Below are 71,107 nucleotides of genomic sequence, written 5' to 3' on the forward strand. Positions count from 1 at the left end.
ATAGGAATAATACAGTGTGGCCAGGTGGGAGGAGAAGACAGGGCACCTGGCAGAGGGACAAGAATGAGGAGGAGGCCTGAGGGTGCAAAATCATAGAACTTTGGGGAGCTGTGAGAAGTCTGCAGTAATGAACCCTTAGTTACTGGGGTAGACTCTTTCCACAGGGAGGAGGGAATGTCAGAAGGGAAGATAGGGAAGGAAGCGTGGGCAGGAACCTCCCTGGAGTCCCTATCTCCCTCCACAACAAATCAGCCAGGAAATCAATCCACCATTCATAAATATACATATAGCATATGCTACCAAACACACACACACAGACACATATGCACACACTCACACACACAGACATGCTTGCACCGTCTCACACACACACAGATATGCACGCACAGTCTCACACACCCACTTACAGGCACACACAGAGGCGCACACACACACAGAGGCACACACACACAAGTTCACACACAAATACAGACATAGACACACACACACACACACGTGCACACACAGACAGACATAAACACACGGGAGAAACTGCGTGTCATCCCGAGAGTTGTTGTGTCCGTCCCATCCTGCCCACTCACCTATCACCTCGGGGGCTGTCTTTCAGCTCATGAAGGATTTCTGAAGCCATCAAGCCGGATGTCACTGTGTGATCTGAAAGACTCAGACAGTTCCTCAGTCTGACCTTCCTTCCTGGTGCCCTTGGTTCTGTGATGAAGCAGCGTCCTGTTGGTTTCTGCTGTAGCAGAAGAGAAACCTCTTCCCTGGGGCAGAAGTCCAGGGCCACCAGAGAGCACCCCTCTGCTCTTTGCCCTCAGGGCATCTTGATCTGTAGGGTGGAGGAACTGCCCAAACTCCCTAAAATAAACTCTTTATTGACCCCTCATCCATCATGATGTCACAAGCTGTGTGCCAAGGAGTTCAGGGCACAAACTCACTGTGAGCAAACCTCTGTCTGGGCTTATTGAAATATTTGAAAGATTAGCGGTGCCATCTGCTGGACAACACAGAAAGTACTGGTCCAAAGTATTTTATAGTTTCAACGTTAGACTACGCACCATTGTTTTCGATGATATGGTATTTTTACAATTCGTGATTTCAACAGTTGCTGTGATTTAAAAAAACAAGAACCCCTGCAAAAATAGGTATGAAATAGGAAATGACGATGGCTGTGTCCAATCTGCTTCCAAGGTTTGAGAAGTTGTTCAGTGTCCAGTAGGTACACATGTCCATTAGTAAACACTTGTAATTATTTAAAAGTGAAATAAACACACTACCTTTTCAATTCATGTGAAATATTTTCTTAAATGGTGATTAAATTGCTAGGTCATAAATATTTATTGTTTGGTCCTAATTACTTAATAAACACATTCTTGAGTATTTCTTTTGTTTTAGGGTTGTCTTGAAAATGTTACGGAGGCACCTTCTGAATTTTCCCTGGACCACTCCAGGCCATTTCGCGGGCTCTGCCTCCTGCAGGAATGCTCACCTCCATGAAGCCAGGACTCACATGTCACCTTCTTGGGAGACCTTCCTGTTCAGGCTACTGAGGACCTGGGGGTTCCCCTCCTGAGCCCTCCCCACAGCCTTGTTCCCTGCCCCCTGAATCATCTGTCACCTTCCTACATCCGATGCAATGCATCTGCTCATTATGTTCACCTGCTGTCCCCACTGGAGCAGGAATTTTGCCTGTTTTCCTAAGAGAAGTGTCCACAGCACAGCTCACTGTTGGTGCTGAGGCTGTACTAACCCTGTGAGTGAATACATGAGAGGCAGTGATTGGGGCAGGGGCCTCTTTCTTGCCCATTTGTTCACTACCGTTTACATGGTAACTCAGGACATGGTGAGACCAGTTTTTCTGGGCACAATAAATCAGGATATAGTGTGAAGACAAGAAGTAGAAATAAATGTTGGTGGAAGAATATAAATTTTCAAGTAAGTTGGGAAGAGTGAGAAAAAAAGACAGAAAAGGGGCAAAGTTGGCTTGGTTGTAGGTAACATGGTGGAGAAACACAGCCGTCTGCAATAGAGACTGGGTGCTGTTAGGTTTCTCTGCAATGCTGAGACCACCTCTACAACTTCTCCTGCGTCCTCCTCTCTCCCGAGGCTGAATGCAGCTCCTGTGCATTCAGTGCCAAGGAAACCACAGTTCCAGGTCAGAGGAAGGGCTGAGGTGGACAGTGGAAAAGGAGTGGGTGGGTGCAGAAGGGAAGGGCTGGGAGCAATAACTTCTGGAAGGTAAACAAAAAATGTCATTTGAAAATGAGACAAAAAAGAAGGATATAAGGAACAAGCTAGAAATCATCTGAAATTCCATTATGCATGGTTTAATGTTAGGGTTTTAGTACAATCATATGTAATTTTTATAAAATTATGATCATACACCTTAGAATTATTTTAAATGATTAGAGTTTATTTTTTAGAGGAGGGTTAGAGTTTATAGTGCAGAGTTATCTCTTGCCCGTGTCAGTTAGACCCACTTTTTTTTTTGCCTCCTGTCATTTTATTTTATTTACTCATTTTATTTTTTTAAATTTTACTTAAATTCTTGGATACATTGTGCAGAAAGTGCAGGTTTGTGACATAAGTATACATGTGCCATGCTGGTTGGCTGCACCTATCAACCCGTCGTCTAGGTTTTAATCCCAACATGCATTAGGTATTTGTCCAAACACCTAATGTGATGTTCCCCTCCCTGTGTCCATGTGTTCTCTTTGTTCAGTTCCCACTTATGAGTGAGAACATTCAATGTTTGGTTTTCTGTTCCTGTGTTACCTTGCTGAGAATGTTGGTTTCCAGCTTCATCCATGTCCCTGCAAAAGACATGAACTCATTCTTTTTATGACTGCATAGTATTCCATGGTGTATGTGTGCCACATTTTCTTTAATCCAGTCTGTCATTGATGGGCATTCGGTTTGGTTCCAAGTCTTTGCTATTGTAAACAGTGCTGCAATAAATATACCTGTGCATGTGTTTTATAGTAAAATGATTTACAATCCTTTAGGTATATACCCAGTAATGGGATTGCTGGGTCAAATGGTATTACTGGTTCTAGATCCTTGAAGAATCGCTGCACTGTCTTCCACAATGGTTGAACTAATTTACACTCCCACCAACAGTGTAAAAGCATTCCTATTTCTCCACATCCTTCCTGGCATATTTATTCACTTTTAATTTCAACTTTTAATATAGATTAAATAGTACAGATGCAGGTTTGTTACATGGGTCAATTGTGGGAGGTTATGATTTGGGGTCCCAATGATCCCATCACCCAGACAGTAAGCATGGTACCTAGTGGGTGGTTCTTTAGCCCACGTGCCCCTCCCCACTCCCCTGTCTAGTGATCTCCAGCGTCTGTGGTTCCCATCTTTACATTCACATGTATTCAATGTTTAGCTCTCACTTATAAATGGAAACCTGCGGTATGCAGTGGTCTGTTCTTGTGTTAGGTCACCTAAGATGATGGCCTCCAGCTCCATCCATGTTACTGAAAAGGACTTGATTTTGTTGTCTTTCATGGCTGCATAGATTTCTTTGGTGTATATGTACCACGTTTTCTTCATTCAGTCCACTGCTGCTGGGCACTTAGATTGGTTCTGTGTCCTTGTTCGTGAGAGTAGCACTGCAATGAACCATACGGGTCTATTTGATTGAATAAATTATTTTCCTTTAGATATATCCCCAGCAGTAGGATTGCTGGGTCAAATGGTAGTTCTATTTTATCTTCTTTGAGAAATCTCCAAAGTGCTTTCCGTAGTGACTGAATTTGCTTCCTTTTCCAGCTAAAGTGTCTAAGTGTTCCCTTTTCTCCTCAGCCTCACCAGCATCTGTGGTTTTCTGACTTTTAAGAATTGCCATTTTGGCTGGTGTGAGATGGGAGCTCACTGTGGTTTTGATCTGCATTTCTCTGATGATTACTCATATTGAGCATTTTTCATGTTTGTTGGCCACTTGCAGGTCTTCTTTTGAAAAGCGTCTGTTCACATTCTTTGCTTAGTTTTTAATTGGGTTTTTTGTTCTTGCTTGTTTAGTTGTTTAAGTTCCTTGTAGATTCTGGATATTAGAGCTTTGCCAGATGCATAGTTTGCAGATATTTCTCCCATTCTACAGGCTGTTTACTGTGTTGCTAGTTTCTTTCGCTGTGCAGAAACTCTTCAGTTTGATGAGGTCCCATTTGTCAATTTTTGTTTTCGGTTGCAATTGCTTTTGGTGTCTTCATCTTGAAATTTTTGCCAGGCCCTATTTCTAGAGTGGTATTTCCTAGGTTATCTTTCAGGATTTTTATAGTTGTAGGACTTACATTTAAATCTTTAATCCATGTCAAGTTCTTTTACATATACGGTGAAAGGCAGGGATTCAGTTTCACTCCTCTGCATGTGACTAGCCAGTTATCCCAGCACCAACTGTTGAATAGGGAGTCTTTCCCCATTGCTTATTTTTGTTGATTTTGTTGAAGGTTACATGGCTGGAGGTGTGAAGGTTTCTTTCTGAGCTCTTGATTCTGTTCCACTGATCTAAGTGTCTGGTGTGTGTGTGTGTGTGTGTGTGTGTGTGTGTGTGTTTACCAGTACCATTCTATTTTGATCACTGTAGCCTTATATTATAGTTTGAAGTCGGGTAATATGATGTCTCTGGCCTTGTTCTTTTTGCTTATGATTGTTTCGGCTATTTTGGTTCTTTCCAAATTCCAAATAACTTTTAAATTAGATTTTTCTAATTCTGTGAAAAATGACGTTGGTGTTGATAGGTATACCATTGCATGTATAAATTGCTTTTGGAAGGATGGCCATTTTAGCTATATTGATTCTTCCAACCCATGAGCATGAAATATTTTCCCATATATTTGTGTTGTCTCTGAGTTTTTCAACCATGTTTTGTAGTCGACTGAGTTTTTCAACCACGTTTTGTAGATTCTGTTTTCACACAAAATCTAGCAGAATCACTCATGTATTACTCCATATCATGGAGGAAAAATTAAAAAGCATTCATTCTCTACTGAGTAATTCCACAAAATTCCAAACTCAGTAGGTTTTTGGGAAATATAACTCTTTATTTAAATATCAGTACAGAGCAATAAATTACTAAAGGAAACAGTCACTAATATACTTTTTTTCTTATTAAATAATTAAAGAATTCTCTTTCAGGAAACAGAAAGAATCCCTGGAGGTCTGAAGTCTAACATGATTGTTTTACTGACAATATCATTTGGAAGAACAAGGTCATCATTCAAAGAAGTACCTGATTTTCCAAGCAAAAGCAGAAGAAAGAAAAATGTTGACATATCTTGTTTAGTCAGCCAGAACTTTAATTGCAGAAATTCCATCAGGTAGCACCAAGAGAAAATAGCATAGGATGTTAGGAATAACCGTTGTTAAAATTGTTGGCAAAAGGAATCAAGGCAGTGAATGAGCTATTGGGTCCCTGGTGTCATCAAGATCTGCTGGAGGCCTCTGGACATACACAGAGGGTGGTGGGCAGGTGGGCAGTCAGAAGGGCAAATTTGATTGAGACCCTGCTCACAGGGGCCTTTTGGTATCATATTCAACCTTGAGAAAGGACACAAATGTTGGTTAAAGAGGTGAGGGAGAACCCCAATCACTTTTCCAGGCAATCCTTCCCTAGTCACTCCACATCTCAGAGCCCTCTGCACTAAGGGACCTGTTTTTCCCTTGAGCCTCAACCCTGGCACCTGCAGGTTGGACCAACCTCCTTCCTCCTTTGTCACATCACAGAGTCAGCCCAGGCCCTGCACCTGACCAGGGGATGGAGTGGAGGGGCCCACAGGACTGAAGATGGTAGTGATGGGCCTGCTCCCTCACTCATGGCCCTCTCTACCCTCTGATGACAGTGCCTAAAAATGGAAAGGGGTGGGGAAGCCCATCCAAAGAAAGGGCTCTGTATTCCTCTGTCCTTGGCCTTGGGTGGGCCTGCAGGGAAGCATCCCTCCTTCACCTTCTTCCTCAGCCTCTCCTCACACTGGGAGTAGCACCCATAGCTCTGAAGGTGACTGTCTCTGTTCCACCTTATTCATTCCTGGTCTAGCCCAGTGGTGCCCATGGAACCCCAGTAGCAGCTCAGCTCCCCTGTGTCTGAGTCCACTCTGCTCCAGGCAGGGCCATCAACTGGCTCAGGATCTGGAGTGTGCAGGAGGGGGATGGCAGGGGAGCTGCTTCAGGGCCCGGACTTGAACCCCATGGGTCCATAGGAGTGACTTTTTAAAAAACTTTTTCATGAGCAGCCTCTACTCTTTACCTTCCATTTTAATTCCTGGAACCCAAGCAACTTTCTGTGGAAAGGCAGCCCTGCACTCCCTCCTTTTGAATTAGGTGTACCAAGGCTCTCCCAGCCCACTCCTCCTGGGATTAAGGAGGAGATTCCATCCACTGGAGAAGAGCAGAGGAACTGGGTATAGCCCAGGAAGGAGAGGCTGCCAAGGACTGTGACTACTCAGGGGAAAATGCTGGAGTTAGTTCCCAGGAACGGTGCCTGGGTCACAGCCTTTAAGGCAGAGGCTGACTGAAGAGACTGTCTACCAGTAGGAGGACAGGGCTCTGGGAACCCCCTGGGAATATAGCTCAATCCTGGGGCAATGCCCCTGCCATCCGGCCTCCTGCACACTCCAGATCTTGGCCCTGCCTGGAGCAGAGCTGACTCAGAGACAGGGGTACAGAGCTGCTCCTGGAGTTCCAAGGTCACTGTTGAGCTAGACCAGGAGTGGATGGGGCGGGGCAGGGACAGTACCATTCAGAACTGTGTGTGCAGCTTCCAGGGTGAGAAGAGGCTGAGAGAGAAGGGGAAAGAATAATGTTGCTTGAGTGGCTGGGGGCAGAGTGGGACTCAGGGGCTCTGTCCAGTCGTCACCCTAAGCTAAGCCCTCCCCAGCTGCCAGGGGACACTGGGCCCTCACCCCTCTCTGGCTTCTGCCACCACTTCCAGATGCCCTCATGATGATTAAGACAAGGATACAATTGGGGCTTCTTTTTGAGGATGGCTGCAGGGACCATCCAGGCACTGAGCAGAGGTGTGGGTGCAGCCATGGATTTGAGTGTGGTTGACCACAGATGGGTGCACTGGAAAGTGAGCCCCATGCATGCATAGACCCCTCCTTCACCTCCTGCTCCCAAGGGAAACACAATTGATCACATTCTGATTGAGCAACAGTGGGCCACTAGGGCTTTTTCCCTCAAAAGTTGTAAACGGATCTAGTATATTCTCAAAGACCTCATGCATCTAGTAGAGAAGCAAAGAAATGTGTGAGCAATTGTCACACGGGGAGATCCGGATATGCTCCATCACTGTGGATCCGGGCCTCAGGGAGCAGGAGGGTGCTCTTTCTTGTGAGAAGATGAGGGACACACATGGGAGGGGGTATTTGTGCCCAGCTTTGAAGGATGGCTGGTCCTTGCCCAGGGGGAACAGGCCCAAAGCAAGCGCTGGCAGTTGGGAGCCATGGGGAGCTTTCACTTGAACCTGCTCTGCTGAGTCTCCTGGGCCATCCCCACACCTGGTGGGGCGCTGTTCTAAGGGGAGCTGAGGGCCCACGTCTCTGATGTGCTTTCTAAATCAGCAAGGTGTCTCAGAGGTTGTGATTTTAGAGACAAGGTTTTCAATGCTGTCCTCGATTTTAATGAGCAGAGTCTTTTTGCCAATCCGCATTGGGCGGATCCCAGCAAGACATATATTTTTAAGGTAATTTTTAAAGCTGTTTAAGTTTGGTAAAAACGTAGAACATAAAATTTACTATCTTAACCAGTTGTTTAGTGTACAATACTTCCTTTGAAGCCTCTGAAAACCTGGTGCTTTTGTAATATAATCTAGCCCTGGACCAGGCGCAGTGGCTCACCCCTGTAATCCCAGCACTTTGGGAGCCCGAGGTGGGGGGCGAGTCGAGGGGCCCTGATCACTTGAGCCCATGAGTCCGAAACCAACCTGGGCAACATGGTGAAACCCCGTCTCCACTAAAATACAAAACTTAACCAGACTTGGTGGCGCACACCTGTGGTCCCAGCTACTCGGGAGGCTGAAGCAGGAGAATCGCTTGAATTTGGGAGATGGAGGTTGCAGTGAACCGAGATCGCGCTGCTGCATTCCAGCCTGGGCTGCAGAGCGAGACTGTATCACGAAGAAACAAACAAACAAAAACAAACAGACAAACCTAGCCCGGACTATAAGCACATCCACTCGGGATTTGGTGAGCGGCGGCGGTGATGGGACCGGGCCTGGGTCTGCGCACAGGACGGGGAGGGAGGGGGCCACTCTGCAGCGCAGGGAGAAAGAAGGCAGGTGTCGCAGGTCAAGAAGAGGACAGGGAGACCTTGTCTCCGCTGAACACTGCTGTGCGTTTTCTTCACCTTTCTGTGCATAGGTGTCCACATTGGGTTAATAAAAAATGAAAAAAAAAAAAACAAAAAAAAACCCAAAAAACCACCATGATGATTACCTGAGGCAGTTATGGAAGAAAGACGTTCCTGGCAGGCGGGCCGGGGCAGGCAGCCACTAAGTGGCGCCGGCGGGTCCTAGGGGTAAGTAAGTAAGCCTTGCAGGAGAGGTGACTTAGCGGGGCACCTAGGGGTAGACATGGCTGAGGCCCAGGGGGTAGACACACCGGATTGGTTGGAGACCTCCTCCGAGGGGCGGGGCAGAGCACGCGCCAGACCTGCTGGAGTTCCTTGCTGGATTCCCAGGAAATACGAGACAACCTGCGAGTTGCCGGGTGATCCGTCCACTGGGCTGCGCATCTCCAGTACCCTGTGCTCCAGGTCCCCAATGGCAGCGCGCGCCAGCCCCGCGTTCCTTCTGTGCCTCCAGCTTCTGCTCCTGGTGTCCGACTGGTACCGAGCGGGGCGAGCCAGTGAGTTTGGGGATGGAGCCTAAACGGGGCGGGGTCAAAACCTGGGGGGCTGTGGACTGCAGCGGGTTTCAGAGGAGGGGAGGGTTCTGAAAGGACCGGGGAGATCTCCCCAGACTGTACCCCGGCTCCGTTCTCCTCCGTGTCTCCTTCCCGTCGGGTCCGCTCCCTTTGGCTGCTTCTCCCGCCGCGGCGAGGAGCTAGGCAGAGAGGAGGCTTGTAAGGAACCTCGGGAGGGTGGAAGGGCCAGAGGGCTGCAGAGGGCGAGGTGGGGCGGGGATCCCTGGTGCAGCCCGGCAGTCCCACCCGCCTTTTGGAAGGAGAAACCAGAGCCCCCAGAACGCCAGCTGTGGTCAGAACAGGAGGCAAGAGGGGTTCCACAGGGACACAATCACAGACACCCCCACCAGCCACCGGTCTGCTCTGCTCTGCCCTTACCTGCTCTCCACCACACAAACCCTCCAGCTTCCCCAGGGCTGCCTGCCCTTGAATTTTCTCCTCTACTTTCCTGTAGACACTCGCCTGCACCCAGGGGCTCAGGAGACACTTCCCACCCTCCCCTCACCATCCACTGCCACCACCCAGGTCACATCCTCTTACTCCCCACCTCAGCCCAGCTGGTGACCCCAGAGGTCTCCCCATCCATGAAGGGGCCCTCACCACCTCCTACACCACATGGCACCTTCTACCTCTGACCTGAGGACACACCCCAGCAAAAACATTCCAAGATCCCCTTAGAATCTGTGCAGGGAGGATGTGAAGCACCATTCCCTCCAGGAGACCCTGGGAGCTCTGGTGAGTAGAGGCGCCACTTCTGCCCTTGGGGCCCAGACCTGCCTTTTCTTCCTACTGGGGAGCCAGCGTCATAGAGAATAGTCAGTGTGTACACAGGGGTCAGCAGAACCTTTCTAGAAAGGGAGGAAGGATGCCCTGTGATCTTTGCAGGCCTTGGGTTCTCTGTGTCATGCCCTGTCTCTTTGTAGAGCAACAGCAGGCAATGGCAACCTGCAAATAAGGGGGTAACAGATTCGGACCCTGTCCTAGTTTGTTGACCCTAGATGAAGGGATTACAGTGTCCCAGTGAATAGTGCCCCATTCCCTAGGGTGTCATCTCCAAGTGGTGTCTCAGATGTCAGTTGGAGAGTAGAAGGTGGTCCTCCCTTGCCTATGGCTTCTGGGTGATACGGATGTGATGGGAGTGGGGGTCCATGGTTGGAGGTCTACTCTCCCCTCCTTTGCTGCTGAGTGGCATCTAAGGTCCACAGGGGCCATGAGGGCCCCTCCCTGAAGCCTCAGGTGTGATCTGAGGGTGAGGGGGTACAGCCATGTTGTGTCCTGGGGATCGGGGTCAACTGCTTGTGCAGCTTCTTGGTTCCCTGTGGCCCTGCTCCTGCCCATCCCAGGAGACCCACCTGCATCTTCTCACTGCCAGGCCTACCTTCCTAATGACCTAGAGGGTAAGAAGCCCACCTGTAATGGGCAGCTCTGAGGCTGGTTCATCACTACCCTTCCATGGCTAAAGGCCCCATCTCTGCCAAGGCCCAGTACTCTACAGAAGCCACTTTTTAATGTTGAGATTTCCTTGCTGTGCATGGCATTGCCTTGCCTCTGAATATTCACACAGAATCTATGTTGTGATTCTCCAGTTAAACATTGTAACCACATGTACCTCTAGGACCTTAGGGGGTCTTGGGTCATTGGCACTTAAGGAAGGTCCAGCCTCACTCATCATTCATGGATTGTCTGTGGCTGCTTTTGAGCTTCAACAGCAGAGTTGAGTAGTTACAATGGAGAACATATTCCCTGTACACCTTTATATATTTACAAAATTGCCCTTCACAGCAAACACTAGTGGCCATAAATATGTTTGGAGAAGGCCACAAAGAATCATTGCACTTGCTGCAGGATTAAAGGGTCCTTCCTCACAAGAAACTGGCGTGTTCTTCTAGTCATGGGTTCAGAGTATGAGAGGTGGCTTAATTCTGTAAATTGGGCAAAGCAACCTTGTTCTTGATGGACTGGCTTCTTTCAGCCTCCTGGTCATCCATCATTTGTTTTATCTCTGTTTGTTTATCTCTGTTTGTTTTATCTCTGTTTGACAATTATTCAAATCCAGCAGTATCCATGTTGAGTTTCCAGCTTTTTTGGATTTTGGACCCCTTTGTTCTATGAGTCATGGGCATAGCTTTGTATGACTGAGGTCCCCAGCTGGCATTGTGACTTCTCTAATCATTTCCATCATTGCACCCTCCTTGCTCCTGACAGTTGACAGCCTCCACCTGGAATCTATTATATCGGAATTTTTCATCCCATTATTCCTGGGAGCCCATTTCAGGAACATCATCTCCTACCCCCAACCCCGGCCTTCAGCAATAGGCATCCTTTAAACGTAATCTCAGGGCCCATAGATGTTCCCCTGCCTCGGGGCCTTTGCATCACCCTCCCCTGAGCCTGGACTGTTCTTCCCTCAGAAGTCTATCCAGCTCACTCCCACACCTGTTCCTAAGTGACACACCCTTCCACACTTGCTGCCACCACCCTCCCACTTTGGAATCCTTTTATTATTTTATTTGTTTAATTTTTAAATTTTGATATAATTGATGTAACATAAAATGTTCCATCTTAAATCTTTCTATCTCTCTATCTATGGGCATCCCTTTACCCCAAGGTTGATCATTATTCAGGGGTATTTTTAAAGTCCTCTTTCACTCCTTCCTCAGCTGCCTCCTGGTTAGACATGCTAACAAGAATTCAGATGGCTGAAAGATACTGGAGGAAATAAAAATGGTGAAGGCCACACACATTTTGGTTCACATTTGGCATGTTTGGGCCTTTACTCTGTGTGTGTCAAGGAGAGAAAGATGTGAAATTAAAATTACAGATAAATACAAGGAATAACTGAAATGAAAGATGTTAATTTTCTTTCCCTTGGTTGACTCAACCAGGCTTTCTTCTCCATTTCTGACTGATAGAGACCAAACAGGTTGGGTTTATTCCACTGTCCTCTAATGGTTGGAGACCGCTTTCCAATACTGGCCAAATGTCACCTCCTTCTTAAAGACTCCTGGGAAAGAATGACTTTGTAGCCAACAATTAGGGAGAAGAGAAGAGGAAGCAGGAGGAAGAATTTAAGTGCTGTACAGAAGCTTCCATCCACAGGAGGAGCACAGCACCAAAGCAGCTGTAGAATACACAGTATGGCAAAAGGCTGGAGTCCAGGCCGTGCTGTCTGAGAAGACATATCACGCTCAAACCAGGTCCCACCCAGAGGAGCATTCCAGTCCTCCTAGTCATTGAGAAATAGCCAAACCTAGTGAGGCTAGAGGGAAACCATGTACACCACACTGTTCAGGTAAGTAGCTGCTGCCAACATCAATGTAGCTAGTGTTGAGTTTCAATGTCTGCAGGGCAACCGTCCCTTCTGAAAAGCTGGCATAGAAGGCCACAGGGGAGCTTGCCTGACACAGCTCAGTGTTCAAAGCACCTGGCACTGGCCCTTTGATGTGTGTGTCTGCCAAAGGCTCGGCTTCTTCCCTGTCCCTCTTCCAAGGAACTCCGGGCCTTTCTGCTGCTGCTTCCCTTTCCAGCTGGGCATGACTTGCAGCTTCCCCAGATATAGGTTGATATTTCTGCCACCAGCCCTTGGAAGTTCCCAAGGAGGAGCCGCTGGTGCTGTCCAAGCTGCACTCGGGGGCGGACCTTGGAGGCCCTGAGGCAGGCGAGGGAGGCCTTGAGGGAGGTGGATGGGCACTGGCTGGGCAGCCTTGTAGCACTACCTGAGCTGCTGAAGTCAGATCTCAGGAGCTGGAGCTCCTGAGTCAGACTGGCCAGGGCTTCACGTGGCCTCTTCTGGGCTCAAGTGTTAGCCACTCCAGGTGAACTGCTGGCCATGGGGGCTCCATGCCATGGTCCGCCTGTGGCCTGCTCCAGGGTTGCCACCTGGGAGGCCAGTGTGTCCCAGCTGAGTGCCTGCTCCCACAGGGCTAGGCGGATCTGCTCGCAGGTAGGGGCAGCTGGCCATGTGCCTCCTCTGACCTCTCCTCCATCACCTCCTCCCCAGAGAGGGAGACCAGCAGGCCTCCAGCAGGGCAGCCAAGGAGCTGAGCAGCTGCTGCTGCCATCCAGGCTCCCCTGGGTCTCCTTCAGGGTGTGCGTCCCTGTGGCCCTCCCGGATGGCCTCCAAGTCAAATTAGAGCTTCCAGCAGTTGCACTCCTTGACATACTTGATGAGGTTGGTGTGGTCACCCCACAGGTGCTGCAGCGTGAGGCTGAGCTCCAGGAGCTGCTGCTCTACCTCCACCTGTTTCAGGAAGTCAGGAACCCTGAACAGAGGGACCGGCTGAAGCAGAAGAACATAAATTGTGAAGATTTCATGGACATTTATTAGTTCCCCAAATTAATACTTTTATAATTTCTTATGCCTGTCTTTACTGCAATCTCTGAACATAAATTGTGAAGATTTCATGGACACTTATCACTTCCCCAATCAATACCCTTGTGATTTCCTATGCCTGTCTTTACTTTAATCTATTAATCCCATTATCCTCATAAGCTGAGGATGTATGTCTCCTCAGGACCCTGTGATGATTGTGTTAACTGCACAAATTGTTTGTAGAGCATGTGTGTTTGAACAATATGAAATCTGGGCACCTTGACAAAAGAACAGGATAACTGCAATGTTCAGGGAACAAGGGGGATAACCTTAAACTCTGACTGCCAGTGAGCCGGGTGGAACAGAGCCATATTTCTCTTCTTTCAAAAGCAAATAGGAGACCTATCGCTGAATTGTTTTTCTCAGCAAGGAACATCCCTGAGAAAGAGAATGTGCCCTTGATGGTAGGCCTCTAAAATGGCCGCTTTAGGGGCAGCTGTCTTTTATGGTCGAAGACAAAGGGATGAAATAAGCCCCGGTGTCCTGTAGCGCTCCCAGGCTTATTAGGATAAGGAAATTTCCACCTAATAAATTTTGGTCAGACAGGTTGTCTGCTCTCAAACCCTATCTCCTGATAAGATGTTATCAATGACAATGTGTGCCCGAAACTTCATTAGCAATTTTAATTTTGCCCCATACTGTGGTCCTGTAATCTCACTCTGCCTCCATTTGCTTTGTGATATTTTATTACCATGTGAAGCATGTGATCTCTGTGACCCACACCCTATTCGTACACTCCCTCCTCTTTTGAAAATCGCTAATAAAAATTTGCTGGTTTTATGGCTCAGGGAGCATCATGGAACCTGCCAACATGTGATGTCTCCCTGGATACCCAGCTTTAAAATTTCTCTCTTTCGTACTCTTTCCCTTTATTTCTCAGACCAACCGACACATAGGGAAATAGAAAAGAACCCACATTGAGTATCGGGGGTGGGGTTCCCCCAATATCCACCTTGTTTGCCTCCATATTCAGAGGCTTCATCAGGATCACACACAGCTCACGGAGAGCCCTGTGGTTCACCTCTACCTCTGGCTTCATTTTGATGATGTGATAGAAGGTCTCATCCAATTTGGAGTACAGCTCCTTCACCTCATGCATGTGCCAGGTCAGGATAGCCCTCATATCCCTGAGGGGTGTTTTGTAATTCCTCCTCCCTGCAGGCTGAGGCCACGCGCAGCACCCAGAGGTTCCTCTGCAGTTGGCCCAGCCTGGCCTGCAGGCTCTCCAGTTCAGGCCTTGCCCCAGCCTCTGCCGCCATCACCATGCAGCTGCCATTAGTCCCTGGGGCCTCCTGGGTTTGGCCTTTTCAATGTGATGTCCACATCAGCCTGGCCCTCAGAGAGGGAGAGGTACAGGGCAGAGCGCCGAGCATGCCGTCAGTCCTCCACATCCTTTTGCAGCTGGCCCACTCTCTGAGCATTTTCCTGGATCTTGGCCTCAAATTTAGCACCAAGTTCCTGGCAGTCAGCCCTGGCCACGGCACTATCCTGGACCATCGTGATGGCCTGGTGTTTGTCCTCCACATCAAGAAATGGATTTATTATGGCCTGGGAAAAGCCGTGCTGGCTTTCCTTTAAGCTCTTCCAGATGGGGCCAGAAAGCACTTGCAGGAAGGTGTCCATGTGGGGCAGCAGCACCTGCTCCAAGGATCTACCAGACAACTCCAGCTCTGTTTGATTTGACACACTGCAGCTGTGAGGTTACTAGCCAGGGCTTTCCATGGGCCTGGAGGGCTGTCAGCTGGGGGAATGTCACCTGGAGATCTCTCAGGAGGGATTCCTGCTGCTTCTGTCACACTTCAGCCTCATTGATCGCCACAGCCAGGTGGCATGACTTTAACTTTCTGGCAGTCTGGAGCCCCCTGTGGACATGGTTGCTGTGAGTGGATGTAGAATTTCTCTGGTTTGCAAGCAGCTATGAAGGTAACCAGCTAGGATCTGATAGGGGCAGCAGTTACTTTGTTTTGGTTTCCTCCAGCTCTTGGCAGTTTCTTGCTGGTCCTCAGCTCCTGCGTCCCCTGCCCACCTTGCTGAAGTGCCCATTGTTTTCATGGCCCCTCTATCTCAGGCTGGCTCCTCCTCTTTGTGCCTTCCCTTGGGGATCCCTGCTGGGTCCCCTTATCTCCTGGTGGCCTACTGAGAGGCAGGTGCCTGCTCAGAGTGAATGTGAAGCTCCTCCAGCCTGATTTGGGCCTGCGCTTGGCCTGCCATGGCCCCAGCCTGCTGCCCTGCCACAGCCGGGAGCCATCTCAACCATTTTCAAATGTAAAGGCATCTATTTAAAATGGCAGTAACTGTGCCTGTTCAAACAATCCTGAACCTTCTTAACCTGAACTTTTTCCTCCTAAAGCAGTGACCACTTTAAAAACAGATAGAGATAGCTTTTGATTGCTATTGTAAGAAATTACAAATTTAGTGGCTTAAAATAATACAAATTTGTTCTCTTACCATTCTGGAGATCTGAAGTTGGAATGGGTCTCAATGGGCTAACATCACGCTGTCAGGGCTGTGTTCCTTCAGGAGGCTCTCAGGGAGAACCTGTCTCCTGGCCTTTTCCAGCTTCTCCAACTGCCCACATCGTGGCTCAGGGCCCATTTCCCCATGTTCAAAGGCAGCTCCATCGGACTAAGTCTTCACTGTGCTCCCCACCTGATTCTCCCTCTTCTGTCTGCCTCTTCCTCTATAAAGCTACTGTGATTAAATTGGACCCCCAGGGAAATCCAGAAAATCACCCCATTTCCAGGATAGATGATGAGCAACCTCAACTCCATCTGCAGCCTTCACTCCCCTTTCCATGTAACCCATCGGAGGGTTCCAGGACTCACACCAGCATCCTCTGGGCCTTCACTCCCCTTCCATGTAACCCAGTGGAGGGTTCCAGGACTCACACCAGCATCCTCTGGGCCTTCACTCCCCTTCCATGTAACCCAGTGGAGGGTTCCAGGACTCACACTGGCATCCTCTGGGCCTTCACTCCTCTTCCAGGTAACCCAGCGGAGGGTTCCAGGACTCACACCAGCATCCTGTGGGGTTGGCGGGAGGGGGTGAGGGTGGCAGGTGATTATTATTTGCAGCACACATGCCATATGATTTATGTATGTATCATTTTTACACCACAAAGATGGGGGAAGAAGCAGAGAAATATTGGAGCAGAGATTTTGCATCCTGTTAAAATTAAGTTGGTTTTAATACAATCTAGGTTGTGGTAAATTAAAATATTAATTGGAATTCCCTGAAATGACTAAGAAAATAACTTTTTTAAATAAAAAAGGAAAAAGAGACAATAAAGGAAGTAAAATGATGCAGAAGAAAGTATCTGTTTAATACAAAAGAAAGCAATAGTGGTAGAAAAGATGAACAAAATGACATAGGGCCTAAGGAAAACTAAGAAAAAGGTGGCAGATGTAAATTGTGTTCTACCTTAGCAGTAATTAGATTACATGTCAAAGTGATAAAATTCAAAAGAAAAAGCAAAGATTCTCAGAATGCGTTTTAAAAATGATCTAAAGATACAGTGTACATCCAAAGATACAAGTGGTTTAAAAGTAAACGTGTGGAAAAAGATAAAACACATCAATAGTAAACAAAGACAACTGAAATTCCTATTAATAACATCAGGCAAAATCATCCTTAAGAAAATTTTCTAAACACTCTAAAAACCAATCGATGAAAGGGAAACTCACAAGGAAAATTAGAAAATACTTTGAGGTGAATGGAAACAAATACACAGCATATTATGACTTAGAAGAAGCAGCTAAAGCAGTGCTTAAAGGAAAACTTACTGCTGTAAATGCCAGTATATTGAGAAAGGAAAGGATAAAGAAAGGACTATCTCAAATTAATAACCTGACATTTCACTTTAAGAAACTCAAAGAGCAAAGCAACCTAAGCTCCAAATAGCAAACGGAAGGAAATAAAAATTGGAGTGTAAATAAATGAAATATAGAATAGAAAAACGTTGGCGAACTCAATAAAACCAAAAGTTGGTTCTTTGAAAAGATCAACCAAATTGGAAAACCTTAAACTTGAATGACCAGGAAAACAGCGGAGGGGAAAACTCAAATGACTAATACTAGGAAGGAAAGAAGAAACATCACTACCAACCTTACAGAAACAAAAAGGACTATAAGGGATACTGTGTACAACTGTATGTCAACGAATTCAAGAACCTGGATGAAATGAACATCTTTCTTTTCCATTTGTTTTCTATTTATTATTGAGCCACTTTTGATTGGATCCTCCCCTCTCTTCCAGAAAGGACAAATGTTGATCACCAAAGACAATTTCAGACTCTTGTCAGCCTAGGGACAGCAGCAGAGACACCACAAGCTTCTCTGATGCCGCAGAGTGGCCTTCCCACGATCTGCCACTTCTCTAGACATTTATTGTTTTCTGTTGAAGATGCTGGAGTTCTAAGCCAGCACTTTAAGGATTACTTGTTTTCTCCTGGTGTTTCCTGTGTGTATACAAGAGATGACAGATAGATAGATAGATAGATAGATATTAATAAACTTCTGTTTGTTTTTCTCATGAAAATCATTTTTCCTCCCCTGCAGTACAAAGGCTTGTCAAGTGCACACTAAAGAGCAGCTGATCTGGCTCCTCCAGCCCATGAGCCCTGTGCTTGGCTGTTTGGGAACACACTGAGAAGTCTGGCCTCTTTGGCTGCCACAGGATGCATTTCCAGAAACACCTGTTAGGCCTCTGTGGGTGACTCACGCCTTCCTACCTGAAGCCTTATTGGCTCCTGCAAGTGCCACAGAAACCCCTGGGGACAGGCTAGGCTGCCTGTTCCTACTGGATTTTAGGCCGGGAGACTTCTGGTGGGGGCGGCCCAGGCAGGGAAATCAGGAGCTGTGGACAGGGAGCGGAGGAGATCAGGAGGGGATGGCAAGACCCCCAGCCTGACCCCAGTCCGCAGTGCCCTCTAGAAGCAGAAATAGGAAAAGGAGGTTGAGGGCAGGCAGTACTGCAACCTCCTGTGCTGAGCATACAGCTAGGTCCAGCCTGGTGGCCCCACACCTGCAGATTCAAGGCAGCCCTGCCCTGCACTAACCCTGCACCTCCCAGGCCCACTGCTCTCCCACTGTGACCTCACCTGGAGACTGGTCTATGCAAAGACCAGGGCATTGGCCAGCAGCCCAGTGCTCCGCTCCATGGCCTCTGTCAGGCAGGACAGAGCTGGAGCCCAGGCAGAAATGAGGACAGGGCAGGATGGCCCTTGTCAGCCAGGGATGTTCCGTCCTGCTGGGCCCGGGGCCTCTCTCACAGAGAACCTACGTGATGTTGCTTCCCCTACTTTCTTATCTCACAGGCCCTACATATTTGCCAGAAACCACCTGCTTTTCTAACTCTTTGCCAGGTGTCAGGGGCCAGTCGCGGGGGGAACTGTGTGGCAGAGCCCCTGTGACAGTGGCCAAAGAAATTCAGGAATTCCCAGAAAACAGAGTGTGCTGGAAATCCAGGTGGGAGAGCGGCTCCTTGTGCCAAGATTTTCCTCAGAGGCTCCTTCTCCGGTGCCCTAGGCAGGGCCGAGCCTGGCGCTGGCGAATACTAGAATTTCTGCTGGGCTGAGAAAACAACAGCAAAAGAAGCAGTCTGGGGTGTGACTTGGAGGTGGAAACTGGGTGTGGCCAGAAAAGTGAGTGGAGCCTGGAGGCCAATGAGCGCCCCACCCTGGCAAGTCAGAGCAGGATAGGGCAAGGGACCTAGGCATAGAAGTGGGCCCTTTGTAACCTGCACAACCTGCAAAAGGATTTGTATTTGTATTTCATGTACCCATTGGGTAAGGTGGCCTATATCTCCAACTTCCTTGAGGTGAGCTCAGTTTAGGAAGTTTCTTTTCTACTGAGCTGTGTCAGGAATCTTGCCAACGCCTGACGCTGCCCACCACATCTCTTTTGCTGCTGCTGCTGGAACCTGCCTGGGAGGCACCGGCTATAAAGGCTGGAGACCCAAGGAGGCTGCCCTGACACCTTTCCTTGTTCCCTGAGCCAGGGGGCCCATCTGAGCCCCTTCACCTGTGGGGAGCTGTTTTCTGTGCCTTGTATGAGGTTTGTGTCTTCATAGAAATGGCATTCTAGTGAGAGATAGAAATTTTAAATGGATAGATATGTAAATTATATGGTATGTGTGTTGGGCAGAATAATTCCCTCTCCAACCCCCAGGATGGTAGATCCAGTCCCTGGAACCTCTGTGTTGGGTTACATGGAAAGGGCGGTGAATGCTGCAGATGGAGCTGAGGTGGCCGATCAGCTGCACTGGGAGAACAAGCCAGGGAGGGGTAGAGTTCTCATGTGAACCAGGACTCAGCCTGGTAGAGCTGCCTTTGAAGATGAGGAAATGGGGCCCTGAGACATGGATGTGGGCAGTTGGAGTAGCTGGAAAAGGTGAGGAGGAGAAAGGTTCTTCCGAAGAGCCTCCCGAAGGAACACAGCCCTGACAGCACAGTGATGTTAGCCCCGTGAGACTGTTCAGACTTCTGAGCTCCAGATTGGTAAGAGAATGAATGTGTGTGGTTTTAAGCCACTAAGTTTGCAGTAAATTACTGCAACCACAATGAAAACTTTGTAAGGTTTGTTTGACTGTTTGTTTATTGGGACAGAGTCTCACTCTGTCGCCCAGGCTGGAATGCAGTGGCTCCATCTCGGATCACTACAATCTTTGCCTCCTGGGTTCAAGTGATTCTCCTGCCTCAGCCTCCCAAGTAGTGGGATTACACGTGCTGGGCACCACACCCACCTACTTTTTGTATTTTTAGTAGAGACAGGGTTTCACCATGTTGGCCAGAGTGGTACTGAACTCTCAACTTCAGGTGATCCACCCACCTTGGCCTCCCAAAGTGCTGGGATTACAGGCATGAGCCACCGCGCCTGGCATACTAAGGTACGTTTTGGAATGGTCGTTGCTTTAGGGGAACAAGTTCAGGTGAAGAAGGTCCAGGATGGCCCGGGCACGAGAGATCTCATATTATGAAACAGGGGCCTTTACATTTAACAATGGTTAAGATGAAAAATTTAATGTTACATGAATTATACCACAATTTAAAAAAATAAAGAATGAAAGAAATGAGGACAACGATTCTAAATGGGAGGGGCAAGGAGAACCAGGCATGGAAGGGAGTGCCACCTGGGAGCAGGTGTGGGAGTGGGCCGAGCAGATGCCTGAAGGGCAGTCCACGCTGAGCAGAGGGCAATGCAAAGTCCCGAGGCATGGAGATATCTGCAGGGCTCTGAAGACCAGCGAAGAGTCCGAGGGTGGGGGTAGGAACTGAGCAAACAAGGGGGTAGATTGGAGGACAGCTGGCCAGACTGCACAGGACTCTAGGCGTCTGTAGTGACTTGGTTTTACAGAGAGAAAAGGTTCACTTTTGGAGGGTTTGGAGCAGAAGAAGGATGTGAGTGGCGAGGTTCTGAAGGATCACTCCAGCTGCTCTGTTGTCAGGAGCCATTTGGGAGGTGGGGACAGGCACAGAGGACCAAGTAGGGCAGGACTGCAATCACCCTGGCCAGGAGGATGGTGGCCTAGACCCAGGGTCATGTACCAGATGACAGTGTGGTCAAATCATGGATATTTTATTTTATTTCTAGTCCAAAGAAGAGATAGGAAAGAGGTCCTGCAAATAGGTGATTTTTTTTTTTAATTCTTCACAGCCTTACCACATAACCTCTAAATCTTCAGTAAAGTTGGCTGCATTCACAAGTAGCTGGTGTCACTTTGGCGGGGGCTTTGTAAGGAAGTGGGAAGGGTGTCTTATAAGGATGACTCAGGAGAAGAGCTGGTCTCCAGTTGCGGAGGGAATGGAGTTGCAAGAAGAAAACAGCGAGGTTGAGCGACACACAGTGGGAACAGGAGCTCAGCGGGCAGGAGCTCCAGGCCTTGAGAGAGCAGGACCATAACACAGTGTTCGCACAGAAACCAGGCAACAGAGGGCGCCAGCACCCACCAGACATGAGGTAAGGCCACTGTCACAGCCAGGCCACGACCTGCAGAGGCCTAAACCCTGAAAAAAGGTGGGGCCCCCCACCTACCTATTAAGGAAAACATGTGTGTGCCATTACATGCCAGTCTCCAACAACTGCTAAAATTACATTAAATCCTTTCTAGAATTTCGTGGTTGGGACTTGAGCCTGGTCTTGGTCCGTTTACTGATGACGAATCTAGTAGTGAACTGGACCCAGTTCCTGACAAGGAGCCCTGTCCTAGAATCACTTACATGTGACAGTTGACAGGTGGCCCCACCGGCTTTGCATGGTGGGCGGGTGTTCTGCTAGGCGGGCCTCTCCACGCCCAGGGAGACTGGACTGAGCTGGTTTCTGCTGCTCAGAGAGTTTACTCTGAGGAAGAAAGCAGTCATCTCAGGCCTCTCCATCCTAGAGACAGCAGAAGGACAAACGTCTCCTGCTGAAACAAGGTAGGGTGTAGCGGGTGGCCGGTGTTCCAAACACCAGTGCAGAGGGAATGTGTGTGTGTGTTTAGGAGTGAAGGAGGAAAGTAGGGGCTTGGGTCGTGAGAGAACCAGGGGCAATGAAGTAAAAGTGGCGTTGGGGGAGCTGTTGGGGGTGTGGGGACGCTGGATAAGGCATGGAGGACAGGGGTGGCTCTGCGGGTCCTCTGTCTCCACACCAAACACTCAGAGATCAGTGCCTCCCTCCAGCCTGGAGTCCCAATCACCCCTCTCTCTGATTTGGGGGACAGGGATTTCTCCTTGTTCTCCTGCCCTAACTCCTTCTTTCCGACTTCTCTTGTCCCATTCTCCCTCAGATCCTCCTCTCCACTTATGCCAAGGCTTCCACAGCCTCGCTCTGCCAGGCCTTGGCGTTCCCAGCCTGGGTGTTGAAACCATTGGCCAGGATCTCAAGGCAGCTGGGCAGGGAAAGGATAGCTAGAAGCCCAGGATACACTGTCACAAAAAGGTTGTGACTCATTTTCAGGGATTGAAAAATGCAGTCCAATTCATTTTAAAACTTTCGCCTCTCCTGGGACTTCAGGCTGAAAGTTCTTTATAGCAATGGGCTTCCAGGGACTACATGTAATTATTGGTTCCACTTTCCTTATCATCTGCTTCTTACTTCAATTAAAATTCCACTTCAACTGGGCATGGTGGCTCACTCCTGTAATCCCAACACTTTGGGAGGCTGAGTGGGGAGGACTGTTTGAGCCCAGGAGTTCGAGATCAGCCTTGGCAACGTGACAAGACCCCATCTCTACACCAAAAATTTAAAAATTAGCTGGGTGTGGGGGCTCATGCCTGTAGTTCCAGCTATTCTGGAGGCTGAAGTGGGAGGACTGATTGAGCCTGGGAGTTCAAGGCTGCAGTGAGCCGTGCTCATGCCACTGCACTCCACCTGGGTGACAGAGCAAGACCTGGTCTCAAAAAATAAAACAAACAAAAATTCTACTTCATATGTAACCATTATTTTGGTTCGGAAGCCACTGCCTAAAGCTGACGTTTTGCAGTTGGAATATGGCTATTCCTTCCCATCTTCAGGTTGTCTCAGGCCAACCTGGGATTCAGGACCACAGAGGAGAACAAGGGTGGAAGGGCCCCTTTCTCCCTTCTGTGTGTCCTTCCCAGCCTATCTGCAGCTCTTTCTTTGTCTTCAGTGTTAGGTCTGCATCCCAGGTGTCAGGACCCTTGTACAGGTCTGGTGTGCTCCTTCCTGTGATTCATCAGACTTGTAGAACATATTGGCCTTGCAAGGAGCTACTCTGTGGTCATATCACACATGCACATGCACACACATGCATCCACACGTGTGTGTGCACACACACACACAAACACACACACTGTTCTTGGCCCATCCCCACTGGTGTCCCCACAGCAGCAGCGTTGGTAGGGCGGTAGCAGTGAGTCCCCCTCCCTGCACTCTCAGGGCCTGGGTGTGTACAGAACAGGCTCCACTCAGGACAGATTTGAGACCCTTTGTCCAGACCAAGAGGTGGAAGTACACCCTCAAAATTGAGGTGCTTTAACCTTAGCAGCCAGAGAACCATATACGGGACATGTAAAAAATGTGCATTCCTGGGCCCCTTCAAACCCCTGACCCACTGTCCTCTGAGCAGACAACCCCTTATCCCCCCAGCCCCAGAGACAGCCCTGCCCATAGTCCATGGTTACTTTCTTTGAAGTCTGTTCCATCTAGTTAAGAAAGGACAGTGGTACAGACCCACTTACCAGGCATCACCAGAGTCCCAGTGTCTGAGTCACAGGATGTCACCCTCTGGGTCTAATATGCACTTGAATTAACTGGCATACTGCCTGGCACACAGAGGGAATCTAGATGTGGAATGGATATGGGTGATGTTACACGCCGCATGTTTGCCTGCCCTCCAAATTCATATGCAGAAATCCTAACTCTCAAAGTGATGGCATTTAAGTCATTAGTCATACAAGTGGAGCGCCATGGGATTAAGAAGTGACAGGAGAGCTTGCTGTCACTCTCTGCTCTCCACTGTGTGAGGATACAACAGGAAGACAGCCACTGGTGAGGAAGAGAGGGCCGTCGCCAGATACCGGACCTGCTGACACCTTAATCTTGGACTTTCCAGCCTCAAGGACGGTGAGGAATAAATGCTTGGTGTTTCAGCCACCTGGCCTATTCTGTCGTGGCAGCCTGAACTGGCTAAGGTAGCGGGGTCTGATGATGAAATGGGACAGGTGTAAAAGTGAGGTGGGAAGGAGGACTACAAATACTAAGTTTTAAGAGGAAACCTTGTGCAAAAAGTGGCTTGAGAAGTTTGAAAATGACACAAAACTTTGTTCTAAGACAAACTTTCAGAATTCAAAACTTAGAGCCCCAAGACTTTTCCCAATGATAGACTTGACTTTCCTTGAGGTCTTGGCCCCAGTAGGACAGCTGGGCTCTATTATAAAACCCATCTGTTATGGTAGACCAGTTGCTGCCTGTTCGCAGCTAGTTTAATTAACATTTGCGTGTGCTTGGTAAGAGAAAATCTCAACCATTTAGGAGAAAAGAGTTTGAATGGGTTAGGGATATGGGAGAGGGGAGAAGGGAGATGGAAGAAAATACAGGAATGGGGAGGGGGTACCAGAAAGAAAGGGAAAAGCAAAAGAGGAAAGGAAGAGAAGGGAAGAGGAAATTGGATGAAGGGAGAAGGAGCTCACATAACCTCCAACCATCCTGCTCACACCAGAGGAGTTTTTTGCAGGGGCCATGGGGATGGCAGAGGAGAGTTTATTCAAAGTTAATGTTGTTTTTAAATGTCTTCTTTTATTTTTCAATAGATAATTATATTCTGAATACTTGGAAAACACTCCCTTCACGAAATTGTTCTTTAATTGGGTCTCTACAGGCCTGCCCTCAGTTGTTCCAGGGTAAAGAACTGGGGCAGTGCCCACACCCACACTGTTGGACATTTCTTCACCATACCGGTGAGGGTGTCTGTGTCCACGCCCAACGTCCTGCCTGTTACTCTCCACAATGTGCCATGAATGTCCCTGACTTGTAGCCCGGTGCACCTTCTTTCACTTCTACTGCTACTACTAACAGCCTTGGAGATCATGGTTGGTGAGTGTCCTGAGATCTCAAGACCTGGCTGAGGACAAGGAGGAGGAGGGAGAAAGGTGGGGGATAGGCGACTGGGGTCTCATGCAGGCTTCAAGCAAGCGGGTACCTGCTCTTAATGATCAGGTGAGGGAGAGGATCCCTGGGATGTTACCCCCAGTTCGTGGGAGACCCCAGCCTGAGGCCCTAGGCCAGGCATGGGCTCACATGTGGCAGTTCTACAATGCTACCTCCCACCTTCTACTCCAGGACTCTTTCTTGAACACCCAGGACCCTGGAGGAATTCAAGGTGTGTCCCGTGATAAATACTTCTTTTTCCTTTCTATTGAATGTCCTATGTGTTCAGCTAGATTTTAAGTCTCAGGAGGTCACACACCAGCTTGTCTGTTTTGTGCCTCAGAACTTGGTAGATGTTGCTAAAAGTATTTGTGACATGAATCCTCCTGTTAACTGTGTTAACACTAAGTGCAACCCAAGGGTCCTCTGTACCATCAAGTATCTCACCCCAGACAGTCAGGGGGAGATGGGAGCAGGCATCCAGAGGGTTGAGGGAGTCTGGGATGGAGCTGCCCCCTCTGCCAGCCTGTCCTGGTCCAGGGAGATTTGGGTCACAGAAGCACGGGTTCTAATGGGCCTCCTCCTGTGTCCTGGACCTCACCTGCATTTTTCGGTCACAGGTGCTCACTCTCTTTGCTTTGACTTCACTGTAAAATCATGGTCCAGACTGGGGCAGCCCTGGTGTGAAGTGCGGGTCTTCATGAATAAAAATCTTTTCCTTCAGTATGACAGTGACAGCAACATGGTCAAGCCTCTGGGTCTCCCGGAGAAGAAGGTAAATTCCACCAGGACATGGGAAGAATTGACCCAAACGCTGGGAGAAGTGGGCCGAGACATCACGATGCTCCTTCTTGATATCAAACCCCAGATAAAGACCAGTGGTAAGTGTGGAAGGGGGTGGGGAAACGGAGGCAGGCAGCAAGAGAGGGGAGGGAAGAGCACAGGTGGGGAGGGGCTTTAGGTGTATTTGTGTATTGATCATTGGCCCAACCATGGAGACACATGGGACCCAACGGGCGGGAAAGGGCAAGTCCGGGCAGAAAGAATACGGGCCCCTAAATATGCAGAGAAACACTTGACCTATTGGAAGACGATGGACCTCTCAGAAGTGGAGGATGATGGCTTTGTGTCTGGATTGCAGGTGCTTCCACTCTGCAGGTCGAGATGTTTTGTCAATGTTAAGCAGAACGATGCCCTGGTATGTCCTGGCAATCTGCCACCAATGGAGAGAAATCTCTCCCCTTTGACATGATGAATATGACCTGGACAGTAATTAATCATGAAGCCAGTAAGATCAAGGAGACATGGAAGAAAGACAGAGGGCTGGAAAAGTATTTCAGGAAGCTCTCAGTGGGAGACTGCGATCACTGGCTCAGGGAATTCTTAGGGCACTGGGAGGCGATGCCAGAACCGACAGGTAACTGAGCCGGGCGGGAGAATGTGGCAGCTCCCTTTAAAGGTCAAAAGCCTTCCCTGTGTGGGTGTCAGCGTGTGTGTGCAATAGAAAATTTGATTGACTTCTCCGTGGGCTTCCTGACTGGAGAGTCGGTGATGGCCATGAGGATTTCCCACCATCCTCCCTTTCCCATCCCATTTTCCACTGTTTCTTCCTCAGTGTAGAAACCCCTTCCCATTAACCAATGATCCAGTCACCAATGACCCACCACTAAATGGTCCCAAGTCTATCTGTGTCATTGCAAACATCCAGGCCTTCTCTTCCTCTATTATAATTACCATTCTACCAGTTCTAATGCCACTTCTTAATCATGAAGCCTTCCTCACCTTCCCCACACAGAATTAAGCACCACCCATTGTGTCATTCTCCAAACAGTTCTAACCACAGTAATCATGTGAAATTGTGTGATAATCAGATGGATATTTGCTACCTCTCTCAGTAGAAATCTGAGCTCCATAAGGACAAGGCAGCACAACCCCATTCATCTTCATGGCCCAGGGCCTGGTAGAGTGGCTATCACATGAGCCAGTGATTATGTGGGGCACCATGTGTTCCTGGGGAAAGCAGGGGCTGTGGAAAGCATATTTTTAGGTGTGACAGGGCTTGTCCTTTGTTGTTGTTGTTGTTTTTTAGTGTCACCAGTAAATGCTTCAGATGGCCATGGGTCTTATTCTAGCCTACCAGATACATAGATCATCCTGGGGGTGTTCATCTTGTTTGTCTTAACGGGAATTTTTCTCATCTGCATCAGGTGGCAAAAAGGTGAGTGGCAGGCTGGTCTCTGGCCCTTGAGGATGTCTTAGTCTGGTAAGGACTTGAGAGAGGTAAGCCATGGGTCTCACCCAAGCCCCCTCCCCGATCCATCTCTCTCCACAGAAATGGTGCACTGCCTTAGTCTTGAGCCCCCACACTACACAGCAGGGCTGGCAGCACAAACGTGCAGTGAGAGGAGGGATGAAGCAAACATCTCCTCCTGAGGAGGGGCAAGGTCCAAGATCTGGAACACCTGCCTGGGGTGTTGTCTCCTCACCAACCAGCCCAGGGTTCCCCCAGCCCTTTGATGGAAAGTTTGTTTGCTGTCTGCGTTTAGCATGACTTAGCTCAGCAAGGTTCCATCTCCTTTTCCTGTTCACCCTGAGAAGACTCGCTGGTGGCACTTGTGGCTGCAGCATTTACTCCCAGATAACACACAAGGTGTGGTATAAGAAATCCTTTCACCACCCTCTAAACATTACAGCGCTGAACTCCTACGACCTATTCAAGAAGGACAATCCCAGCACATGATTAGCTATGTAAATTTCAGACTCACGTTGATTGAAAGAATGCTGGAAAAGCATCACGGCCAGGGTGGTAACCTCTTCAAGGTCGCCTGTGCCCTGATGGCGTCACACCCCTTGGCCTATCTAGTAGTTTTTTTTTTTTTTTTTAATACATTCCTCAAACATTTATCGGGCACCTACTATATGTCAGGCACTGTTCTAGGTACCTGGGACACATCAGGGATTCTTGCTGTCCCAAGGTCAGAGATGAGGAATTCCATAGGATGAGTCTTCTGTTCTTAAACCCAGTGTAAAGACAAGCCCGTCAGGAAGGAGGGAGTAAGATCTGGGCATCAGAGCCCTCCAGCTGCTGCTCATGGGGGTGAGGACACCAGGCCCCTGACTGTGCTCTGGCCTCTCTCCCAGCTCCCCGCCCAGGCCCACAGCTATGGCCATGGCCCAGGAGCTCAGCCACCTCCTGCCCAGTCTGCGGCAGGTCATCCAGGAGCCTCAGGCATCTCTGCAGCCCCAGCCTGCCTTCACCATGGACAGAGCCAAGGTACTGCCGCTTTTCTGGAAGCTGTGCATCTACACGGGCTACCGGCCACTGCATCGGACCTGGCGCTTCTACTTCCGCATGCGGTTCAGCCGCTGCTGCTGCGGCTGGCCGTCCTTGTGGGGACCATGGACTTCCGGGGAGACCCACACGCCCTGCCCCTCTTCATCATTGTCCTCGTCTCTTTCACCTACCTCTCCTTCAGTGCTTTGGCTCACCTCCTGCAGGCCAAGTTCGAGTTTTTTAAAAAAATACATCGAGCGGACTATTTAAGATTTTTGCATTACCTGTAGTAAGGTTGTCACGTTTCAACAAAAAAAAGAAATTTTAGAAAACTAAGTAGAGGTTTCAGTTTTCATTATTGTCTTGACAAACTGGCGGCACTCCCCGTCAGGTATATACTCAGTAATGAATTAAATTAGAAATACATTATATATTTTTTTCTGATGAGAATCTGATACACAGATACGTACACACACATAGAACAATTTTTTTTTTTTTTAGATGGAGTTTCCCTCTTGTTGCCCAGGCTGGAGTGCAGTGGGGCGATCTCAGCTCACAGCAACCTCCGCGTCCCGAGTTCAAGCGATTCTCCTGCTTCAGCCTCCAGAGTAGCTGGGATTACAGGCGTGCGCCACCACGTCTGGCTAATTTTATAATTTTGGTGGAGATGGAGTTTCTCCATGTTGCTCAGGCTGGTCTCAAACTCCACAGGCAGAGGAAGTGAGAAGGAGCTGAGAGATGGAACCAGGAGACAAACATTTGCAGCTCCCAGCTTGATTCTGCTCTGTGCCAGCGCCTGCAATGGGCATTGTGGGGGTGTTAGATGAAGCCAGCTGGGCAGCTCCCTGCCCCACCTTGAGGAGCCAATGATGGAGCATTCTAGAGCCTTCTCAGAGAACTGTGGCTGTGGGGAGCAGAATGCACTAGGCACCGAAAGGGAAGTAGCCAACCCCAGGGGTTTGAGCTTCCAAAGGCTCTCTCTTGGGGTGTAGGGCAGTGCAGTGAGGGAAGGCCTGGCTACTTCCTTTACTACATCTACAGAAGGAGAAGTGGCCAGAAAAGGCCAGAAGAGTAAGACGTGTCCCAGGTACCCCATCCCCACTGGCAAAGCACTTGAAGACCTTTCCTTGTCCTCTCAGATAATTTTGATCCTCTAGTCCTTAAAATAGGAGTTATAATCTCCATTTTAAAATAGAAACTGAGGCCAGCCATGGTGGCTCATGCCTGTAATCCTAGCACTTTGGGGAGGTTGAGGCAGGTGGATCACATGAGGTCAGGAGTTCGAGACCAGCCTGGCCAACCTGGTGAAACCCCATCTCTACTAAAAATACCAAAAAAAAAAAAAAAAAAAAAAAAAAAAAAAAAAATTAGCCAGGTGTGGTGGTGTATGCCTGTTATTCAGCTACTTGGGAGGTTGAGGCATGAGAATCATCTGAACCTAGGAGGTGGAGGTTGCAGTGAGCCAAGATCACGCCATTGCACTCCAGACTGGGCAAAAGAGCAACACTCTGTCTTAAAATAATAAGCTGCAATAAAATAGAAACTGAGGCCCAGAGAGGTAATGAGCTTTGCCAGAAGACACAGCCAGTGAAGAGCATCACACAGAAGCTGTGTGTGCCCAGTTGTGTGGAGATCCTTGGTTTATGCTGGAGGTGGCAGAATTTTGAGGGAGCTGAATGGGTTCTGACCCCCTCTCTCCCCAGTGGGCAGCTGCACATGGCCAGGCACTGCTCCAGCCCCATGGTGGCTGGTGGGCAAGTGGAAGCTCTTTGGAACATGTGTTTCCACTTCAGTGGAGATGGGAACTAATAGCAGAAAAACCTGTGAAGCTGCTAATGGGATAATGGAGAAAGTGTTTATATGTTTTTCGAAGGAGGCCTGTGAGGATCTGGGGCAGGCCCATTGTGAGGCCACTGAGGTGGGAGGTCAGTCCACTGTTAACAGGGATTAAGCAGACACCGTGTAATGAGGGGGTTTTCAGAACAGAGGCTGGCGGTGCTGGTGCTCTCAACGTCTGCTCTCCCTTGGGACAGTAAGGCTGGACCTGAGGACTCCAATCACTTCTAGGTAGGGGGCTTCATGCTCTGTGCTTTCCTCTACATCTGCTTCCTTCTATCCCGCCCAAGGTGCAGGCACCTGGGGAGCGGGGGGAGGGTCATCACATGGGTCTCCTGTCCCCAGGCAGTGTGACCCTGGCAGCTTCCTGAGGGATGTCTGGGTAGCTGCCTTCCCCCATGCACAGCTCTGGGAGGGAGATGGTTCATATTGCACCTTCGCCTGGAACCACAACCACCCCCGGGAAGCTAGTTTTCCTTGAGAAATGTCTTCATGAGCAAGGCACAATGGGTCTGCCCTCCCCTATCCCCACTAGAGAGCCAGCTGTCTCTCCAGCAGATAGCACTGCCCTTGGACCTCCCAGCCCTAGCCCACTTGGAAGCTCCTATTAAGCTTGAGGTCAAGAAGTCCCTTAGCAGTCCTGCAGTGTGGTGGCTCTCAGGCTGTGGGTGTGGGAGAGGCACTCAGAGGCATAGGAGAGGCTAAGCAGGCAGGACCGCAGGCTCCCCTGCTCCAGCCAGTGCAGTCCCGCCTTGTTTTACATATTGATATTCCTCACATTTCTCTCCAAATACTAAGGTTTCTACTTCTTTAAAAAATAAAAATAGGCTGGGCACGGTGGCTCACGCCCGTAATCCCAGCACTTTGGGAGGCCGAGACGGGTGGATCACCTGAGGTCAGGAGTTCAAAACCAGCCTGGCCAACATGGTAAAACCCCATCTCAACTAAAAATACAAAAATTAGCTGGGAGTGGTGGCACTCAGCTAGTTGGGAGGCTGAGTCAGGAGCATCCCTTGAACCTGGGAGGTGGAGGTTGCAGTGAGCCAAGATCGCACCACTGCACTCTAGCTGGGCGACAAGAGCGAAGCTGTGTCTCTAAAAAATAATAAAATAAAAGTAAAAAGCATTTAAAAATCTTTGCTCTTTCCCACTCTATGGAGGTGAAATGACTCAGGACTCAGAGAGATGGGACTTGCCAAGGTCACGCAAAGCTGGAACCTGGCTGCAAGTCACTGGCCTCCTGGCCCAGAGGTGGTCCCAACCACCTTCTGCTTACAGTAACCAGTAAGACTTCAGGAAAACCAGAGAGATGCTAGAAATGGTCCTTTAGGAAGTGGAGAGGTGAGAAGAAGGGTTTGGTTGGTGTTCCCGGAGCCCCTGGAAAGTTGTTTCATCTCTCTGGGCCCAGCACGAGGCCTACACGGGAGAGGTGGCATTGAACATTGAGGATGAGGACAGTGTAGGGAAAAGAGAGATCAGACTGTTACTGTGTCTATGTAGAAAAGGAAGACATAAGAAACTCCATTTTGATCTGTACCCTGAACAATTGTTGTGCCTTGAGATGCTGTTAATCTGTAACTTTAGCCCCAACGTTGAGCTCACAGAAACATGTGTTGTATGGAATCAAGGTTTAAGGGATCTAGGACTGTGCAGGCTGTGCCTTGTTGACAATATGTTCGCAGGCAGTATGCTTGGTAAAAGTCATCGCCATTCTCCAGTCTCGATTAACCAGGGGCACAATGCGCTGTGGAAGGCCGCAGGGACCTCTGCCCTGGAAAGCCGGGTGTTGTCCAGTTTCTCCCCACTGAGACAGCCTGAGATATGGCCTCATGGGATGGGAAGACCTGACCATCCTACAGTCCGACACCCGTGAAGGGTCTGTGCTGAGGAGGATTAGTAAAAGAGGAAGGCCTCTGTCTCCTGCATGCCCCTGGGAATGGAATGTCTCGGCATAAACCCGATTATACATTTGTTCTATTCTGAGATAAGAGAAACCCGCCCTGTGGTTGGAGGTGAGACATGCTGGTGGCAATGCTGCTCTGTTATTTTTTACTCCACTAAGATGTTTTGGTGGAGAGAAGCATAAATCTGGCCTACATGCACATCCAAGCATAGTACCTTCTCTTGGACTTATTTGTGACACAGATTCCTTTGCTCACATGTTTTCTTGCTGACCTTCTCCCCACTATCACCCTGTTCTCCTGCCGCATTCCCCTTGCTGAGATAGTGAAAATAATAATCAATAAATACTGAGGGAACTCAGAGACCAGTGCCAGTGCAGGTCCTCCGAATGCTGAGCGCCGGTCTCCTGGGCCCACTGTTCTTTCTCTATACTTTGTCTCTGTGTCTTATTTCTTTTCTCAGTCTCTTGTCCCACCTGACAAGAAATACCCACAGGTGTGGAGGGGCAGACCACCCCTTCAGTCAGTGAGGATGGCAGGCACCTGTGTTCAGTTGGGCTGGAGGGCCCCTGCCTTTGAGGCTGACCCAGGCTGCAGATGAGGTCCTTCCTCCCTGCAGGGCAGCTGTGCTGGAGGCCCCTTCTTTCGGCCTGTCCAATAGTGAGCAGTCCTGGCCCAGGCTGCAGGGTCCTTTGTTTGTCCAGGCCAGCCCGGATGTCTTCTCTCAACCCAGCCTAGGAAGGCTAAGGGTCTGGAAAATCCCACCCCGTCTCCTTCTTTCAGTGTGCCTGGTAGGTATTCCAGGATTCCCGATGCACCTGCCATGCTCGAGGGCTGCTCATAACTTGAAAGCTCACCCTTCTTGGTTACCAGTGCCTCTCCACTAGGAGAGCTCTTAAGTTTCAGATCAGAGGCAGGCCTTCTTTGCCAAGCCCTGTTCACTGCAATTACATTGTATTTCCTTGGGAACATGCACTGGACATTTGTCAGTTCAATTTCCAACCTACCCCCCGTCCTCCTCACTCTCCTGTGCTGGTTCCTCGTGCCTTCTTTTCCTTAGGGAAGCAAGGGGAGGCATTTGGGGAGGACAACCCTCTGCCTCCATGCTGCTTGGCTCTGGGACAATTGGCCTAAATTATTCCTGGAGACTTTAGGCAGACATTGGAAAGAACTTCCTGACCAACAGGGGCTTAGAAACAAACAGGAGTGCGAGGAAGATGGTGAATTTGTTGGCCCTGAAGACATTCTATGGGGGATGGGTGTGTGGAGAGGCTTAATGGTCTGTTTCAGACAGAGGTAGGTCACCTCTTAGGAGACTACCTAAGGTTGGTCTCGAACCCCTGGGCTCAAGCAATCCTCCCCGCCTCAGCCTCCCAAAGTACTAGGATTACAGATGTAAGCCACTGCACCCAGCCCTGATTTCAAGCTCTTTTACGTGCATTAGCCCATTTCATTTTTGAAGCAGCTCGGTGAAGTTTAAACTTTTGCCTACTCCTCCTCTTTGTTTGATGAAGACCCTAGGGTCTAGAGAGGTGAAGTCACATGCGCAGGTCCCACCAGGGTGGCAGAGCTGGGTCAGAAACCCAGTTGTCCCAACTCCCTGCCCAGGACCTTCACCACACAGCAGCAGCCACAGAGGACTGTGGCTTACCTTGGCCTCAAGGAGAGGTTACACCCTGGGTTCTCTGGGAAGGAGGGAGGTGGGGAAGCCTGGGGTGGAAGGAGATACTGAGAGGAGGGTGGAGCTGTGACAGAGGCCCCAGCCTCCATCATGCCAGGTGGATCTAGGCCCGCCAGCCTTGCCAGGGAACCCAAGCCAGGCAGCTGGGAAAAGGAGGATGCCATTCCCAGCCTGGCCTGTGAGTCTTAGCTGTGGGATAGGGGTCATCTTCTGCCCTGTTTCACTTCCATCAGCCAGCCTAGCTCCTAGGTAGCCAGTGACTACCTGGTACCTGGCAGAGGAGAAAATGGGCCTCAGCCCCAAGTCCTCCCCAAAGGGGAGGATAAAACCTATAATTAATTAAGAACCTACTGGGTGCTGGGCTTCATCCTTTGTGGTTTGAATGAATTAGTTCATTTTCAAAATAGCTCCATGAGTCAGGTCTTCTTATCCTCTTCTCACAGGTAAGAGAGGTAAAACACAAGGCCCACATCCTAGGTGGTGGAGCCAGGATCATGCCAAAGCTCACAATCTTTCTAGGATACTGTGACTTTACCGGAGGCCATGGCTACCAGCAGCCAGCCAGCTCTGCCAGAGACCACTGCCACCCCTTGCACCATCCCACTGGGTAGAGCAGGGCCCATCTTCTCCATGCAAGGCAGCTGCAAAGGCCCCTGCACCATTTCTACCACTTGGTTCAATTCCCAGATGGGGCTGAGCCCCTTACTGAGCTGGTAGGTATACAAGAATGAATAAGAAAAAATAGTTTCCTGCAGGAGCTGGATTTACGTAAAAAAAAAAAAAAAAAAATAGGCCAAGTGTGGTGGCTCATGCCTATAATCCCAGCACTTTGGGAGGCCAAGGTGAGCAGATCTCTTTTATTTATTTATTTAAGAGATGGGGTCTTACTATGTTGCCCTGGCTGGTCTCAAACTCTGGGCTTAAGCAATCTGCCCGCCTCGGTCTCCGAAATTGCTGGGATTACAGGTGTGAGCCACCGCACCCAGCCCGGGTGGATCTCTTGAGCCCAGGAGTTCAGACCAACCTGGACAACATGGTGAAACCCTGTCTCTATTTTTTAAAAAAATTTTAAAAAGTGGTAAAGGAATTGCAAGCACTGTGCTGAGAAAGGAAGGGTGATTTCCATCTAGGGGTGTAAGATGAGATACCACAGAGGAGATGGTGTCTGAGTTGGGCTTGGAAAAGTAAAAGTATGTCTCCTTTCCCATAGCAGGGAACAATGTCTTGCCTTTAAGGTGGAGGTGGGAGTTAGGGGATGTTTTCTCTCGCAAAGACCCCAGCTCCTCCATGAAAGCAGGCAGCTTCCTCCAAGCAAGCGCATTGACTAGAAATATTTTCTAGAAAATGATATGAAGGGGCCAGAGCAGCTGCAGATGACTTAGTGAGTTGGGATTGGCAGGTACCTCTTTAGGGCCTGTAGAGATAATGTCACATAACAGGGATTGGCTGTTGCCAGAAGAGTGGATAACAGGGAGCCCTTGGGAGGGGGACAAGGCTGAATTCCTCAGTGACAGGTGACTAACCTGCTCTGCAAAGGCTCAAACTTAAACTTGGAGAAGAAAGGGTCCACAGTACTGGGGCAGTTACAACCAGTAGGACCCACAGAGAAGCTGGGCAGAACTGGCAACATAATTTGCAGGGCCCAGTGCAAAAGGAAAATCAGTTCAAAAATCTACTCAAAAACTGCTCAGAATTTTGAGAGTGACAGCAGAGCACAAAACTCATCTTGGGAACCTTTGTAAGCGTGGGTTACAGGCACATGAAGCCAGCCCTGAAGTGTGGGCTGGGAAAAACAAGCAAGGGATAAGGCCACAGGAAGAGCAGCCATAGGAGCCTTCTGACCTAATGGTCTGATCAAAATGAAGAGAACCCATAAACACAGGTGGGTAATCCTGAGACACAGCCAGGGCCACACTCAACCTTTCCTAGATGTACCACTGAGGCCTTTGTAGCTCTCCCAACCACTCAGTCCACCCCAGCCAACCAGCATTCTCCAAGCGTCCAGGTCTCGCCCTATTTGGCAGAGAGAAGGCATTTAAATTTCACCTCTCTGTGTTGGGGGAGCTCTAAACGCTGGGAAAAAATGTCAAGCCTGGAGACCATCTGGGGCAAAGGCCTCTGGAGCTGTTTCTTTAATTTAGAGAACTGACAACTGAGGGTAGGGGCCTTTGGCAAGCACAAAGGGTGATGGCCCAGAAAAGAATTAAAGTATTAACAACGGGCTCCACTGGCACCGGCCTCCTGTCCCCCGCCCGGGGGTTCATGTGGCTGGGAAGCCTGATGTCTCTGTTTCAACAGTGGGATCAAAGCTGACTTTCAGAGCAACACAAGCCAGGGGTAATTTTTAGCACAGACATAACTTTCTAGTTCCTTTTCCCTACCCCTCATTTTTCAGTTGCCTTTAAAGAGGCCACAGAGAACTGAAAATCAAATCGAAAGTTTAAAGAGACAAGTCCAAAAATGCAAACTGGGTAAGGGGACAGAGCCACCAGCTGGACAAAATGTGCCTGGAAAAACAGCATCCTCTGCTGGGCAGGTGCAAGAGATTTATAGTTGAGTTTTGCAGACGTTTCGTCACGTTATGAGCCAGCTCCGGAGACCCTCATAAAATTCTGCTTACGTAAAAGAACAAACTAGCTGATAAAAGTCAGCTGTTGCCTATAAACACACTGTGGGGATTGCAATGGAGTAGAGGATTTATTAGTCTGGGCTCTCTGTGCATATTAAGAACTGCTCCACGTGTTTCAATCAGAAGAGATGAGCCAGAGCAGAGAGGGTTGCTTCCCACTCACATGATGGCCAACAGGCCACACTGACCCCCACCCCATCACTTACTCTACTAGAGACCAGAGGGAAGATTCTTGCTGAAATTAAGTCACAGAGGATCTAGCCTCACATTTCCCTATCTCGTCTCCCACAAAAACCCACAGAAATAATCAGTCACTCTCTCCATCCACTGCATTCCCCACACATCCTTCACAACAGCCCTTCTCACGAAGGGCTTGCAGATCTGCCTGGCCTCCTAGATCATGGACTTCTTTCATTTATCTCTGTATTGCTAATGATGAGTTCTGTGCTGGGCACACAGGGAGGCCTCAGAATGAATGGATATAGACGTGACAGGCTCTAAAGCCCCATATACATAGGTTATGACTGTCCCACCCAAACAGCATGGAGGGGTGGGGGAAGCAATGCCGAGGTACCTGTTGGACTTGAGGACTGACAACAAAAAGGGGAGGAGAGGTGCAATGAAGGCATTATGAAGGTGTTTCTTCCCCAGAGAAGGGCCGTCTTTGTGGCTACTCTACCCAGCCATCAATCTCTGTGCTAACTGCTGCTTTTTTCTCAGGATGAAGGCTCTTTCTTAAGGAATGGCCCTATAACAGAATGAAGGTACTTATTAAGGGTGCAGATATCTGGCCCCTCCCCATACATACTAGATCGGAATCTCTGGGCTGGGGCCCTATAGTCTCAGAAAAATGACTTTCCTTTGCTCTATGTGGAAACCAAGAAGAAGCCTTCCAGGAAGGATGGGGAGGAAGAGAGTGCCTGGAAGGGGTGCCCCTGTCATTCCTTCAGAAGCACTGGCTTTCCCCTACCACTTTTACATCAAAGTCAAAAGTGTAGGACTCTGGTAGACCATGCCAGGATTTGCTCCAACCCTCTTGGCTATGGGATCAGAAGGGAGGGTAACTGGCAAGGTTGCAGCTGTCCTGGAAGAGGCTTTGATACTTTATGTGCCACTGCCAAGTCAGATGGGGGTAACTCTGCACTGCAGGATCCATGTATCAGAAAACCTCACTCTTGTTACAGCTGAGTAGATGTTAGACATGCTCTTGCCTTCTGTGGCAGAGAGGGATCAGTGGTGTGGGGGAAAGCACCTTTCACCAGAATCAAGCAAGCCCTGGTACAAATTCTGGCAACAACACTGACAAGTTGTGGGCATTAAGAAAACTTACCAGGTCTCTGTCTCAGTCTCCTCATCTACCTGTTGGAAGCAAGTATACTTGTTTCAATACTTGTTGAGGGTTTAAAAAGATATTAAAGAGCCTAGCACAGAGCTATACACTTAGTGAGTGACTAATAAAGCTTAAGTGAATTTCAATCCCTTAAATGCTGATAAATGTACCAAAAGCCCTCACTACTCCTCTCACTTAAACCTTACAACCATGTAAAGACATATCATCACTTCTCCTATACAGATGAGGAAATAGACTTAGGGAAAATTACTTGCGCAAGATCACATGGCTAGCTAAAGACTGAGCTGAGACTTGAACCCGGGTCTAGGTTCTCTCCTTCCCCTCATCCTCAAACCTGCTCACTGAAAGGTGCACTCTCCCTCCCTTCTCATAGGGAAATGGAATTATAAACGATCCAGTGTTTGAGCAGGTTGGGAAGGTACCTGGCTTCTCATCCCAATTAAAGTCAGATGTAATACAGTCCCCGTAGAGCCTGGGATCTCCTTGGGCAGGCAGGAGTCCTTCTCTTTAGGGCCCAGGCAACCCAGCAGCTTGAGACAACCCTTACTCTGAGAGAAGAATCTGAAGGTCAGTTTCTAGATGTGGATGGGGAGCGACAGGATAGAGGGAAACCAAAACTCTTCATTTCATCCCAAGACTGTCTTATACGGACAGAGAAAGAGGTTCTGACCCAGCTGAGGAGAAACAGAGAACAAAACTCACATTGATGTCTTCATTCATAAGCCAGTGGCACACATAAAGCAGGAGCACCAGAAGTATTCCCATTGTGGTGATGCTCCCTGAATTAGTTATCAATTTAATGATTCCAGTAAAAAATAATGACAATTTATTTTGTTGTTGTTGTTGGAAGGTGGTGGGATTAGCTAAATGGAAAATTCCAGGGGGTTGGGGGAAGGCCTAATGAACAAGAGTGGGAGTGCAGGGGGATTGCTATTATAAAAACCAATAGGTGTTAAGACTTTGGAAACAAATGTCCACCCTAAGGGGCGATTTAAGTAAATTATGGTTTACCCACACAACAGAAATCTGAGCAACTGTTTTTTAAAAAAAAATGTAAGGAAGCTCTTTATATAGAATGAACCCCAAGATACAGTAAGTAGGAAAGAACAAGGTGCAAAAGTGGGTATATGGTATGTTACCATTCATATAAAACGAAGGGAGGTTTCTTTGTTATAGTGATTATCTATTGCTGTGGAACAAATGGCCCCCAAACTTAGCGATTTGGAACATTTTTTTATCCCAGTGTACATGGATGAGGAATCTGGGCAGTGCTTGGCTGGTCACCTTTGGCTGGGATCTTCAAGAGCTGTAGTCAAGCTGTCAGCTGCAGCTGCGGACCCATCAGAAGGTTCAACTGGGAGGGAGGATCTGTTTCCAAGTTCACTCACATGGTTGTCAGCAGGCATTGGTCTCTCACATGAGTCTCTCCACAGGGCTGCCTCACACCATCGCAGCTGTCTTTCTCCAGGGTGGCTGATCCCAGAGAGAGAGAGCACCCAGATGGAAGCTGCAGTTTTTTTTACCTATTTCAGAAGTGACATCCTACCACTTGTGTAGTATTCTATTCATTAGAAGTATATCTGTAAGTCCAGTCCATATGGAAGGGGAGGGGAGTACACAGGGGCATGAATACCAGAGGTGGGAGCACTGGGGGCTGCCTTTGAGGATACCTGCCCACCACACTCACCCAGGCAAATAGTATTTCCGGAAGGATACATGAGAAACATCCAATATGGGTTGCTTTCAGGGAAGGGAATTGGGAAACTGGAGGAGAAGCATTTTTCACTGAGTACACCATTGTTCTTTTAGAGACAGGGCCTCACTCTGTTGCCCAGGCTAGGGTGAAGTGGTGTAATCATGGCTCACTGTAACCTCAAACTCCTGGGCTCAAGTGATCCTCCCGCCTCAGCCTCTCAAATAGCTAGGACTATAGGCACACACCACCACACATGGCTCTTTTTATTTATTTATTTATTTATTTATTTATTTATTTATTTATTTGAGACTGAGTCTCGCTCTGTCGCCCAGGCTGGAGTGCAGTGGTGCGATCTCGGCTCACTGCAACCTCCACCTCCCGGGTTCAAGCAATTCTCCTGCCTCAGCCTCCTGAGTAGCTGGGACTAAAGGTGCATGCCACCACACCCAGCTAATTTTTATATTTTTAGTAGACACAGGGCTTCACCATGTTGGCCAGGATAGTCTCAATCTCTTGACCTCATGATCCACCAGCCTGGCCTCCCAAAGTCCTGGGATTACAGGTGTGAGCCACTGCACCCAGCCCTCTTTTTTTTTTTTTTTGTAGAGACCTTGCTGCATTGCCCAGGCTGGTCTAAACTCCTGACCTCAACCCACCCTCCCACCTTGCCCTCCCAAAGTGCTGAGATAAGCCATTGTGCCTAGCCTAAATATGCTCTTGCTTACCTTTTATACAATATTGATGTATCACTTACTCAAAAAATAAATCAGGCCGCGTGTGGTGTACAGCAGTTCACATCTGTAATCCCAGCATTTTGGGAGGCCAAGGCAGGCAGATCACTTGAGTTCAGGAGTTCAAGACCAGCTTAACCAACACGAGACCTTGTCTCTACTAAAAATATAAAAATTAGCCGGGCATGGTGGTAGTCGCCTGTAATCCCAGCTACTCAGGAGGCTGAGGCAGGAGAATCGCTTGAACCTGGGAGGCACAGGTTGCAGTGAGCTAAGATTGCACCTCTGCACTCCAGCCTTGGTGACAGAGTAAGACTCCACCTCAAAAAAATAAATAAAAAGTATTTTAAATTTAAAAAGAACAATGAAAAGGATGGCATTTTAAGAGACAAAAAGCTAAGAGGAAACAAAATAAAAAGAATAACAATTGTACTTAAATACTATATAGTTATTTCTGAGCACTATAAACATGCTTGTTTCTATTTAGCCATTTCTTGTCTCTATGAGGGAAGTTAAAAAACCTCTTTATTGGCTGGGTGAGGTATCTCACACCTGTAATCCTAGTACTTTGAGAGGCCAAGGTGGGCAGATCAGAAGGTCAAGAGATTGAGACCATCTGGCTAACATGGTGAAACCCCATCTGTACTAAAAATACAAAAAATTAGCCAGGCTGAGGCAAGAGAATGGCGCGAACCCGGCAGGCGGAGTTTGCAGTGAGCCGAGATGGCGCCACTACACTCCAGCCTGGGCGACAGAGCAAGACTCCATCTCAAACAAACAAACAAAAACAAACAAACAAACAAACTTCTTTATTACATATACATACACATAAGCAAGCAACTCCCATTTGTAGAGCAAAATACAAATGCTTGAGCTGGGATTCACAATCCTCTTCGCAATTTGGTTCCAGTCCACCCTTACTGACCCATTTCCTGCCATCCTTCCATCCTTCTATGAACTCGTTATCTGCGATACTGCACTATTATTTGCCAGTTCTGGAGGGTAAAGGCAACAAACACAATGCCTGGCACACAGCAAACTTTCATACAGAGTCTTTCATCCAGTTGGTCTCTCCGAGACCCAGTCCTCAGGTTCAAGACATTGATATTTCAAATATGTCAGACTAAAATACTGACGTTTCTTTAGAAATACCAGGGTGCAGCAATGTCAGTCTTCAACTGTGGTGCCCGTGGTCTCCAGATAAACACAGCTTCCTTACTCTTCCAGGAAGAAGGAAACATTGAATAGGATATCTGAAATAGAGAGAGAGAAAAACTGACATTATCACCTCTCCTGGGAACATAAAACACACAGAGGTACAGCAAGGGCATCTTTCTTTTTTTTTTTTTTTGAGATGGAGTCTTGCTCTGTCGCCCAGGCTGGAGTGCAGTGGCACGATCTCCGCTCACTGCAAGCTCCGCTGTCTCCTGGGTTCACGTCATTCTCCTGCCTCAGCCTCCCGAGTAGCTGGGACTACAGGCGCCCACCACCACGCCTGGCTAATTTTTTTGTATTTTTAGTAGAGACGGAGTTTCACCGTGTTCACCAGGATGGTCTGGATCTCCTGACCTTGTGATCCGACCCCCTCGGCCTCCCAAAGTGCTGGGATTACAGGTGTGAGTCACCGTGCCCGGCCAGCAAGGGCATCTTTCTAGTGCTTCCAAAGAGGTGAGCCACAGGGAGAGAAAAGAGGAGAGGAGACCTGAAGGAAGAACACAATCCAGTACCTTGTACAGGATCTTGGTGTTCATTCGGTCCCAGGCCTTGGACAAAGCTTGGGGGTTTGCCAAGTCTCCCCGTTGAATAGAGGAAAGAAGATATTTTCTCTTCAGGTAAGTTTCTGGAAGTTGAGGATTGCTCAAAAGAAAATGAAATATGCTGAAGGGAAAAAAACACCCTAGTGAGAACCAGAGGGAGCTATAAAATTGAAAGTGCAGATATCCTTACATTTTACCAGGTGGGCCTGATTCACCTAGGCTACAGATATTTCCTGAGCAACTATTTACTAATATGGCTTTGTGCTATAGGGAAAGAGGAAGGAAACCATCTCTGAAATCTGGGATCTCAGCATGGTGAGGACAAAACCAGATCCTGAGAAGAAAGAACAAAAGTGACATGAAAGGTAAAGCTCAGTGGAGGTCCAAAGGATAAACACAACTAATTCAGAGGACAGCAGGGACACTCCAGCTGGTAGGAAACATAAACAAAGGCACAGAAGCAGAGATGCATAGAACGAATTCAGGGAAAGCAAATCTTCCAGTCATGGATGCCACATGGAGAGCAGTCAGAAAGGCTGAAAGGTAAACTGAGCCAAAACAGAATACTGCCAGGGCATTGATCCATACCATAACTGGCTCCCAGCCTTGAGAAGGCCTCAAAGTTGTCAGCAATGTCCTTGTTGTTGATGTTTACCTCATATCACGTGCCCCCAGGCATGCTGAGCCTGCAGCTTGTTAAGAATCTTTGTGGCATCAAAGCCAGCCTTATTGCACGGCTGGTGTGGGGTAATCTCCAAGGCCTTTGTATATGCCCCAATCAACAGCTGCTGTTTTCTTGGAATAGTCCTTGGGGAATCCCGAAGGTACTTAAAGAACTCCCTCTCAATGACCCCGCCACCAGCCACCACTGACTCATTCTTGATGGTACCATGCAGGGACCGCTCTGTCTCCTCCATAAACTGCTTGGCACTGCCACAGAGGATGAAGGTTCATGTCTTGGCCTTGGGGCAGCCAATAAAAAAATTTTACCTCTCACCTTTAAATCTGGGTCTCTTCAAATACCTGGCATCGACCCAACACATCTGCTGAGACAGCATTCGGACTGGTCTGGATTGAGACTTCACAGGCCATCATCATGCTCTTCAGCTTATCCTCAGGTACTCAGCCAGCACAGAACATGTCCCTGTCAGCAAAGTACTGGGTGGCCACGTCCCCAGTGGGGAGTCTGGACAAGACAACTTTGGCTCCAGAATGATGGATCCTCTCTAACTTGTCATAGAGAATGTTCTACTTGGTATCAACAATCTCCTGATAATCCTTAAGTGTGTGGACTCTTATCTCAGCATTATCTTTCTCAGCTTTCAACTGGAGCTCAGTATTCAAAAGGGCAATCTTGGCCAGGAACGGTGGCTCATGCCTGTAATCCCAGCACTTTGGAAGGCCGAGGCAGGCCAATCACGAGGTCAGGAGTTTGAGACCAGCCTGACCAACATGGTGAAACCCCGTCTCTACTAAAAATACAAAAATTAGCCAGGTGTGGTGGCGCATGCCTGTAATCCCAGGTACTCAGGAGGCTGAGACAGGAGAATCACTTGATCCCAGAAGGCAGTAGTTGCAGTGAGCTGAGATCAGGCCACTGCACTCCAGCCTGGGTGACAAGAGCGAAACTCCGTTTCAAAAAAAAAAAAAAAAAAAAAAGGCAATCTTGGGGTCATAGTATTTTTGAGGGGGTTGTATTTCAAACCCAGCATAAGAGAAAGTCTTCTTGAATGCAACACCAGCTACCAGCAAGGGCTCCACCCTGTACCTTCTTGATTCCAATCATTTTAAGCTGCAGCAAATCATTGAGCATCATCACTGCATCCACCACCATTTTAGCAAAGAAAGCCTTCTGCTGTGAGATCAGCTTGGAGGTCAGAGCAGTCCTGGCACACTACTCCAGAAGATTCCTCTGCTCCACTTTATCTCCCTCCTTCACAGTCACAGCAAACTCTCTGATCTTGTTAACTGCCAACTGGGTGGCTGTGCAGAAAGCTCGAATGTGAGCTGAAGGTGTAAAACATCCTTCATCTACAGTTTCACCTGCTTCAGAAACTCTGCAGCCAGCAAGGTCAGTGAGGTGGTGCCATCACCCACCTCAGCATCTTGGGATTTGGTAATGTCTACTAATGTCTTTGCTGCAGGATGGACAACATCAAGAAGTTTCAGAATTGTGGCCACCTCATTAGAAATTGTTGCTTTGCCTCTGCCATCCACAATAAGCTCGTCCATGCCATGGGCACCCAGGGTGGTTCTTACAGGCTTAGCAATCACCTGGCAGGCACTGAGGTTATTCACAAGCTGGGGGATACCTTGGGAGCTATCAGTCCCCTCTTTCAATAGGATAACTAGTGTGGGCATCATTTTGGAAGCTTATTCAGCAGCCTGTTACTCTCCTCTCTTCTCTGTGACAGGTTCCCCCAGCAACCCACCTAATTTTTGACTTTTTAATAATTGTCATTCTGGCTGGTGTGAGATGGTGTCTCATTGTGGTTTTGATTTGCATTTCTCTGATGATTAGAGATGTTCAGAGGTTTTTCATGTTTGTTGACCACTTGTATGTCTTCTTTTGAGAAGTGTCTGTTCATGTTCTTTGCCCACTTTTTAATGGGATTATTTGGTTATTGCTTGTTGAATTAAGTTTCTTATAGATTCTGAGTATTAGACCTTTGTTGGCTGCACAGTTTGCAAATATGTTCTCCCATTCTGTAGGTTGTCTGTTTACTCTGTTGATAGTTTCTTTTTGCCTGGCAGAAGCGCTTCAGTTTAATTAGGTCTCACTTGTCAATTTTTGGTTTTGTCGCAGTTGCTTTCGAGGACTTGTTACAAATTCTTTCCCAAGGCCAATGTCCAGAATGGTATTTCTGAAAATTTCTTCTAGGATTCTTTTTTTTTTCTTTTTTTTTTGAGACGGAGTCTCACTCTGTTGCCCAGGCTGGAGTGCAGTGGCACAATCTCGGCTCACTGCAAGCTCTGCCTCCTGGGTTCACGCCATTCTCCTGCCTCAGCCTCCCGAGTAGCTGGGACTACAGGCGCCTGCCACCACGCTCGGCTAATTTTTTGTATTTTTAGTAGAGACGGGGTTTCACCGTGTTAGCCAGGATGGTGTCAATCTCCTGATCTCGTGATCTGCCCGCCTCGGCCTCCCAAAGTGCTGGGATTACAAGCATAAGCCACTGTGCCTGGCCTCTTCTAGGATTCTTATAGTTTGAAGTCTTATATTTAAATCTTCAATCCGGCTGAGCGTGGTGAGCCACGCCTGTAATCTCAGTACTCTGGGAGGCCAAGGCAGTTGGATCACCTGAGGTAGGGAGTTCGAGACAAGCCTGGGCATCATGGTGAAACTCCATCTCTACTAAAAATACAAAAATTAGCTCGGCATGGTGGCAGGCACCTGTAATCCCAGCTACTCAAGAGGCTGAGTCAGGAGAATTGCTAGAAGCCAGGAGGCGGAGGTTGCAGTGATCTGAGATCATGCCACTGCACTACAGCCTAGGCGACAAGAGCAAGACACCTCAAAAACAAAACAAAACAAAACAAAAAAACAGCTACAATCCATCTTGAGTTGATTTTTGCATATGGTGAAAGTTAAGGGTCCAGTTTCATTTTTCTGCATATAAATAGCCAACTATCCCAGCACCATTTATTGAATAGGGAATACCTTTTCCCATTGTTTATTTGTGCCAACTTTGTCAAAGATCAGATGGCTGCAGACGTGCAGCTTTATTTCTGGGTTCTCCGCCGGGCGCGGTGGCTCAAGCCTGTAATCCCAGCACTTTGGGAGGCCGAGACGGGCGGATCACTAGGTCAGGAGATCGAGACCATCCTGGCTAACACAGTGAAACCCCGTCTCTACTAAAAAATACAAAAAAAACTAGCCGGGCGAGGTGGCGGGCGCCTGTAGTCCCAGCTACTCGGGAGGCTGAGGCAGGAGAATGGCGTAAACCCAGGAGGCGGAGCTTGCAGTGAGCTGAGATCCGGCCACTGCACTCCAGCCTGGGCGACAGAGCGAGACTCCGTCTCAAAAAAAAAAAAAAAAAAAAAGTTTCTATTTCTGGGTTCTCTATTCTGTTCGAGCCATTATTGTAAGTGAATTAATGCAACAACAGAAAACCAAATACTGCATGTTCTCACTATATAAGATAGCTTGAAGTAAGCTGATGTGATGCCTCTGCTTTTTTTTTTTTTTTTTTTTTTTTTTTTTTTTTTTTTTTTTTTTGCTTAGGATTGATTTGGCGAATGGAGCTGCTTCTGAGTTTCATATGAATTTTAGAATAGTTTTCTTCTAATTGTGTGAAAAACATTGGAAGCTTGATAGGAATAGCATTGAATCTCCAGATTGCTTTGGGCAGTATGGCCATTTTAATGTTACTGATTCTTTCAACCTATGAGCGTGGAATGTTCTTCCATTTGCTTGTGTCATCTATGATTTCTTTCAGCAGTATTTTGTGGTTATCCCTGCAGAGATCTTTCATCTCCTTGGTTAGATGTATTCCTAGGGGTGTGTGTGTATTGTAAATGGGATGGCATTCTTGATTTGGCCCTCAGCTTGAACGTTATTGGTGTATAGAATAACTAATTTTTGTGCATTGATTTTGCATCCTAAAATTTTACTGAAATCACTTATCAGTTCTAGGAGCCTTTTGGCAGCCTCTTTAAGGTTTTCTAGTTATTATCATACCAGCAGTGAAGAGAGACAGATTTGGATGTCTTTTCCTTGTCTCTGTTGCCTGATTGCTCTGGCTATGACTGCCAGTACTATATTGAATAGAAGTGGTGAGAGTGAGCATCCTTGTCTTGTTCCTGTTCTTAAGGGGAATGTTTCCAGCTGTTTCCCATTCAGTATGATGTTGGCTGTGGGTTTGTCATAGATGGCTCTTATTATTTTGAAGTATGTTCCTTCAATGACTAGTTTGTTGAGAGTTTTTGCCATGAAGGTATGTTGGATTTTATTGAAAGCTTTTTCTGCATCTATTGAGATGATCATATGGTTTTTGCTTTTAATTCTGCTTATATGGTGAATCATATTTATTACTATGCATATGTTAAACCACCTTGCATCCCAGGAATAAGGAAAATACGCAGCTATTGTCAGGCAGTGGACAACAGAGAGTGCAAGACTGCTATCCTTGAGAGAAGGGAAATTCCTATGGTGGACTCTACAACTGTCTGCCTGGGGACAATTCCCCATGGTGCTATGAGCTGATGTCCATGCAGAGCACAGGGGTCTCACTAGGAATAGAAGGGAGAGATCAGAGCTTGGGGCAGCTAAAGTGACTGGAATTTGTAGGAGAGGTCACTGAAGAGGGAACTGATAAGTGGAGAGGAGGGGCAGAAGTCTGTGTGGGAGTCCTTGGCCAAGTGGTGCATGCTCAGAGTGAGACCTCCTAAAGCCTGCCAGAGAACCACTGCTATGGGGTTGAAACAGAGACAGTAGGGGCAGAGCAATGTTGCAGGACGTTGCGGGAGGAGAGAGGAGAGATGTTGTTAATACTTTATTAACACCATGAACATCCTAAGGCCATTGCTTAGAAATAAGGGTCATGTTCCAGAGTGAGATCTACCCAACAAAGCTTAAAATCAATACCTGTCAAGATGAGCAGGGGAGACAGAGTTTTGAGGTTGTATTTAGAAGGTCATAGGAACTAATCTATCCACAGATCTACCTAATAGAGCATAAAACCAAGCCTTCTAAAGTTCAGGATGGTTAACAGATCATTGAATTGCCTACTGGAACAAAAATCAACACAGTTCAGAGGAAAATAACAGAATACAGAGTTTCTACAGTGTGTCATCAATAATAGCCAAGATGAAATAATGAAAAATCTCTGGACAGTATGGCGGTTTTGTAAAATGGTTGCCAATTCTTTGACACACTTCCCATCAAGAGGCAGAGTCTCTGTCTTTTCCCCTTGACTCTCGGTGGGTGCTATAGTCTCGATGTGTCCCCCAAAATTCATGTGTCAGAAACTTAATCCCCAGTGCACCAGTGTTGGGATGTGAGGCATTTTGGGAGATGTTTAGTCAGACCACTCAGGCCAATGCTGTGAGAAAGCCAAGCCACATGTTGGTAGTAAAGCCAGTGGGTCTAGATGTCAAATCATCCTAACCCCGGCATCAGACATGCTAGTAAAGGAATGTCCATGTAATTCCACCAAGAATCCAGTCACCACTTTCTGGTCTTTCCAGCCACAGAACAGAGACAAACAATACTTATTGTGCCCTCTCCAAATTTCCTGACCCACAGAATATATGAGAACCCATAAAACGGTTGTTGTTTTAAACCATTAAGCTTTGGGGTAGTTGTTTTGTTTTACAAAGCAAAAATAATCAGTGCAACCTGCAAAGTAGCAGGAAAATGTTACCCAAGGAAAAAAGCAGTCAATAAGAACAAACTCTGAACTAATCCAGATGTTTGAGTTAGCAGACAAAGCTTTACTACGTACACAGTCATTCATGTCATCTGAAAAGAGAAACAGTTTTATTTCTTTCTCTGCAGTCCTCTCCAGTGTCTGGTCCCTACCCCTTTCCTATCACCTATTCAATCAGAAATACTGTCAGCTTCCAGTATTTTATAGGTGCCATGGAAACTTAGGTGCTTGGGCATTGAGTATTTCTTTTTTGGCAAAAGGAATGATCTTCAGACTAACCAGAGAGAACAAACACTAGTTAGAGGAGGAATGACCATCAGGGAGTCCTAACTGCTCTCGGTGAGCCCAGGTTTCCTAAACTACATGAATGACAGGCCCAGATACCAATTTGCAAATGAGAGGACTGGACCATTGTTTGTGACCTTTGAGAGATGATGGACATTATCAAAGATGTCTAGACTACAGAAATGGGCAAAAATTATTCCAAACATCAAGAGGGGAGTATAGTTTATTTTGCAAAGACTATATCAGCATGTCTGCTATCAATCCTGTAAAACATTCTAGCAACAGTTTTTGAGGGTCTATTTGGAAAATTCTGAAAAAGGCAACAATGCTCATCGGAACCTTAAATTGCTTACTAAATTTCCCAGTATATTTTTATTTTTTAAATTGCTGTTATAAATTGGCAAGTATGAGAATACAATAGCCTCAACTCCAAGATTTTTGACAACTTTGAATGATATGTTTGTGGAGAAGATGGAAATATATGGGCTGGATAAGGGCAACTGGGTGGATTAATAACCTAATAATCGCCGGGCCTGGTGGCTCACACCTGTAATCCCAATACTTTGGGAGGCCGAGGCGGGTGCATCACCTGAGGTCAGGAGTTTGGAACAGCCTGACCAACATGGAGAAACCCTGTCTCTACTAAAAATACAAAATTAGCCAGGCATGGTGGCACATGCCTGTAATCCCAGCTTCTCAGGAGGCTGAAGCAGGAGAATCAATTGAACCCGGGAAGCAGAGGTGGCAGTGAGCCAAGATCACGCATTGCACTCCAAGCTGGGCAACAAGAACGAAATTCTGTCTCAAAATAAATAAATAAATAAATAAATAAATAAATAAATAAATACCTAATAATCACAGAGGATTCAAATTAATGAATTGATATCAATGTTGGCATAGGTGTTTAATGAAGTGTCTCAAGGCTCTCCCCTTAGCCTTCTCATAGTCCATATTTTACATAGATTTCTTGGATGAAGACATAGAAGGCAGGATCATCAGTTTATAGAGGATACAAAGCCAGGTGAGTAAAAAGTATCTTGAGACAAAAATGGAACCACAACATGGCAAAACTTACGTGATGCAGTAAAAGCAGTTCTAAGATGGATGTTGCTATTGTCTGGATGTTGCTATTGTCTGGATGTGTTCTCTCTAAAATTCAGATGTTACCAATGTGGCAGTGTTAAGAGGTGGGCCTTTAAGAGTTGATTAGGTCATGAGGGTTCCTCCTTCCTTGATAGAATTACTACTCTTATAAAAGAGGTTTCATGTACCATTTGGCTAGCTTGCCCTTCTGCCTTCCACCATGTGAGGATGCAGCAAGAAGGCCCTCACCAGACACTAAATGCCAGTGCCTTGATCTTAAACTTCTCAGTTTCCAGAATTGTGAGAAAATAAATTTATGGTATTTATAAATGACCCAATCTCAGGTATTTTGTTATAGCAGCACAAAACAGACTAAGACAGATGTTTATAGCAATAAATGCCTAGATTAAGAAAAAAGATTCAGAAGAATATTAAGTCTAATAAATAAATAATAAAAAAAGAAAAAAGGAAGATCTCAAATAATGTAACTTTAAACCCCAAGGAACAGAAAAAAAAGCAAATTAAGCCCAAAGTCAGCAGAAGGAAGGAAATAATAAAAATTAGAGCAGAAATAAATGAATTTGAGAACAGAAAAACAATAGAAGAGAGAAGAGATAAACAAAACTAAGAGTTGGTTTTTTGAAAAGATAAAATTGACAAACCTAAGCTAGATTAATGAAAAAAATACACTCAAATGATTAAAATTATGAATGAAAGAAAGACACTACAATTGATATCACAGAAAGACACAGGATCATAAGAGACTAGTATAAACCATTGTATGCCTACAAATTGGATAACCTAGAATAAATGGATACATTGCTAGAAACATAACCTACCAAGACCGCACCGTGAAGAAAGAAAATCAGAATAGACAATTAGTGAGTAAGAAGATTGAATCAACAATCAAAAATCTCTTCACGGAACACTTGGACACAGGAAGGGGAACATCACACACCGGGGCCTGTTGTGGGGTCCGGGGAGAGGGGAGAGATAGCATTAGGAGATATGCCTAATGTAAATGAAGAGTTAATGGGTGCTGCACACCAACATGACATATGTATACATATGTAACAAACCTGCAAGTTGTGCACATGTACCCTGGAACCTAAAGTATAATAATAATAATTTAAAAATCTCCTTACGAAGGAAAGGCCAGGGTCAGATGGCTTCATGAGTAAATTCTACAAGACATTTAAAGAAGAAATAACATCTATTTTTCTCAAAGTCTTCCAAAAAAATTGAAGGGGAGGCAACACTTCCAAACTCCTTTTACAAGGCTAGAATTACTCCCACACCAAAGCCAGATAAGAAGACTATAAGAAAAGAAAATTACAGGCCGATATCCCCAGTGATCACAGATGCAAATATTCTCAACAAAATACCAGCAAACTGAATTCAACAGCACACTAAAGGGATCATACACCATGATCAAGTGGGATTTATCCCTGGGATGCAAGGATGGTTCAACATGCAAAGCAATAAATGTGACATACCATATAAATATAATGAGGGATAAAAATTATACGATCATCTCAACAGACACAGAAAAAGCATTTGACAAAATTTAGCATCTTTTTATAATAAAAACCCTCAACAGGCCGAGTGTGGTGGTTCACGCCTGTAATCCCAGCACTTTGGGAGGCCGAGGCAGGTGGATCACGAGGTCAGGAGATTGAGATCATCCTGGCTAACATGGTGAAACACCGTCTCTACTAAAAAAAAAAAAAATACAAAAAATTAGCCGGGCATGGTGGCAGGTGCCTGTAGTGCCAGCTACTCAGTAGGCTGAGGCAGGAGAATGGCATGAACCCGGGAGGCGGAGCTTGCAGTGAGCTGAGATCATACTACTGCATTCCAGCTTGGTAACAGAGTGAGACTTCATCTCAAAAAATAAAAATAAATAAAATAGTTGGTCAAACTTTCAGTTATAAGACATAAAAGTTGGAACTAGCATAGTGACTACAGTCAATAATACTGTACTGTTTATTTGAAATTTGCTAAAAGAGTAGACCTCAAGTACCCTCGCCAAACACACACAAAAACAATGGTACTGTATGTGGTGATGGACATGTTCATTAATGTGATTATAGTAATCATACACAATGTATATGTATGTCAAATGATCATGTCATATACCTTGAAAATATACAATATTTTTTCTTTTTTTGAGACAGAGACTCACTCTGTCACCAGGGCTGGAGGGCAGCAGCGTGATCTTGGCTCACAGTAACTTCTGCCTCCTGGGTTCAAGCGATTCTCCTGCCTCAACCTCCTAAGTAGCTGGGATTACAGGCACCCACCACTATGGCCAGCTAATTTGTTTTGTGTGTGTGTGTGTGTGTGTGTGTGTGTGTGTGTGTCAGTTTTGTTTTGTTTCTTTTTTTTTTTTTTTTTTGTATTTTTAGTAGACACAGGGTTTCACCATGTTGGCCAGGCTGGACTCGAACTCCCAACCTCATGATTCACCTGCCTCAGCCTCCCAAAGGCTGGAATTACAGGCATGAGCCACCGTGCCCGCCTACAATTTTTATTTGTCAGTTGTACCTCAGTAAAGCTGAAAAACGGAACAATAACAAAGCCAGGTGGGATAGAAAGCAGGTGAGATGACAGAATGGAGATCTGCAAGCCTCATGATGTGATGAATAGATGAGCTGAGAGAGGACGATCCCAGCCAACACTTAGGAGCCTTTAGCACACACTCGCCATTGTGCCAAGTGCCTTACGTGCTGTGTTTCACTTAATCCTCACCACACTTGTGGGAAGCAAGGTGAGGCAATTATTCCTATATTACAGAGGGGTGATCTGGTGGTTGAAGAGGGTAGGTGACTTGCCCAAAGTCACACAGCCAGCAGGTGTTGGACACTGCTGTCATGAGCCACACTCAACACTGTGCCGTACTAAGCAGGCTGAGTTACCTGAGCTTCAATGGCATTTTTAAAATATTTAAAGGACCATCACTTGGGAGAAGGTGTAGGTTGCTCTGAGAGGTCCCAAGAGAAGGAACTAAGACAAATATTTGGAAGCTACAAAACAGATTGTAACTGAATATTAGGAAAACATTCTAATGAACAGTAAGAGTTGCCCAAAGATGGAAGGAGCTTTCATGCATGAACATGAAACTAGCTCAATTTCCCTGGAGAACTGATGTTTACCATTTTTTTCTATTAAAGATGGAAATGGACCCTGCTCTTCTTAATGCTTAAAACTTACATTTGTCTTATATGAATTCCTTTTTCAGGAAACCCTCCGACTTCCATAATATGGAGGAAGTAAAACTCATCACATCACTGCATCCAGATAATGAGACACCAGACTCCTCTCCTTACTCCTCCATAATTCCTGTTTTCCTAACCAACCATCTGCTTCCTGTTGACCAATTGTTCTTCCTTACCCCTCCTTAATTCCTATTTTCCTACGGGTAGCTACACCCCTTCCCCACTATATACACCCCCAATTTTAGTTGGTCAGAGATTTGAGACTTGTCTCCACTTATCTTTATTTGGCAGCAACAAAGAAAGTCTTCTTCCCCAAAAATACTCTATCCAGTGATTGACTTTCTGTGCTCCAAGTGACGGGACCTAAACTGAACCCCTGGTGTTTCAGTAACAACGTATTGCATTCCTTACCTGTGAATTGGGTGTAATACTAGCATATGCTGTATAATTGTTGCTTTAAGTAAATAAGTGACTGCAGAACTCAGAACAGTTCCTGGTAGTCGTTAACACAGTCCTTTTTATAAGCGTTTCTTAAATTTAAAATGAAAATTAATGAACATGTTCAAGCAGACACGAGGCATTGCCTTAGTCAACATAGAAGACAACTTTTCAGGATTTTCCCCAGTTACCACCACTTCCTTCCTCTAAGAACGGCCTCTCATTCTATCCTCAATGAGGAGAGGGAAGGCCATGTTTATAACTCTTTTTGTGCCTCGTGATCTCCACACCCTAACCTCAGTTTAGGGTGGACACAGGACCAAGCTGGACTCATCAGAGTCTCTCTCTTGGTACTGACGGTCACTGTTCTGAGTTTCTGTTCACTGCTGCGGGTGAGGTGAGATAAACTTAGACTCTGTACATGGAGGGCAGAAAATGTCAGACTCAGAGAAGCGTGAATCAGATGTGCAGACAGAAGTGGAGATCTCAGACTACTTGGTCCCAGAAGAGAGAAGCAACAACTGGAAGACCAGCTACCTGATTGCTGAGGGTTCTGCTGTGTCTGATCCAGGCTCTCCTAAGGCCCAACTGCCCTTCCTCCCTGCCTGTGAGTGCATGTGTGTAAACACAGTAGCTATTTTTCTTTAAACCAATCTAAACTAAGTTTCTGTTGTTTGCAATCCACAGAGATTTAATTAGGACAAACCTAGATCACTGAGCTGCAAGGCAAGAACTCCATAAGAGGAATTCCAGGTAGAAGGACAAGTAGGCACTCAGGGGAGAGATTTGAGAGCAGAAAGTGACAGGCAACTCCTGTCTTCACTCCCCATCTCTCTCAGGGCTACATATGCACTATTGTCTACTTCCTCCTTTCACTGTTCCATTTGTCCCCCTCTGCTGAACAGCTTCTCTGCATTATCATCCTCTTCCATGTCCCCTGGAGCTCACCTGGCTTCCCAGCTACACTTTACTCTCTGACTCAATTTGTTGAGTCAATTTGTTTCTCAATTCTGTTTTTACATTCCTTAGACAGAATATCTGATTGGCTCTGCTTGGGCCAGGTGTTCATTATAGATTCCATCCCTAGTGAACAGGAGGTGTGGTCACCTGGGGGTTGGGGCTGCCCCTTCCAAGGATGTGAGCAGAGCAGACTCCATGAAAGGGGTATGGAGAAGGAAGAATCTTAGTGCAACGACCACTCAGCTGGGATGTTGTAGAGGAGATTCAGGCTTCAAGTGGTTTCATGACTTCTAATCTTAGGAAAGGTCCTTCATTTCTGTTGTAATAACAACAACAACTAGCATTTATTGAGCTTCTATCATGTGTCAGATGCCCTTGTAAGCATTTCACATGCACTGATTTAGCTTATTCGATGCCTGTAAATGTATTTAAGATGGGCAGTAGTGGGGAGGGGAGGGCAACAAAAAGGTATGGTCACTAGGGTGTTGCTATAGATTAGGTGTTTGTAACCCCCCAAAATTCCTGTGTTGACACCTAATGTGATGATATTTGGAGGTGGATACTTTGGGAGATTATTAGGACATGAAGGTGGAGCCCTCACCAGTAGGATTAGTGTTATAATAAAAAAGATTCCAGAGAGCTCCCTAACCCCTCCCATCAGGTGAGGACTCAGTGAGAAGCCTGTTGTCTATGAACCAGGAAGTGGGCCCTCACCAGATATCAGTGTCTGCCAGCACCATGATCTTGAACTTCCCAACCTCTAGAATTGAGAGGAATAAATTTCTGTTGTTTATAAGCCTCCCAGTCTGTGGTATTCCGTTACAGCAGCCCAGCTAAGACACGTGTCATCTCATTCCAACATTCAACAAACTGACCTACAAAGTCCAAATCTCAATTTGATCCAGTCTTACTCTTAATGATCTATCTTATAAAAGAGGAACATGTCTTCTTCTTTCCAGACTACAGTCCTGACATTTTCATCCTCACATAAAAATTCTTCTATCCATTGATAAGGTTTTGATGTTTAGGCTTTAAAAACAAAGATAGTTTATTTCAGAAAAAACTGAAAGGAGAACTAGAATAAGAAGATAAATCATAATACACAGTGCAATGAAACTTGGTTTTTTAAAATAGCCTTGTTAACATATAATTGACTATAACAAACTACACCCACTTAAAATGTACAATTTGATGAGCTTTCATCTATGTATTCACCAGTGAAACCATCATCACAATGAAGATAATGAACACACCTATCACTGCAGAAGTTTTCATGTGCTTCTCTGTAATCCCTTCCCTTCCTACTCAAGCTCATGCCTCTTGTATCACAAGGTTTCTCCACTCTGGCTGTTGAGAACATGAATTATTGCCTGGCCAGTGCAAGCTCAGAAGTTTTTCTGCCTACTGTTATCTTGTGGTTGCCTCTCTGTCTTGGGAAGTTTCCTCAAATGCATGTACCTGGTAGAACTTCAGCTGAAGACTCAGAGGAACCCCGCGCAGACCTCCAGATCTCCCTCTCTCCTCTCTGGTACTCTAGCCACCCTGGCCTCCCTGAATTTGCAGCTCTGTTTTCCAACTCAGAGAGACTGCTGGGCTGTTTGGGTTCCTCTGTCTGAAATGCAGCTTGGAAACCCTCTCCAGGCAGTAAGCTGGAGCAAGCAGCATCTTCACTTCCTTTGTCTCCCTTCTATTGGGCCCTTCATTGCCTGTTGCCCAATGTCTGAAAACCATTGTTCCATACATTTTCCCCATATTTTTCATTTCAGGTTACAGAGTAAGTCCAGTCCCTGTTGCTCCCTCTTGGCTGAAGCAGATGTCAACACTTATTTTTAAGAAATAAAATTAATTTACAAGAAGCTCATTGTAAAAAACAAAAATTCAACAGATAAAAGTCTTATAAATTATAATAGTAGACTGGGCGTAGTGGCTCACATCTGTAATCCCAGCACTTTGGAAGGCTGAGGCGGGTGAATCCCGAGATCGACCTCGATAAGGAGATTGAGACCATCCTGGCCAACACGGTGAAACCCCGTCTCTACTAAAAATACAAAAATTAGCTGGGCATGGTGGCGCATGCCTGTAGTCCCAGCTACTCGGGAGGCTGAGGCAGGAGAATCGCTTGAACCCAGGAGGTGGAGGCTTCAGTGAGCCGAGATTGGGCCACTGCACTCCAGCCTGGCAACAGAGCAAGGCTACGTCTCAAAAAAAAAAAAAAAAAAAAAAAAAAAAAAAAGTCAGTATTTCCCCTTCCGTACTCACAACTAACAGCCCAGAAATAACCACTTCTAATGGGTAAACACAACATTAAATAATTTTCACTTCTCCCAAAAATACCTATTGTGAATTTGCAGATGCAGGAAAATCTTTGGTGGTGCTGGAGGAATTTAGAAATGAATGCACCTGAGAAATGCTGTCCTCTCCCCTGTCCACTCCCCTACCACGCAGCATGTGAGCTAGGGCTCACTCTACACTGACTTCTCTTTCACTGTCCCAGAGGCAGGAGTGAGGTGATCAAAGTCTGTGAAGTCCACATAAAATCATGTATGTGAAAGTGTTTGGCAAACTTTGAAATCATATACAATTCTTAGCTAATATTACATATTATCATGTTATTTTTAATATTAATAACTTATATACCAACTAGTCCTTGGAGGGTTTGATGATACCCTCAGTCAGCATTTTCATCACTAGTGTAAGTTTCTCCTCATAAACAATCCTGCTCAAGCTTTCCAGGGCCTATGGCAAAAAATAAAAATAATAAATAAAAAGCATTATGTTGCTTCAAGGTCATCTTAAAATGACTGCAGTTGTGTGGGATGAGTATCCCACATCTCCAGGCCAAAGTGGTACAGTCCAGACACAGCCTTTAGAGCTAAAAGGCGTTTCTTTCAGCCTCAAACATCACTCACATAAACCCTGCAAAAACTTTATAATTTCTCCCTTTCATGGAATGGCAAGTACCATTGAACTTTTTTCTTTCTATTTCTGCCTTTTAACTTTATCTCATACTCTGGGCTGGACCTGCAAGCAATGGGTTCCTAAATGTCAGCTCTGGAGATAATAAAAACATAGGAGAGACTGATATTTTCCCATTAAATTATTTATTCTTCCCCACCTAAAAAATACAGACACTTCACAATGTTCTATTTACAATATGCAGCATCCAGACAAAAATTTCCAGACATGCCAAAAAGCAAGAAAATGTGATCCATAATCAGGAGAAAAATGAATCAACAGAAACTGATTAAGAAATAAACAAGATGCAGACACTGCTCACAGACGTCTAGAACTCCAAGGTGAAGCCACCACTGGGTTGGACATTTTCTTATTCCTTATGTCATTTAAAGCACAACTCCTGAGATTTTATGCGATCTAACAGCTAGAGACCTCTCTGTCACAGGCTGTAGAGATTACTCACCAGGTCCCCATGTTGGCTGTGTTCAGATTTTAGTTATATTTGTGGAAATGTGAGTGAATCTAACGACTGCTTTTTACAGTTTTTATTTTTAAAGACAGGGTCTTGTTCTGTCCCCCAGGCTGGAGTGCAGTGATGTGATCACAGCTCATTACAGTCTCGAACTCCTGGGCTCAAGCGATCCTCCCAACTCAGCCTCAGGACTTACAGGGGGCAGTACCTCACCAAGCTTGATTTTTGTTTTTAAGCAGACTGAACATTGGCCAGGCGCAGTGGCTCACGCCTGTAATCCCAGTGTGTCCACAATTGGTGGGTTCTTGGTCTCACTGACTTCAAGAATGAAGCTGCGCACACTCGCGGTGAGTGTTACAGTTCTTAAAGATGGTGTGTCCAGAGTTTACTCCTTCAGACGTTCACATGTGAATGGAGTTTTTTCCTTCTGGTGGGTTCGTGGTCTCGCTGTCAGGAGTGAAGCTGCAGACTTTCGTGGTGAGTGTTACAGCTCATAAAGTCAGCGTGGACCCAAAGAGTGAGCAGCAGCAAGATTTATTGCAAAGAGGGAAAGAACAAAGCTTCAGTGTGGAAGCAGACCCCACTGGGTTGCCACTGCTGGCTTGGGCAGCCTGCTTTTATTCCCTTATCTGACCCCACCCACATCCTGCTGATTGGTGTATTTTACAGAGAGCTGATTGGTCCATTTTGACAGATTGGTGCGTTTACAATTCTTGAGCTAGACAGAGTCTCAGAGTGCTAGTTAGCTAGATACAGAGTTAGCTAGATACAGAGTACCAATTGGTGTATTTACAAACCTGGAGCTAGACACAGAGTGCTGACTGGTGCATTTACAATCCTTGAGCTAGACACAGAGTGCCAGACAGAAAAGTTTTCCAAGTCCCCACTAGGTTAGCTAGATACAGAGTACCAATTGGTGTATTCACAAACCCTGAGCAAGGCACAGAGTGTTGATTGGTGTATTTACAATCCCTGAGCTAGACACAGAGTGTTGATTGGTGTATTTACAATCCCTGAGCTAGACACAGAGTGTTGATTGGTGTATTTACAATCCCTTAGCTAGACATAAAGGCTCTCCAAGCCCCACTAGACTCAGGAACCCAGCTGGCTTCACCTAGTGGATCCTGCACCGGGGCTGCAGGTGGAGCTGCCCGCCAGTCCCCAGCTGCACCTGCACTCCTCAGCCCTTGGGCTGTCAGTGGGACCCGGCGCCATGGAGCAGGGCGCGGCGCCCGTCAGGGAGGCTGCCCGTCAGTGCTGCCCCAGGCCGGCACTGCTGGGGGACTCAGCGCAACCTCCGCAGCTGCTGGCTCGGGTGCTACGCCCCTCACTGCCCTGCAGCTCAGTGTGCGCGGCCCGCCAAGCCCGCGCCCGCCCCCGCCGGAACTCGCGCTGGCCCCCGAGCACTTTGGGAGGGCGAGGCGGGTGGATCACGAGGTCAGGAGATGGAGACCATCCTGGCTAACACGGTGAAACCCCGTCTCTACTAAAAATACAAAAAAATAGCAGGGCGTGTTGGCGAGCGCCTGTAGTCCCAGCTACTCGGAAGGCTGAGGCGGGAGAATAGCGTGAACCCGGGAGGCCGAGCTTGCAGTGAGCCGAAATCGCGCCACTGCACTCCAGCCTGGGCAACAGAGTGAGACTCTGTCTCAAAGAAAAAACAAACAAACGAACAAAAAAACAGACTGAACATCTTTCAGTACCTCCCATCCCCACTCCACCCGGCCCCGACTCAGCCACCCCTAACCCCGCCCCGCTTTGTACCACCCAAGCACATTTTGGGAACCTGATGCAGAAAGAGTCGGGGACGCTGGAGGCGAAGGGTTGATGACGCCGTGCGGTGGTCCTAGGTGCGCGTGCCCCTTCTTTGGAGTAGCCCTGGGGTCACAAGGATTTGAAGAGAAGCCCTCCCTTCCCACTGCTCCGCCTTCCCCGAGTGCCAGGCCCCTGTGGGCAGGCCCCCTGAGCAGGTCTGGTTGGTTGCTAAAACCTGCTAGGCCCAGACATGAACCCAGTCCTGGCTGGGCAGCGGCGGCGCGGGAGCAGAACACTCCTGAACCTGCATTCCCAGGAGCCTGCTCTCCCCGCCCGGAAGGAGCCGGCGGGAAACTCGCGGAGGCTGGGGCGGGGTCGCGCGGAGGAGCGTGGCTCACCAAGGCTCCACCCGCCGCGGTCACTGTTCGGGTGCTAATTCGCGCTGAGGAAGATTCGCCGTCACCTAGCCGCCGCGGGCCCGGGCGGAGAGGCGCAGGGCGCCGGGCAGCCTACCGTGACCGCGAGGAACGGTGCCCGGCCGGGCTTGCTATGCCTCCCGCTGCTGCGGTTCCCGCCGGCGACCGCCGCGTCACCGGGCGCTGCGCGGGTTGCTGCTGTTTTGCCTGTGGCTGCCGAGCGACCGCTTGGCCTTGCCTCTCGCGACGCCGCTGTCCGAGCTGCACGCGCAGTCGTCGGGCGTGGAGCAGCTGCCGGAGGAGTTTCGCCAGCAGCCGGACGACTCCCTGGCGGCAGATACCAGCTTCCTTCGGGTCCCGCTGGCCGTGCTGGGCTGGCGACAGTGCGGGGCGGCCTGCTGCTCCAAGCCGCGCTGCTCCGTGGCCGTGGTGGAGTTGCCCCGGCGGACCGCGCCTCTGGCCGCCGCACTGGGCTGCTACCTCTTCAACTGCACGGCGCGCGGCCGCAACATCTGCAGGCCGAGGGCAGCGAGCCGAGGCGGGGCGGATCGCCGCAGGAAGGTGGGGGCGCGGGTGCGGGCGAGCGCGAGTCCTAGGCTCGTCCTGCGCAGCCGCGGCTGGCTCCAGGCTCCAGCCTCACATCGTGGCGTCCCCGGAACCCGGCTGCTCACCCGAGGCTGCGGGCGCGTGGGCGCCGGCGGGAACCGCAGCAACTCCTCGCGCTGCACCGCGGCTACAGCAGCTACAACCTCAGCCGCGCCCCGGACGGCGTCGCCCCGGCCACCGCACGCGCCTCGCTTCGGCTGGGTAAGCGCGCGACTGTGGGGCCGGCCGAGGCCAGAGCACTCGGGTCCCGCAGCGCCCTCGCCAATGTGGAAGAGAAACACATTCGTGCTAAGTTGTTTTAGCTGCGAGCACCCAGAGGAATTTCTGGCGTTGGTTTCTCTGTCTTAGGGAAGAGGAAGCCCAGTAGATTGGCAGAAGCGGGCGGGCGCGGCGAAGTGCTACTGGAATTTTTCTAGGCTTGAGGAGGAAGGCTGATCTGAGGGGATTCTTGGAAATTTGGTTTAAAAGAAGAGAAAAGTTCAGGGAAAAAAGTTTATTTTAGTCTCATGGGTTGTATAAGGCATGGTTTGTGTTAAGTCATTGCAAGAGCAAAATCTAATTAGATGCCGAGCTTCTCATAACACCCGCCCCTGTTTCTCAACATGGCTTTCCTGACTCTCCCTGTGGTGGCTTTCATCAGACAGAAATGGGACGGGAAACTAGTGCTCCCTTTTATAAAAAGTGAAAAGAAGGAACTTTATTTTCGTTGAAAATAGAAAACTTTAAACCATGTTACTTAAGGACTAAAAATGATGCTGATTCGACAGTTTGACTTTTTGTAGATGCTCTGAAGGAGAGAATCAGGACACATACAGGAGGCACAAAAATGGTAGTGGTTGGACGTGAACGTCAAGGGAGGAATAAGAGATCTTGATTGTGCCCACGTGTGGTCATGCTCCGTGTGTTTAATCATGCTCTGTTGCTGTTTCATTTATAATAGCACGAATGATATCAGCAAAATGGGGGCAGAGCTCAACCCCTTTGAAAGTGTGGATTCTCCAAAACCTGTGGATCCATTAAAAGGGTCTGGAAATCTGTGTCCATCACATCCTGCTTCCCTCCCCACCTCTACCTTAGATGAGGCTCAGAACCACCGTCAGGGGAGCAGATACCAAAGGGCCACCCTGCGACTGCTTGGCCTTGAGGCAAACACTGGGAAGGACTCCGTAGCTTTCCCGCTGAAGTGGGAGCAGGCAGCACTTTCACTTGGACCCCCACCAGCATCGCTGAGGCCCACCACGGCTGTTCCACACACATCCTCTCTGCCCAAACACAGAGGAAAATATCCCAGCAGCAAAGAAACAAAGTCTCTTCTCTGTGTTCTCACTATTCACCTAGAGGAAACTGACATTGCCAAAGAGAGCTTTCCTATAAACCCAGAGGAAAGCTTTTAGAAGGAAAATAAACAAGGAAAGAATATCCCGTAGAAAAAAATGTTGAAGTTTAGATTACTGTAAGAGGCTGCGCATGGTGGCTCATAACTGTAACTCCAGCACTTTGGGAGGCCAAGGCGGGTGAATCACTTGAGGACAGGAGTTAGAGACCAGCCTGGCCAACATGGCAAAACCCCGTGTCTACTAAAAAAAAAAAAAAACACACAAAGCCTGGCATGGTGGCGCGTGCCTGTGATCTCAGCTACTCAGGAGGGAGTACAGATCACGTCACAGCACTCCAGCCTGGGCAACAGAGGGAGACACTGTCTCAGAAACAAAAACAGAAACACTTTAGGTTACTATGAGAAGTTTCCAGGTTGTTTTTCCTCTTGCTTCCTTCGTTGCCCTTCCTTTCCCTGGGGGAGTTTGTCTAGGAGTTGTTTTGTAGGTGTTTGGGGATGAGAATAGGTGAGCATGGCGCTGGTCCCATTTCTGGGAGAACATTGCGGTGCTCAGACTTTCTGAGGTCTCAGCAACATGGAAACAAGGAAGGTGCGGCTCAGGCTCCTGTGGAGGCTCCCTTGTTCTCTCTGCGTGGAGGTCAAAAGTTTTTCCCCAGTGCCCTGTGTGTCCCCCGCCCAGATGTTTAACAGGTTGAAGTTGTTTATGCTTCTCGGACTAAGTGTTTCCTTCTTGAATTGTTCCTTTTTTTGGGAAACGTTATGAGCATGTGAAAATGGCTTAGAAGAGCCGTTGGAGAGGAGCTGTGACTGGATCCATCTGAGGTGGATAAAAGCATCATGAAGAAATAGTGACAAGATAGCACGAACTTACAGCAGGACACACCAGCCCTGTTTCATGCCCACATTTGTTGACTTTGGTGTTAGGTGATGTCCTCAGTCCTTTCCATGCATGAACTCACTCTGTCCTCACAACAACACAAAGGCCTAGGTTCTGTTATGATCCCTAGTGTATACAAAGGCTTGGCAAGAGAAAGCAAACTGCCCGAGGCTCACACAGCATGGGGGCTGTGGAGCCGGAACTCCTATGCTTTCTTCAGCAGCACCAGCAGAAGCGGAGAAAGGGACCACTGCTCTGGGACTGCGAGGGTAGAGGTAGGAAAGGCAGGAGGATGCCGGAACCAGTAGGGCATGCTGGAGAGAGGTGTCTTGCAGTGGCTGAGCCTGCCTGCTAGAGTCTGTAGAGCAGAGAGGGGTGCTTGAAGTTCTGGGGCCTGGCGTCTCCACAAACAAGTCCCTGCTCATCCTGGTGCCTGCTTGTCCTCCAGCCAAGGCTGTTGTGAGGTTCAAGAGTGGACATGCTTTGTGAGTTACGAAGGTGGCACGCATGTACATCATACTGTTCTAGGAACCTGGTTGGGTCATGCCCATGACTGGAGGGGTTGGGGGACTGGATGTCATGATAAAAAGTGAAGAACAGCAGGAGGGGAGGGAGGGAGGAGAGGTGGAAGCTGGAGGTGCTAGGATTCCAGAAGAGTGGGAATATAACCTCCAAGAGCTCAAGGACGAGAACCCTTATATTGTTGCTGCTGGATATTCAGCCTGAAGTCCAGTATCTCAGGGAAGGATTTGGGAAGTGGGTCCCTTGTGTGTTAGGGAAAATCAAAGCTGTTAGGCAGAGGTCTGCTCTCCTCTCTGCAGACCCACCTGCTGCCACCCCCAGCCTTTCCCTGTCTCCGCCAAGTGCAAAGGAAAGAGTTGACCTTCCCATTCAAAGCTAATCCCTCTGCAGGTGCCTGACCACTCTCCCTCTTGAAGGGCCTTACTTTCTCACATTTTCATCTTCTTTCTTTTGTGTTATAAACAAACAATTATGTTTGTTAAATAATAAGATAATTGGTTCGCAGTGTCAGGGAAAATAGACCTACAACTCTGACCATACACAAACAAATTCCAGATGGATTAAAGAATTAAATATTTTCTTTTAAATTAAGCCATAGATTACTCCATACATAGAAAAACTTAAAGGAAATAAACTTCCATACCCGGAAGGAAGACAGGTTTCAAATCAATTAAAGAGATCACAAAGAAAAGGATAGATTATATGCACATTTATGAAAACTTCCTATCGAGAAACAAAAGGAATTGCAAACAACAGTCTGGGAAAATGTGACATTAAAATATTTATTCATAGAGTTTATGGGCCAGGCACAGTGGTTCACACCTGTTATCCCAGCACTTTGGGAGGCCAACACAGGCAGATCTCTCGAGGCCAGGAGTTAGAAACCAGCCTGGCCAACATGGTGAAACTCCATCTGTACTAAAAGTAGAAAAATTAGCTGGGTGTGTTGACACATGCCTGTAGTAGCTAGAGCTACTGAGGAGACTTGAGACATGAGAATTGCTTAAACCCTGGAGGTGGAGGTTACAGTAAGCTGAGACTGCACCACTGGACTCCAGTCTGGGCAACAGAGCGAGACTCTGTCCCCTCTCCCCACTCAAAAAAAGAAAGAACTTATGAGTCAGCAAGAAAAATAAAATAAATGGACAAAGGACATGAGCAAACAGTTCCCAAAAGAGGAGGTATAGTGGATAAACATGGACAAATGTTCGACCTTAGAATCAAAGAAATGTAAATAAGGCCAGCTTTCATTTATTAACTCGGTAAAAATAGTTTTACTCATATTGACATGCATATGGACAACTTTATATACACTTCTGTGCTCACTGATGGTGTAAATTGGCACTTCTGTCTTGGAAACCAATTGGGAAATATGTGGCAGAAATCGTTAAAACATTCATTCATACTTCTGGAATATTTTTTAGGAAAATGATCCATGCTGAAGAGAACGTATGAGCAAAAAATGTTTATTATGGCATTATTTCTAATGGTGAAAAAAACAGTGACAAAGTAAATGTCCAGTAGTACAGATTAGGAAACTCAAGTGGCAGTTGTGAAGTTTATGTATTCACATGGGCAGTGCTAAGATATATGAAGAAATATCAATAACAGGAATATACCAATAAGTTGATGGATTAAATTCAGGATGTAAAATTATATTTATTGTAACTGGAATACACCTAGGGTTGTCTCGAGGTATAGTGGAAGGACAGAACCTTTGAGTTAGAAATATCTGGGCTGACAAATGTATCATCTGTGTGATACAGCTTAGCCTGTCTGAGCCTGGTTCCTGCATCAGTATTATGCAGATGATAATACCTACCTCAGAGATTCGTTGTGAAATGGTATCGTACCTGGTATAAGGAAATTTTAACCGCCCAATGTGTTCTTGCCCACTGCCTACACAGAGCTGATTTATCAAGACAGGGTAATTGCAATAGAGAAAAAGTTTAATTCACATAAAGCTGGTTATGGATAAACCACAAGACCAGATGAGCCAGTTTATCAGTCTAGGTACTGCCAACTGGGTGCTGCCAACCATCGAGGACAGTCAGGGTCTATAAAATATGTCAAGCACTGACCTTAGGTTTTATAATAGTGATGCCTATACCATAATTTCTAATCTTTTTGCTAATTTCTTAGTTTTGCAGACAGTCCAGTTCCCCAGGCAAGAAAGGGGTTTATTTGGGGAAAGGGCTGTTACCATCTTTTTGTCTTTTTACTTTTTTTTTTTGAGACAGGGACTCCCTTTGTTACCCAGGCAGGAGTGAATTGGCACAGTCTTGGCTCACTGTAGCTTCAAATTCCTCAGCCCCTCAAGTAACTGGGATTATAGGTGTGTGCCACCACACCAGGCTACTTTTTGTATTTTTAGTAGAGATGGGGTTTCACCATGTTGTCCAGGCTGCTCTGGAACTCCTGGGCTCAAGCAATCTGCCTACCTCAGCCTCCTAAAGTGCTGGGATTACAAACATGAATCATCACACCCGGCCTCGTCTTTGTTTCAAAGTCAAACTGTAAACCAAGTTCCTCCCAAAGTTAGTTCGGCCTATGCCCAGGAATGGACAAGGACAGCTTGGAGATTAGAAGCCACATGGAGTCGGTCAGATCTCTTTCACTGTTATAATTTTCTCAGCTATAATTTTTGCAAAGGCAGTTTCAAAATCTCCCAGTAAATGGCAACTATTATAATTATTATCAGCAGCACCATAGGGAGAAGGACTAGATCAGTACATACCAAAAATCACAATAATCATACTGGGGTTGCGAATACTTTTTTTTCTAAAGTGTTGCAGTTGGAAATCCATGATGGATTTTGACTGCATGTATCTGAGCCTCTTCCCTTAGTCTGGCCCCACTTCCGCCCCACTTCCGTACCCTGACTTCAGGGTTCTTTCCAGTTGCTCCGCCTGAGCTATACCACTCGTTCCCACACAGCACAGTGAACATCTTCCTTGTCATGGAGGCTCTGTGCACAGTAGTGTGACGTGAATGAGGCTGGTTGATATTATATTACACTTCTCTGAATACAATGCCACCTGATATGCTCACTCTAAATCGGCAGGAGTCTTATTTTACCTCTGTAGGGTGTTTAGTTTTCAAAAGAAACCAGTGTTTCCCTAGTACTTAAAATGGGTTTATTACATTTTTTTGACAAAAATTCAAAATTATGTTTATCTTATTCTTCATTAGCAAGTCACACATTTTAAAATGGTGGCACACTCCCTTAATCTTCCTGTTGTTATTTGTTTTTATTTTAAGGGCTATTTCTGGGTAGATTAGCTCTGAGTTATTTTAAGATTCATGTTATTTAAAGATTCATGCTGTTTTAAGATTATATTATTTCATATTCATCAGTGATCAATTTAGAAGATAGGATGATTTCACTAGGCTTAGAGTGAATGGTTCTGGGACAACTGGATGCCACATGCAGAAGAATGAGGCAGACCCCTTCCTTACAGCACACACGAAAACTAGCTCTAGATGAATGGCAGATGTCCACCTAAGACATGAAACTATGAAAGTCTCAGAAGAAAACAGCAGTTGGCAAAGGCTTCTTAAGTACTGTATGCCAGTAGTGCAAATGACAAAATAAAAGGTAGTTTAATTTCATTTCATGAAAATGTAAAACTTTTGTGCTTCCAAAAGGACTCCATTTAGAATGTAAAAAAAAAACAAAAACAAAACAAAACAAAAAAAACTTACAGAATGAGAGAATATATTTGAAAATCATGTATCTGGCCAGGGACTGGTATCCTGTATATATAAAGAACTCTTGCAACTCAATATTATAAAGTGAAATAACCCAATTTAAATATAGGCAAGGAATTTGAATAGACGTTTCTCTGAAGTGAGACAGGTATACTACATGGTGGTTGCAAAAGAATAGAAAATTTTAGGCAGAAGTTTCAGATGACTAGCTAAAGGAATCTGCTGAAATATCTGCAGAGGCTGTGGGCTGTTAAGATGCTGAAAAACAGCATGTGGACCAACCTGGCTAAGAATGAGTGGACACAACATGGCCCTGGATTTAAAAAGCACATCCAGAAATTCAAGAAAACTAACTTTTTAGAAATTAATGTGAAGAGGTAAATAATTCCATAATGCAGCACAGCTCCTCCTCCTCCTGCAAAGCCAGGACCTCCAGGTGTTTCCCTTTCACCCTCTGTTCTCAGCCTCAGGCAGCTTCTCTTGCCCCCTCGTCCCCTGCAGGCAACCCCTAGGTCCCTCTGGAGACTGAAGCAGCTCAGGCCCAGAGTTCCTTCATCACTTTCTAAATATATGGTCTAATCCATATGAGACTCAGATCTGTGAAGGGCTGGATTTCCATGGGCACGGGACCTGAGGGAGCGTTCTCCTTCCACCTGGTGCTCACTTTAGAGCACAGCCATCCATGGTCAACCAGGCCTGAGTCTGCGGCTGCACCCCCTCTCCATGCGGCTTGTCCCTGTGGTCACTTCATCCACGCACAACTGAGGAATCCCCAGCACATCCTTGTCTCAGTCACCATGGAGGCATCTGGAACTGTAGGCAGAAGTGGGAGGGAGGTGGGGGGCCCAGTGGCCCCTGGCTGTGGAGAACAGCTTAGCCTGGGGTGAAGACTGGGTAGAGCCTCTGAGTCCCACTCTGCCCCCAGTCACTCAGCTCATTCCTCATTGAATGAAAAAAAATAGGCACAGACCTCTCACTCCACACAGTCTTCAAGTGGGGAAGACCTGCACCTGGTGACCATCAATCCCCAGGGTCCTGAGGCTGTGGGAAAGGGGAGGAGGCCTAGACAAAGCCGAGGGCCTGTCTCTGCTTGAGGATGTGGATATGGGATGGCAGCCACCTCTGTGACTGTGCAGGGACACAGGAGCCTAGAAGGTTCTGGCCTGATGCACTAGAGCCTCTGTCCAGGAAGGGCCACGTGGAGGGTGGTCTGGAGAATAACACACATGGTGGTGGGCAGTTCTCAGACTTGGGAGTTCTTACACTTGGGTGGGAGTGTAAATTAGTTCAACCATTGTGGAAGACAGTGCAGCGATACCTCAAGGATCTGGAACGAGTAATACCGTTTGACCCAGCAATCCCATTGCTGGGTATATAGCCAAAGGATCATAAATCATTCTACTATAAAAAACGTACACAAAGATGTTTATTGCAGCACTGTTTACAATAGCAAAGACTTGGAACCAACCCGAATGCCCATCAATAATAGACTGGATAAAGAAAACGTGGCATATATGTACCAGGCAACTATGCAGCCATAAAAAAGAATGAGTTCATGTCCTTTGCAGGGACATGAATGAAGCTGGAAACCATCATTCTCAGCAAACTAACACAAGAACAGAAAACCAAACACCGAATGTTCTCATTCATAAGTGGGAGGTCACCAGTGAGAACACATGGACACAGGAAGGAGAACATCACACACCGGGGCCTGTCAAGGGGTTGGGGTCAAGGGGAGAGAGAGCATTAGAACAAATACCTAATGCATGTGGGGCTTAAAACCTAGATGACAGGTTGATAGGTGCAGAAAACCACCATGGCAAATGTATACCTATGTAACAAACCTGCACGTTCTGCACATGTATCCAAGAACTTAAAGTAAAATTAAAAAATAAAAATGAACAAATAAAATCAATTGACATGAGGCAAAAAAGTGGGTTTAACTGACACAGGCAAGAGAGAACTCTGCACTATAAACTCTAACCCTGCCCTACAAAAATAAACTCTAGTCATTTAAAATAATCATAAGGTGTATGATCATAATTTTATAAAAATTACACATGATTCTACTAAAACCCTAACATTAAACTGTGCATAATGGAATTTCAGATGATTTCCACCTGTTCTTTATATCCTTCTTTTTTGTTCCATTTTGAAGTGACATTTTTTGTTTATTCTCTGGAAGTCATTGCTCCCAGCCGTCCCCTTCTGCACCCACCAGTTCCTTTTCCAGGGTCTACCCAAGCCCTTTCCCTGGCCTGAAACTGTGACTTCCTTGGCACTGAAGGCACAAGAGCTGCATTCAGCCTTGGGAGAGAGGAGGACAAGAGCAGGTTGTGGAGATGGTCTCAGCATTTCAGAGGAATCTAAGAGCACCCAGTCTCCATTGCAGATGGCTGCATTTCTCCACATGTTATCTACAAGCAAGACAAACTTAACCCCTTTCCTGATTGGTTTCTCACTCTTCTCGACTCCTATTTGAAAATTCATATTCTTCCACCTAATATTTCTTTCTGCCTCTTGTCTTCACAATATATTCTGATTTATTGTGCCCAGGAAACACTGGCCTCACCATGTCCTAAGTTACCATCTAAAGTGTAGTGAATAAATGGAAAACAAAGAGGCCCCTGCCCCATCACTGCCTCTCATACATTCACTCACAGGGTAAGTACAGCCTCAGCACCAACAGTGAGCTGTGCTGTGGACACTTCTCTCAGGAAAACAGACAAAATTCCTGCTCCAGTGGGGACAGCAGGTGAACATAATGAGCAGGTGCATTGCATCGGACATAGGAAGGTGACAGATGATTCAGGTGGCGGGGAGCCAGGTAGTGGAGAGGAAGCGTAGGAGGGGAGTCCCCAGGTTCTCAATAGCCTAAACAGGAAGGACTCCCCAAAAAGTAACCTGTGTGTCCTGGCTTCATGAAGGTGAGCATTCCCGCAGGAGGCTGAGCCCGTCAAATGTACTGGAGTGGTCCAGGGAAAATCCAGAAGGTGCCTTTGTAACATTTTCAAGACAACCCTAAAACAAAAGAAATACCAAAGAATGTATTCATTAAGTAGTCAGGAGCAAACAATAAATATTTATGACCTAGCAATTTTATTGCCATTTAAGAAAATATTTCACATAAATTGAAAAAGTAGTATGTTTATTTCATTCATTCTTTATTTTATTATACTTTATGTTCCAGGGTACATGTGCACAACGTGCAGATTTGTTGTATATATATACATGTGCCATGTTGGTGTGCTGCACCCATTAACTCGTCATTTACATTAGGTATATCTCCTAATGCTTTCCCTGTCACCTCTTCCCATCCCACAACAGGCCCCAGTGTGTAATGTTCCCCTTACTGTGTCCAAGTGATCTCATTGTTCAGTTCCCACCTATGAGTGAGAACATGTGGTGTTTAGTTTTCTGTTCTTGCGATAGTTTGCTGAGAATGATGGTTTACAACTGCATCCATGTCCCTACAAAGACACAAACTTATCCTTTTTAATGGCTGCATAGTATTCCATGGTGTATATGTGCCACATTTTCTTAATCCAGTCTGTCATTGATGGACGTTTGGGTTGGTTCCAAGTCTTTGCTATTGTGAATAGTGCACAATAAACATACGTGTGCATGTGTCTTTATAGCAGCGTGATTTATAATCCTTTGGGTATATACCCAGTAATGGGATGGCTGGGTCAAATGGTATTTCTAGTTCTAGATCCTTGAGGAATTGCTGCGCTGTCTTCCAAAATGGTTGAACTAGTTTACAGTCCCACCAACAGTGTAAAAGTGTTCCTATTTCTCCACATCCTCTCCAGCACCTGTTGTTTCCTGATTTTTTAATGATTGCTATTCTAACTGGTGTGAGATGGTATCTCATTGTGGTTTTGATTTGCATTTCTCTGATGGCTAGTGATGATGAGCATTTTTTCATGTGTCTGTTGGCTGTATGAATGTCTTCTTTTGAGAAGTGTCTGTTCATTTCCTTTGCCCACTTTTTGATGGGGTTGTTTGTTTTTTTCTGTTAAATTTGTTTGAGTTCTTTGTAGGTTCTGGTTAGCCATTTGTCAGATGAGTAGGTTAGAAAAATTTTCTCCCATTCTGTAGGTTGCCTGTTCACTCTGATGGTAGTTTCTTTTGCTGTGCAGAAGCTCTTTAGTTTAATTAGATCCCATTTGTCAATTTTGGCTTTTGTTGCCATTGCTTTTGGTGTTTTAGACATGAAGTCCTTGCCCATGCCTATGTCCTGAATGGTATTACCTAGATTTTCTTCTAGGGTTTTTATGGTTTTAGGTCTAATATTTAAGTCTCTGATCCATCTTGAATTAATTTTTGTATGAGTAAGGAAGGGATCGAGTTTCAGCTTTCTACTTATGGCTAGTCAGT

The 71,107-nt window shown here is 46.9% G+C and overlaps 2 protein-coding genes and 3 pseudogenes across 9 annotated transcripts in view; 3 read left to right on the top strand and 2 right to left on the bottom strand.

Moving 5' to 3' along the window:
• Positions 1-12,139: 12,139 nt before the first annotated feature.
• LOC104676278 lies at positions 12,140-21,533 on the bottom strand (annotated as a pseudogene).
• Positions 21,534-21,615: 82 nt separating this feature from the next.
• LOC104676270 lies at positions 21,616-28,454 on the top strand. Of its 8 annotated transcripts, none has more exons than XM_030929483.1 (7): positions 21,616-21,694; positions 23,662-23,843; positions 24,530-24,812; positions 25,591-25,747; positions 26,008-26,283; positions 27,074-27,084; positions 28,008-28,454. In XM_030929483.1, exons 5-7 carry the CDS (start codon positions 26,067-26,069, stop codon positions 28,428-28,430), a joined length of 651 nt encoding a protein of 216 aa, XP_030785343.1. In that variant the 5' UTR covers positions 21,616-21,694; positions 23,662-23,843; positions 24,530-24,812; positions 25,591-25,747; positions 26,008-26,066; the 3' UTR covers positions 28,431-28,454. The 8 variants fall into 8 exon arrangements, 5 of the variants coding, with proteins under 5 accessions (XP_030785343.1, XP_030785342.1, XP_030785341.1 ...); XM_030929482.1 differs by having other exon boundaries at positions 21,633-21,694; positions 23,630-23,843; XR_004056966.1 differs by lacking the exon at positions 21,616-21,694 and having other exon boundaries at positions 23,017-23,843; positions 26,008-26,064; positions 27,074-27,129.
• A 12,653-nt stretch (positions 28,455-41,107) lies between these two features.
• On the bottom strand, positions 41,108-44,086 carry LOC104676279 (annotated as a pseudogene).
• Positions 44,087-58,717: 14,631 nt separating this feature from the next.
• On the top strand, positions 58,718-60,583 carry LOC104676280 (annotated as a pseudogene).
• The window catches only part of LOC104676273 (UL16-binding protein 2-like), a 26,227-nt gene continuing 15,316 nt past the window's right edge, over positions 60,197-71,107 (top strand). The window contains exon 1 of the mRNA XM_010381046.2: positions 60,197-60,482. The gene's annotated coding sequence lies outside the window, so the exon portion shown is untranslated. The remainder of the gene's footprint in view (positions 60,483-71,107) is intronic.

This window comes from Rhinopithecus roxellana, chromosome 4 (assembly GCF_007565055.1).
Source record: "Rhinopithecus roxellana isolate Shanxi Qingling chromosome 4, ASM756505v1, whole genome shotgun sequence".
NCBI classification, from domain to species: Eukaryota; Metazoa; Chordata; class Mammalia; order Primates; family Cercopithecidae; genus Rhinopithecus; species Rhinopithecus roxellana.

Bases quoted from the DNA above. Each gene is read 5' to 3' on its own strand.
- LOC104676270 (XM_030929483.1), top strand. From the start codon at position 26,067: ATGTCCTGGCAATCTGCCACCAATGGAGAGAAATCTCTCCCCTTTGAC.